The sequence below is a fragment of the Capsicum annuum genome, chromosome 7 (assembly GCF_002878395.1).
Source record: "Capsicum annuum cultivar UCD-10X-F1 chromosome 7, UCD10Xv1.1, whole genome shotgun sequence".
Classification (NCBI taxonomy): Eukaryota; Viridiplantae; Streptophyta; class Magnoliopsida; order Solanales; family Solanaceae; genus Capsicum; species Capsicum annuum.
Window position 1 is genome coordinate 58,229,025 of NC_061117.1, and position 66,388 is coordinate 58,295,412.

Here is a 66,388-nt window from a genome sequence, read left to right on the forward strand (position 1 = left end):
TTTTTTTAGTAGTGCATGACTTGTTTGAATTCATAAAAATAATTTCAAACGAGACCTAACAGATATCATAGCTAGGAAGAATCCAACATCATCCATGATTGTGACGAGGTAGTAACTCTCGATCCAAATAAACCTTGCGCAGTGGAGTAAGATGAATGCTTCCTCATTTATTCTACGCTTAATTTTTATTTCGTCGTGCTCATCTCCATCAGAAGCTTAAACAATTTCATCACTACAATTCCTGTCCTTCGACTCATCGACTATCAATTTTTTCTTTTCTTAGATCTTTCAACTTGTACAGCTTTGTGTTTACTATCTCTACCCATTTTTTATGATCTAAGTACAAAAACAAGATTAATTATCATACTAAAAGGAATATCTAGTCGACCTAACAGTATATTAATAAGACAATAGCACAAGCATATGAATGTGGAATCAGAAAAGAAGAAAACTCTATCTAAAGCATCATTACTGTCAAGAACAATTAAAAATCAAATTCAGAAATTAAATAAAACCTAATCAACTGAAAGGTTTTTTAATAGAACAACAATAATTTATGATCAAACCACAAGAACATGTATCTAAAACATCATTAAATTGAAGAAAGATTTAAAAAAATCAGATTTTTGGACACACTAATCGATAAAAATTGCAAAAAAAAATTCGCCATGCAATCGACAACAATAATCAAAATCCATCAAGAATCAAATTAATATCAACTTTAAAATACATATTTTCAGTAAAATCAAGCCCCATTTTTCAGAAAAAAATTCATCTAAAATCAACTTAATCGACACAAATTGAAAATTAAAAAATGCAAAAAAATTCCATCAATATGGAGCACAAATTAATCGAAAGATAGAGAGAACTTATCTAAATTGAAAGGTGAAAGACCTTAGAGCTTTAGAGAAGACAAAAGTCGAAAATAGAGTATTGGGGAAGGGAAAGTAGGAAAGAAGAAGAGGGTTAAGGGAGAGTGAAGAGAAAGAAAATTAGTATAGGGTATTTTAAAGAAAATTGAGGGGTGAAAAGTATTTAAAAAGGACTTAAGAGGTGGCAATAGCTTTCTGGACTTTACAAATTGACACATACCCACACTTTTTTTATATTCTCTCCCAAATCCTAAAAAATAAATCAAAAAAACGTCTTTTTTCAACTAAATTATAAAAGTGTCTAAAATACCAAATCTTCTCAACTAAGAGGGGTTGTTTTAATCTTTTTGCTTTGAGGTTTTATTATAGAGACGAAAGTGGTTTCAATTTTGAAAGCTCAAAGTGCATAATTTATTTTCAAGTTTATTTTTATTCAAGTCGTACATGTTGGAAATATGCAACTTCAAACATTTAAAAAATGTTTGGTTATAATATCCCCCTCTTTATAACTTTTGACAAATATATGAAATACCATCGTATAATGGAATAAGTTCTATTCATCTGAAAAAGAAACATAACCTTCTCCCTCTTATTTTCTATACGTAAATGGCAATATTTCCTACTCTCAATTACAATATTTCTTGGACTTTTCAAAAATGTCATTCGGTGCATATCTGATCCTTTAAAAGTAGTGCATTTTTTAAATATCCAACATGGGTGCGACAATATTTTGAAGAGTCTGAGCAAATTAGCCCAATTGTAAAACGACACCATCTTTTAAATAATATTTTGAAATATAACTCTTGTGAATGGTTCTCTTAAGAGGTTGTAGCTCATTATGTGCTTTGTTGTAACTGTTGGGTTCAAGATGTATGTATGAATGGAAAATGAAGGGAAAAATAGTGGAGGGAGATAGAGTCACTAAAATAGAAAGTGTACTCTTTTAATGGAAAGTTTACTAATTCTCCCACATTGGTGGGAGAAGAGAACTTTTAAGTGTTTATAATAAGGAACACTTACTCCACTTAGATAGTGAGGCAAGAATAAGATGGTGCCTCGCACCATTGTCGTCGTCGCTCACTTGACTTTGACTTCGGCTTTGGATTTGGAAAATGATCGATTAAGAAGCTGTAGCTTGTTATTTGTCTTATTGTAACTATTGGGTTCAAGGTGTATGTATGAATGGAAAATGAAGGGAAATAGAGTCACTAAACTGGAAAGTGAACTCTTTTAATGAAAAGCTCACTTAGTCTCCCACCAAGGTGGGAGAAGGGAAATTTTAAGTGTTTATAATAAGGAACACTTAATCCACTTGGATAGTAAGGTAAGAACAAGGTGGTGCCTCACGTCGTCGTCGTCGTCGCTCGCTTGGCTTCGGCTTTGGATTTGAATTCAAAAAAATAATCGATGAGATCTATCTTTTAGATAATTTATTTAGAACTTGTTCATCCAAAGAATCTGATAGAAATATTTTTCTCTATGTGTGGGCGCATTTCGGACGCCATCCAAATGCATACGCAACGTATCTCGAAGAGATGCGAACCTTCGAGATAAAAGGTACACTATTTCACGCTGTTGGACAATTTGCACATGTACTTTGATAACCTGCGGGCGCAGGTGCAGTGCAATTACTTACTGGAATTCGAACAGTGTCAACTGTGATCGTAGATCAAGCACAGACCCAACACACTCGGCACAGGTGACGCTACTTTACTGAATAAGTATCTTTTGCTTAACTAATGCATCTTTTCTGAAAGGACACATAAAGGCTACCTGACATATTCCTCAGGTATTAATATGATTTTTTGATAGCATAAACACTCTTCTTTTTAACAAAAACTCTGTGTGATCATTAGCCGTTGAGTGAGTTCAACGATTCCAATAATTTGAGGTGCCGTTATTATCGAATTGAAGGCCATTTTATTCGGGGAGAAGATTCCATAACCTCAGGTACAGTGAGGGGAATTATTCCTTAAGGACACTCGTGAAGTTGGGGGACTTGGCCTTAAAATTCTGTTTCATCTTATTTTTGAAATAACAACATACTTTTTGGATAAATTATCTTTAATCTTATGTTGAACGTGTTGGGTTACTTCATAGGTGTTCTTGTCTGAGACTTGAACTTGTGTTGAAGTTGTTGTTTGCATTAATGCAGATTTGTGTACTCGAAAACATTAAAAATGACAATCTTAAGGAATATTTTTTCAAAATCTGTATTGCTTGATTTCTGGAGATTAAAGCTTTAAGCTTTCTACTCCATTTGAACTTAACTAGTGATTTGAAGACATAAAATCTTCATCACAAGTTAAAGATTACTCAGATGACGATTGGAAGTGATAAAAACCTCATCGCTAACCTAGAAACAAGAGGTGTTTAAAGTTTTTGTAACTATGTTAATAGTATTTTGATATACTAAAGTTATTGTCTTGTTGTGATGGAAAAATGACTACAAATAGTCAAGTGCATGATGGTGCAACAACGGTGGCATCAATTAGTATTACCACAACAAGTCGTACGAATGCTCTGCCAGCAATGGAACCAGCGGAGAAACCCATAAGTTCGTGGGTATTGACTGCAAAAGGTGGCAGCATAAAATGATTTTCTACCTTACAACTCTTTTTCTTCAAAGGTTCATATTTTAGGAACCTCCGGAGGTGCCCGAGGGAACCTCTGAACAAGAGAGATTTGTGATTATGGAGGCTTGGAAACACTCGAATTTTCTTTGCAGAAATTATATCTTGAGTGGTCTCCAAGATGATCTCTACAATGTGTATGGTGGAACAAATACAGTAAAAGAGTTATGGGGAGCGTTGGAATGAAAGTATAAGACAGAGGATGCAGGAACTAAAAAGTTCTTTGTTGCAAGATTCCTGGAATATAAAATGATAGACAACAAGTCTATTGTCTCCCAAGTGTAGAAACTGCAAGTGATCATCCATGATCTCCTTACGGAAGGTATGAATTTGACAAATACCTTTGTTGAACAATTTAAAAACCTTCTTAGTATTCACATAAACTTCATTGTATATTTAATCGTGAATGAAGAACTTCAAGTAGCATCAATAATAGAGAAGCTACCACCCATGTGGAAGGACTTCAAGAACTATTTGGAACACAAACATAAGGAGATGTTTGTCAAAGATCTAATCATTAGACTGTGATTAAAGAAGAGAATAAGGCTGCGGAAAGAAGGTCGAGAGGAATTCTACAATGAATAGAGCAAATATTATTGAAGATGACCACAACTCCAGAAAGCTGGACATGAAAGCAATTAGCTCAAGAAGAAATTCAAGAGAAAGTGCTTTAACTGTGGCAAGATTGGCACAAGTCTACGGATTGTCATACCCTAAAGAAAGGCAAGAAAAAAAACAAGCAATTATGGCTGAGTCCAAGAAAAAAGTGGACGATTTGTGTGCTATGCTGTTCGAATGCAACTTGGTGGAAAATCCTCGCGAATGATGGATGGATTCCGGTGTCACCCTCCATGTTTATGATAATAAGGAGTTATTTGCTGATTTTGCTCTAGCTCAAGAGGAATAAAAGATCTTCATGGCTAACTCCGCTACTGCAAAGGTAGAAGAAACAGGAAAAGTATGCTTGAAAATGACTTCAGGCAAAGTGTTGACACTCAACAATGTCCTGTATGTACTGGAGTTAAGAAAAATTTTGATTTTTGTATCACTTTTAGACAAGAACAGATTCAAATGTTTATTTGTTTTCAAAAAAATTATACTTAGTAAAGAAGAAGTGTATGTAGAAAAAGGCTACCTCAATGAGGGCCTATTCAAAATGAATGTAATGAATGTTGAAATCAATAAAAGTTCAGTTTCTTCTTACTTTCTTAAGTCTTATGATTTATGGCATGAACGATTAGGACATGTTAATTACAAAACACTACAAAAACTGATTAACTTGGAAGTTTTGTCAAACTTTCAGTACAAAAAATTAAAATGTCAAACGTGTGTAGAATCAAAGTATGCTAAGCATCCGTATAAGTCCGTTGAAAGGAATTTCAATCCCTTAGACTTAATCCATACTGACTTTTGTGATATGAAGTCAACACCATCTCGTGATGGAAAAAAGTATTTTATAACTTTCATTGACGATTACACTAGATATTGTTATGTCTATTTGCTAAATTGTAAGGATGAAGCAATAGATTCATTTAGGCAATATAAAGCTGAAGTTGAAATTAGTTAAAGAAAAAGATCAAAACTATAAGAAGTGATAGGGGTGGAGAATATGAATCTTCCTTTGCCGAAATATGTGTAGAGAACAGAATTGTCCATCAAACCACGGCCCCGTATTCACCTCAATCTAATGGAATTATGGAAAGAAAAAACCAAACTTTGAAGGAAATGATGAATGTCTTACTTATAATTTTAGGTTTGCCAAAAAACTTGTGGGGGGAACCTATCCTTACGGCTAACCAAATACTCAATATAGTGTCCCATAGTAAGACACAATCAATTCCATAAAAAAATGGAAAGGAAGGAAACCCAACTTGAAATATTTCAAAGTAGGGGGGGTGTCTAGCGAAGGTTCAAGTTCAAATGCCTAAAAAGTAAGGATAGGACCTAAGACGGTGGACTGTGTGTTCATAGGATATGATAAAAGTAGAAAAGCATGTCGGTTTTTAGTTCATAAATCCGAACAATCGGATATCAATGAAAATACGATAATTGAATCAGATAATGTTGAATTCTTTAAACACATTTAATCATATAAAACTAGACATGAGCAATCTAGTGGGGGTTCTAAACGGCCTCAAAACCAAGTGAGGAGGCTGTACATAATGATGAGAATCAAAGACGTAGTACACATCAAAGAATGTCAATTTTGTTTGGATCAAATTTTGTAACGTTTCTGTAATAAAATAGGCTCAAATATTTAAAAAAGTGATGGCGTCTTCGGACTCATCCTTTTGGAAAGAGGCAGCCGATAGTGATATTGATTCAATCTTAAGAAACTATATGTGGGAGTTGGTTGATCTTCCTCCAGGAAATAAACCTTTAGGTTCTAAATGGATCTTCCAAAGGAAAATGAAAGCGGATGGTACTATTGACAAATACAAGGCAAGACTTGTAGTAAAAGGCTTCAAACATAAAGAAGGACTTGATTACTTTGATACATACTCGCCAGTAACAAGGATAACATCGATTCAAATGTTAATTGCCTTGGTGGCGGTATATGATCTTGAAATCCATCAAATAGATATGAAAACAGCATTCCTAAATGGAGAATTAGAGGAAGAAATTTACATAGAACAACCTAAGGATTTTGTGGTTCTAGGAAAAGAGAATAAGGTGTGTAAACTTGTTAAGTCGTTGTATGGACTAAAGCAAGAACCTAAATAATTACAACAAAGTTTGACTAAACTATGTTGACAAACGGATTCAGGATAAATGAATGTGATAAATGTGTTTACATTAAAGACACTCCAAATCACCAAGTCATTATTTTTTTATATGTGGATGATATGTTGATCATCAGTAGAGACATTTCTAACATAAATGCAATGAAACGTATGCTCGAGAGCAAGTTCGATATGAAAGACCTTGGAGTTGTGGATGTGATCTTAGGAATAAGAATACACAAACTCCACAAGGGTTGGCATTGTCACAGTCTCATTATATTGAAAAGGTACTTGACAAATTCAAGTATATGGAATTTGGTATTGCCAAAACTCCATTGGATGTGAGCTTTGCACTTCGAAAGAATGAACTCCATTGGAGTATGCAAGAGTATTGGGATGTTTAATGTATATAATGAACTGTACACGACTAGACATAGCATGCACTATTAGTAAGTTGAGTCGGTACACGAGTAATCCCTATAAAACTCATTAGATGGCAATGAAAAGAGTTTTGGGGTATCTTAAATGCGCTCAAGACTATGCTTTGTATTATAATAAATATCCCGTGGTACTTGAACGATATAGTGATGAAAATCGGATTACCGGATCGAATGAAGTAAAATCCACGAGTGGATATGTATTCATTATCGGTCGAGGAGCGGTCTCTTGAAAATCATCCAAACAAACATTTATTGCTCGCTCTATAACGGAATCTGAATTTATTGTATTGGATAAAGCCGATGAAGAAGCAGAATGGCTCTGAAATTTCTTGGAAGATATTCTTTATTGGCCCAAACCAGTAGCACTAGTATGTGTACACTGTGATAGCCAAGCGATAATAGGTAGGGCAGGGAGCATGATGTATAACGGTAAATCTTATTATATATGATGAAGATATAATACTGTTAGAGAATTTCTCTCTAGTGGAGCTATCACTGTTGACTATGTAAAGTCATATGATAATGTAGCGGATCCACTTACAAAAGACCTGTCTAGAAAAGGAGTTGAAAGGACATCCAAGGTAATGGGTTTAAGGCCTAGGACAAGTCAGCATGGCGTTAACTCTACCTAGCAGACTGGAGATCCCAAGATCTAGGTTCAAAGAGATCAAACAAAGTTGTGTCTGACAGGTTCAGCATTGTCATTATACCCAACCCATTCTCATGATGTAGACAATGAAAAGATAGTCATTCCCCATTCATGTGAGGGATTGTTGGGTTCAATGTGTATGTATGAATGGAAAATGAAGAAAAAAATAGTGGAGGGAAATAGAGTCACTAAAATGGAAAGTGTACTCTTTTAATGAAAAGTTCACTAATTCTCCCACATTGATGGGAGAAGGAACTTTTAAGTGTTTATAATAAGAAACGCTTACTCCACTTGGATAGTAAGGCAAGAACAAGGTGGTGTCTCGCGCCGTCATCGTCGCTGCTCGCTCGGCTTCGGCTTCGGCTTCGGCTTCGAATTTGAAAAATGATCGATGAGATCTATTTTTTAGATAATTTATTTGAAACTTGTTCATCCAAAGAATCTGATAGAAATATTTTTCTCCATGTGCGGGCGCATTTCAGACGCCATGCAAATGCATACGCAATGCATCTCGAAGGGATATGACCCGTCAAGGTAAAAGGCACATTATTTCACGTTGTTAGGCGATTTGTGCGTGCACTTTGATAACTTGTGGGCACAGGTGCAGCGCAGGTACTTACTGGATTCGTACAGTGTCACCTGCGGCCGCAGATCAGGCGCAGACCCAGCACAGACTCGGCACAAGTGACGCGACTGTACTGAATAGGTGTCTTTTGCCTAAACTAATGCATCCTTTATGAAAGGACACATAAAGGCTATAAATACCTGACGTATTCCTCAGGAACTAACATAATTTTTTGACAGCATTAACACTCTTCTTTTCAACAAAAACTCTGTGTGATCATTAGTCGTTGAGTGAGTTCGACAAATCCAATAATTTGACGTACCGCTATTGTCGGATTGAAGGTCATTTTATCCTGGGAGGAAGATTTCATAACCTCGGGTACAGTGACGGGAGCTATTCCTTAAGGACACTCTGTGAAGTCGGGGGACTTGGCCTTAAAATTCTGTTTCATCTTATTTCTTAAATTAGAACATACTTCTTGGATAGATTATCTTTAATCTTATGTTGAAGGTGTTGTGTAACTTCATAGGTGTTTTTGTCTGGGATTTGAACTTGTGTTGAAGTTGTTGTTTGCCTAAATACATATTTGTGTATCGGAAAACATTGAAAATAACAGTAACTCATGGAAAGGAGTCAATATGTAGAAATATTTTCAGTTTACCCCAATATGGATAAATTAATTTATACATTTATCTAAACAATATATCTATCATGTGTAAAAAGCTATAATAGTGTATTATAATGCATTTGTCTTCTATAAAAATGTATAAACCTCACTAGATATAAAGTCAAACTTGCCTTATGATTTTCAATTGCAGTTCTGGTTCTAAATCAGTTAAACCTCCTTAGACTATTTACAACAAGTCTTAGCTAAAACTCACTCCAAATGTTTCACAAAAATCAAATTCGAAATTCACAATAGATTATTTATTTAAATTTGTGTTCTATATAAAGTGGCAAGGGTGAGCGCAGTTCTTTCTGGGTTTTCTGTCAGCCTTTCTCCCTTTTTTTTACACACTGTACGACAAGAGTCAAAAAAACAAACAGAATCTAAACTATAATGATGAGGTCATTTTTTGGTCCATTCTCTTGCTTCTTCCCGCCATAGTGTTAGGCAAATGCACATGTCATCCCGACGACGATGAAGAAAAAGGCGAAACCAAGACACTCTACTATAAACTGGGAGCTATCTCTTCCATTCTAGTTGCCAGTGCTCTTGGGGTTTGAATTCCGGTATTGGGCAAGGCAATTTCTGCCTTAAGCCCCGAAAGGAATTTTTTCTCCATCATCAAAGCTTTCGCGGCTGGCGTGATCCTATCAAGGGGGTTTATACATGTACTCCCCGATGCATTTGATAAATTAACATCGCCATATTTGAAAGAGCTCCCGTGGAAAAAGTTTTCTTTCGGTGGATTTGTCGCAATGGTTTCTGCAATGGGCACTCTGATGGTGGATACTTATGCAACTTCTTATTATAACAAGAGATCTATGAAAAGTGGATTGGTGGCTCAGTCCGGAGATGAAGTAGGAGTTATTCATGCTCATTCTCATGGCCATGTTCATAGTGCAGCACCAATAATGGGTGAATCTGTATCCGAGCTCCTTCGTTATCGTGTTATCTCTCAAGCAGGGGTGGACCCACGGTGTAGCCGGGGTTCACCCGAACCCCCTTGGCAAAAAATTACCTTATATATATAAGGTAGAAAATCAGTATTTATGTACATATATTAAATTTGAACCACCTAAAACAAGATTGTTGGATAGCTCAGTGGTTTTAAGTCCACTTCTTGTGTTGCTCCTTCGGTCCCTATGTTGCAGGTTTGATTCTTAGTAGTGGTGCAGGCTGCATTTTTTTTAATATCTGTTTTGTACAGCTTTAGTAGTTTTCCTGTAGCTATAATTAATATTAAAAAAAAATGCATGTTCGGATGTTTTGTACAACTTTGTAAAGGGTGAACTTTTTGTTTTATTTATTAATTACTCTTATTTAAGTTTGAGTATTTTATATCTATAGACTATATACTATTACATCCCTTGAAATTATATTTTGTTGACGTATTCACACTTTTATATTTTTATTTTTTCGAACTCTCTGAAGAAAATTTTTAGATCCGCCACTGCTCCCAAGTAAGAAATTTACATACATCACTATGATCTCTTGTAATAAGTTGCTTGTCATTTAATTTATGTAACTAAGTAGCCATTTGGCCATGAAAATTACTTTTTTCCGGAGTTGGAGTTGGAGTTGAAGATGAAGTTGGAGTTGGACTTGTGTTTGACCATGAAAATTACTTTTGAAAAATCTTTTTTAAATATGATTTTATGTCCTTAACTTTTAAAAATTATCAAAATCACTCAACTATTAATTTACCTACTAACATACAACCAAATGTTGAGAAAATAATTTATATGTCTTCAATTGATAAAATAATTAACAACAAACTAATTATTATGATTGTTATTCTTCTAAAATTTAAATAAAAATATCACAAGCACGAGTTAAATAAGTTTATCTAACCATAATCGATTGAATAGAGTAAATATATTTTGATAAATATGATTGATGGATATAAATATATTTTATATATTCTTAAATTTGTTGATGAAAATTCTTAATTACTTTCACTTGAATTACTTATTTTATTGAATTTGGTCTTTTTAAAAAAATTTACGGATGAATTATTTCTGAATCGATTAGTGCTAATTTTTTGCTTTTTCTTTATTGATGGTATTGATTTTCCTTGAATATTATTGTATCGTAAATATGGATCATTACGTTATGTTTGATATGAACTTTATTGACCACTTTTTAATAATTTATTAAAATCATAATAGTCATTATTTGTCATATACAGAAAATTAGAATGGCAAGAAAAAATTATTAAATTTCTCACTTTTAAATAACATATGGTACTAGGCCTTATAAATCTATAATATAGTTCATTCAAAACAAAGTTGATATATTTTCGCCATAGATTTTTATTTATTATTTTTTACTTCACGTTAGTAAATTTTGGTTAAAAAAAGAAAAAGAGATTAAAATATCTGTAACAATTAAAAAAGATATTGTACTATAGAAAACAAATAATAATTTTTTTCTTGATGGTTGGTTGTATTTATAAAAAGTGTTTATGTAAAAATTTAAAAATTGAGATTATATGTAATAATAATGAAAGTTGAAAATAAGAGTGAAAAATTGTGAAAACAATAAAAAATTATTTTCACTTTTTGGAATCCAACTCCAAGATAATTTTTTGAATTTTCATGACCAAACACCACAATTTTTGAAAAAGTGAAAAAGGTAAAAAAAACATCGGAAAAAAAGAAAGAAAAAATTATGGCCAAACGGGCCCTAAGTATTACTATAGTTACATATAGTAAATGATTTGATGAGGTAAATACTCTTATTTTTATACTAAATCCGGTAATGATTATTTTAAGAAATCCAACGATTCATGTTATTTTTTAAAAGGAATTTCTGTTACATTGGAATGATCAATAAGAAGGATTCGGCTCCTCTCCATTTCCACTCTCTTCATTTTCCTCAAGTTTCTATCTTGATTGTTGACATATGGCATACCTCAAATTGAATGGTTAATATTTAATTATTCTAAAATACAGCTCTAACTATAGTTTAAATAATAAATACACTATATATTTAGTTTAGAAAAATATTGTGATCCCATATTCTTAGCAACATGTTCATAAATAAAGCGACCAAAAATTCTCTTCTTACCCTTTTTTCCTATGCAGGAATTTCATCTTTTAATTTCTTTGTCAATTGATTTTTTTTATTATCTTTTTTTTTTTTGAAACTTTTTGTTTAACAATTAGCTATTTTATTTTTCTTTAAAGTAAGTGAAATAAAGTAGGAGAAATAATCGATTTTTATATTTTAGATTAATTTTTATCACCTTTTTGGAACTTTTTCTTACAAATTAGATATTTTAGTTTCTTTAAAATAGGAAGCAAATGAGAGAAATCTCTCATATTCTAAATTAATTTTTGTATTGTTTTCTTTTGTTTTTCTTGAAACTTTTTCTTTAACAATTATCTATTTTATTTTCTTCAAAATAGGTGAAATAAAATAGGGGGAACATAGGTGAAATAAAATAGGAGAAGTATCGGCTCCCCTATTTTATTTCGCCTATTTTAAAGAAAATAAAATAGCTAGTAATTATTAAAAAGAAAGTTTCCAAAATGCAATAAAAAGGTTAATTTAAATAGAAATTAAAGGACCATGTGTATGCAAACAAAATTAGAAAGAAAGGAATTTTTGTTGCTACATTTATGGACAATATAATATGTTGCTAAGATTATGGGATTACAATAATTTTTAAAACTAAATATATATATATAATGTATTTATTATCTAAATCATGGTTAGAGATTTACTTTAGAACAATTAAATCTTATCCATTGAATTTAAACTATGTCATATGTCATCAATCAGGATAGGAACTTAGGAAAAATGGAGAGAAGTCGGATCCAATCAAGAAAGGGAAACGAATGCCTTTTTATTAAGAATAGAACCTACCCACTTAGGGTATGTTTGGTAAAGTGTATAAGAATAATGCAAAATATGATATATTGATAATGTTTATATTAGTAATGCTTGCATTTTTCTAATACAGTATTTGATTTGGTGTATTAAAAGTAATAGACATTACAAAAATTCTAATAAAAAATATTTTTTTAGAAAAATACCCTCCATAAATATTGGAAAGGATGTAGAAAAGATATTGAGTAATAATTGTGACTTTAACTATGCTAATGTGTGCATTAGAATCTATTGCATAACTAATATCATGGATTTTAATATATTAGTAATACATTCCTTAAAATCAAATACAATGTATAACTAACGCAACCATTAGTAATACATAGAGTGAAAAATTGTACAAACAATGTATTAATAATACACAAAGCTAATGTTTGGATTATTCTTTTAAATATACTCTCCCAAGTGATCCCTTATTTTCAGAGATTCATTATTCAGTAACGTAAAATAATATTCCATCGTTTCGATTTGTTTGACCTGTTTTAACTTGTCACATAGTTTAATAAAGTAAAAATACTTTTGAATCTTGTGTTTTAAATTTAAAATATGTCAAATGTATCAAAATGTCCTTTAATTTTATGCTCGTAAATATGCAATGTGGAAAGTTAAACTTAAAGTTGCTAAAATAAAAAATGATCATTCTTTTTTAAATGAATTAAAGGAAAAAGTAGATCAAACAGGTTGAAACCAATGGAGCATCTATCTTCTCTATAGGTGCACTTTGTATCTTCAAATTGAAAATTCTCAACTTTAAATCTTTAAAATGTCTTGGTTCTCATCTATTGGGATTAATAATAATTATTGAGAAACCTAAGGTTCAATGTTGACTTTCCCCCCTCAATTTTATATTTTATATACTAGATAATGAAGGGCTCGTTTTACGGGTCCAATATTACAATTTTAAATGTATTATCGGTATTTAGTTAGTTTATCAAAAAAAGGTAATAGAGATAATACTTTAAAAAAGCTAATTTTTTATTTTTATAAAATCAAATAATAGCTTACAACTTATTTAAATTTCCTCATTAAAATTAAATATAATATGCTTCAATGCTTATTTTAACATCAGGTCAAACAAATTTTCTTAAATTAAGCAATTAATTTTAATATTTTTAATTTTAGTTAAAATTATACAAGCGGATAATTTAAAATAGTCAGTATATTAAAATTTTTTTATAAAATCTTATGAGCAATATTTTTATAAAATATGGTTCTTTTACCTAATATACTATATAAATAAAAGTAGATAGTGTATTTATATTAAGGAGATAAGAGATTGTTCTTATCCATATAAATAAATAAATAAATATATATATATATATATATATATATATTATATATTCATTTTCATAATAAAATAACATAAAAATACTGAAGATATGTTATTGATAGTTGAAAATTATCTATAAAAAAAGAGCACAAATCAAATTAATATTGGTGGATTTAAAATTTTATTAAAGTGATTAAAAAATATATGTTGTTTAATATTAGTTTAAAGTTATTTTACATGCAGATTAATTTATCTATTATATCGTACCTTCTTCATTCCTTTTATTTGTTCTATTTGGGTCAGACACACACCTTAATCTCTTGCTCCTATAAAATTAAAAGTATTTTTACTAATATATCCCTAGTTAAATTTTATACCTCTTTTCAAATTAATAATGATTACATTTATTGAACAAAGGCATTATATAAAGATTTTGTTCAAATTATTCTTAAAAGATTAAAGGAGCAAATATTTAGAAATATAAGCACAACCCAAATAGAGCAAATAAAGAGGAATGAATGGAGCATTATATATCTTATTTTTATGATTACAAATCTCAATTTTTGTGAAAACTTACATATAAATATATTTATATAATATAGTAAAAGTTCTTTACACTGACTATTTAATATACTTCAATCTTTTTAAAATTTTATCCTTTAAAGATCTGTTTTGAAGTTATATCATATAAATAATATTCTAAATTTTTTATGAAATGATAATTTTGCTCTTGATTGTCCTTCAACACACTTTTCTATAGTATAATATAATATAATAATGATTGTGGCATTAAAAAAAAGTTGAAGATTTTTTTGTTTTGAGAAATGGTGGATGTTTCCAAAAATACTTTGAAGAAGAAAGGATATTTTTGGAGTGAGTTTAATGAATGCTGAAAAGATGATTTATCCTTGGTCGTCCTTGAACTCGTCTTTCTATATAAACTAGATAATGAAGGGCCCGTCGACGGGCCCAATATTATAATTTTAAATATATTTGTTTCTATTTAATTAGCTTTTAAAAAACCAATTATTATTATTTTTGAATAAACACAATAGAAAATGTAAAGGGAAATCACATAATATAATAAAATATAACTTTTTATTTTTATAAAATCAAATAATATCTTACAACTTATTTAAGTTTTCATAATTAACATTAAAATATCATATACTCTAATGCTTATTTTAACATTAGGTCAAATACATTATTTTAGATTAAACAACTAGTTTTAATATTTTTCTTTTTCTACTTTATTTAAAAATTATACAAGATAATGGATTAAAATTATAAAAATCTATTTATTAACATTTTCTATAAAATCGTACGAAGCAATAAAAAATCCTAATTCATACATAAATTGATTTTACCTACATTTAAATTCATTTTAGAGGTGTTTAACAAACGAAAATGAGAACTTACTGGATGAACGTTTTAATGAATCACAATGTTAAAGAATTTTCGTTTGTGTCTTGTTTTATATACATAAAAAAAAATAGAAACTAATTTAATATAGTAAGCAAGAAATTTCTTTTAAAGTGATTTGTCTGGCTGATGAGGAAATTTACTACCTCAAATAAAGAGAATAAAAAGAATTAACAAAAGTTAACACGATATATATTGTAATAATTTAACATAGGGTAGTTAATATTACACTTTAAATAAGTTTTTTAAAATAATTTTAACAGGTGATTAGTACATAATTATGTTTTCATAAATTATATGTACCGTAAATCTTTGTGATGATATGTATTATGTGAAGTTTTGAAATTATGGAGGAATTGCTTATTGTATTTGATAGATAAGTATTTAATATTTATGAGTATTTTTATTATTTTACTATAATATAGTAATAGTTACCTTATGCAATTAAATGTGTAGCCAAAATTAATTTCATATTTTTATCTTTTATGAAACACATGTGAGTATTTGCACGTCCTCCTATAAACTACGTCTCCCATTATTTCAGTTTATATCATTTTTTTAGACTCTAATTTAAAATATATGGAAAAAATTTACAATGTTTCAGATTATCTTTAAATAAATAAATTTTAAATAGAATAGCAGACCTTTGTGAACTTTTTGACAGATAAATGAAATTCAAATGACTATAATATTGATAATATTATAAAATACTAACCAAATAAAAATGTCAAATCTTTTTAAGAACCGATTAAAATGAAAAATATATTATTTTAATTGAGACATGGGATGTATTAAAATAGACATTCTGATATAATGCATTTAATTTTTTTAACCATATATTAAAATAAACTTATAGTTCGGGACTTGAGGTATGTGGGATCCATGTGAAAGATGAAATGACCATTATATCTATTTTTCATTTAAAATAGAGTTATAGTGGCTCCACATAAATATTATATTAATTAAACATAAATTAATTATCAATAATTTTAGGCAAAAATAATAATAAATGTTATACTCAAAAGTAACTTGTTTATTCCGTGGATTTAGTTACGATGAGATAAAACTCGACCGAACACCACGATTGAAGAAAATATTTAAATGGAACAAACTTCAAATATAATTTCTCATTAAATTTAAAATTATTTTTCCATTTTATTCAAGTATATTATTTAAATTTATATTTAATAAAAAGATTATGACATAAATTCCCATATATCATAAAATAAATTACTTTTTAAGGTTTAATAAATTATATTTTAAAATTGTTTTAGATGTGAGAAAGTTCAACTTGAAATTTTTTTTGAATGATGTGAACTGTGGATAGATGAATGTCTTGTAGATGTTTGTTACTCTCTCAATTTTTTTTTTTTAAAAAACAAACTATTTTCCATTTTAATTTAAAAAAAAAAGGATGAACTTTTTTTTTATGACAATACTTTAATTTCAACTTTTCACATGTCATGTTTAGAACCACAAGATAAAGAACATTTTGGTACATTTGACATAACTTTAATTCATGACCATAAGATACAATTTTATTTTTATTTTCTTATACGCCGTGTCAAGTTAAAATAGATCATTCATTTTGAAACGAAGAAAATAATATATATTTTTTATTTTTTTATTACTCTACTAAATAATTTACACCAATAATAAAAATTCATGTAAAAATAAATTTAAAAGAAAAAGAACTGAGTATCAAAAAAATAAGAAAATGACAAAAAAGGAAATGATTATAAAAGAAAAATAGGAAAGAAAAAAGAAAGAGCCACGTGAGCAACATGAAAGGATAAAAAGTTTGTAACTACCAAAACTTTTCATCATCCTTTATATATAAGTATATATAATAAAAAAAAAATAGTAGAATATATATATATATATATATAGAGAGAGAGAGAGAGAGGGAGAGAGATCATAGTTGTCTAGATGTTTCTATAGAATTATAGGTGCACAAAATATCAAAAATGTCATTATGCTAGCTTTGAAATTACAATAATGCCATTGGTCGTCCTCCAACTCACTCTTCTATATAACTAGATAATTTTAAGGCCCGTAAATGGGCCCAATATAACTAATTACAAATGTTAGATTTATTTTGTATATACAAAAAAGTTTAACTCTTCGCTATTATTTTGCTTATTAAACAAAAATTTAAACATTATTGACAAAAATATGATATTGCATTTTGACCAATATTCTATTGGTACTAATCAATGTTTTAAAAATAAGCAAACAATGCGCTTTTTTGAATGACAAGAATGCTCTTGGTCATCCCACTTACTCACACTTCAATATGAAACAATCTAAGATTTTAAGATAGATAAATTCTAAGATAATCTCTTAATAGCTGAAAAATTACTCATGAAAATGGAATACCAAAAATAGGTATTAAATAAGTTTATGTCGTATAAATTGATAATATAAAGAAATGTTATAGTTTTAAGATTTATTTATCATTGTAGTGTATAATTTATGCTATGCTTTTAAAATTATCATTCAATAGCTGAAAGTTTTTAAATTTGAAATTGAGTATTTCTCTGTTTCAATTTTTTTGTTTGATTTTGATTTGATACTAAGTTTAAGAAAGTAAAAAATAATTTTCAATCTTATGTCTTAAATTAATAACATGTAGAATGTGTCAAAATCTATTTTAATCTTGTGGTGTTAAATATGACATGTGAAAAGTTATAATTCAATAGTTTAAAGAAAAAAAAGAGACAATTTTTGGAAATAAATTTAAACAAAAAGTAAGACAAATAAATTGAACATATAGACTATTATTTAAATATTTATAATTTTTTTTATTATTTTATTTCACTTGTAGAGTAATTAAATGTATAAATAACAACTAATTCTATATTTTATGTGATCCATATGAGATATTATATCAATTGAGATGTGATTGACATCACAAAATATAGCTTGACTTTTTTGTCATTAAAAATCTATGGCTAAGCTTTGATGCCTAAAATATAAGTAAGTAAGATAGAACTTTTTTTAAAATTACAAATATACCCTTGGTCGTCCCACTCTTCACTCTTCTATATAATACTAGATAATGAAGGCCATTTTACGGGCCCAATATTATAGTTTAAATATATTTATTGATATTTAATGAATTTATTAAAAAAATAAATTAATAGTTTTAAATAAAATGATAGAAAATGATAATAAAGATCACACTTTAAAAAAACTATAGTTTTTTTATTTTTATAAAATCAAATAATAGCTTACAACTTATTTAAATTAATTTAAATTATTCTAATTAAAATAAAAAATATACTTCAATGGTTATTTTAACATCAGGTCAAACATATTTTCTCAAATTAAATAACTAATTTTAATGTTTTTAATTTTAATTTTATTTTAAAATTATATAAGAGGATAAATTAAAATTATAAGTGTTAATATATTAACATTTTTTATAAAATCTTAGGAGCAATATTTTATTAAAATATGATGTTTTCACCTAATATACTATTTAAATAAAATTAAATAGCATATTTATATTAAGGACATAAGAGATTGTTCTTATCTATATAAATATATCATACATTCATTTTCATAGTGAAATAATATAAAATAACTAAAGATACATTATTGATAGTTGAAAATTATCTATAAAAAAAATAGAGCACAAATCAAATGAATATTGATGGAGTTAATTTTTTTTAATAAAGATATTATAAAAATATATTATTTATTGTTAGTTTAAAGTTATTTTACCTGCAGGTTAATTTATCTATTACTCCCTCCGTTTCATAATAAATGAATTATTGGATTTTGGCACACAGATTAAGAAAAAATCATTAAGGACATAAATTTAACACAACTTTTCATTTTTACCCCCCCCCCCTCCCCTCAAAAAAAGCTGACCTTGTAATACATTTTCAAAAGTTAATTGGTTGTTAAATCATAAGGGTATATTTGGAAAAAAATTCAATAATTCACTTATTTTGAAACACCAATAAATACCCCAACAATTCACTTATTCCAAAACGGAGGGAGTATATTGTACTCTCTTCATTCCTTTTTATTTGCTCTATTTGGGTTGGACACACACCTTAATTTCTTACTCCTATAAAGTTAAAAGTAATTTCACTAATATACTCCTATTTAAATTTTATACCTCTTTCCAAATCAATAATGACTATATTTGTTGAACAAGAGCATAATAGAAACATTTTGTTCAAACTATTCTTGAAGGATTAAAATAGCAAATATTTAGGAATATAAGCCCAACCCAAATGAACCAAATAAAAAGAAATGAATCGAGTATTATATATTTTATTTTAAAATTACAAATCTCAATTTTTATGAAAGCTTGCATATAATTATATATATATAATATAGTAAAAGCTCTTTACTTTGATTATTTACTGTACTTCAATTTTTTTAAGAAAATTTTTCTTTTAAATATCTAATTTGCAAGTTGACATGCACATCAATTGTGATTACACCTACAATTCAAAAGTAAATATAAAAATTGTGTGTTCGAAGCCTAATATGAATACTATATATATAATTATTTTTCATTTCTAGTAAAATATTAATAGACTTATTTAATGATATTTTTATAAACTTATTTGATAATGAATAGAAAATATCTTTAAATAGGTTAACAATTTTAAATTCTAACCTCACCAAATTCATGCGTGATAGTATTTTTTTGAGCAAAAAAATTAAAATATTAAAAGTTTGGAGTATTAAAATTTTTGACGGAGTCTGAATTTTCACTTAGAAAATTTAAAATATAAAAAAATAAATATATGAAGAAAAAAATTCAACATTTATCACATAAAAATATAAAATAATTTTAGCTCTATATAAAAAATCTAGTATTTCGTAAAAGGAGATTCTTGAGCAAAAATTAAAATATTAAAAGCTTGGAGTATTAAAAATTTTGGCGAAGTCATAATTTTTACTTAAAAAAGTTTAAAATATATGAAAATAAATATATGAAGAAAAAAATTCAACATTTACCATATAAAAATATAAAATAATCTTAGATATAAATAGTCTAGTATTTCGTGGAAGGAGATTTTTAAGCAAAAAATTAAAATATTAAAAGTTTGGAGTATTAAAAATTTTGACGGAGTCAGAATTTTCACTTAGAAAGTTTAAAATATAAGAAAATAAATATATGAAGAAAAAATTCAGCATTTCCCACATAAAAATATAAAATAATTTTAGTTATCTATAAATAATCTAATATTTTGTGAAAGAAGATTCATATTATAAATTTAAATTTATTTAAAATAGTACATGTGACATCACTTTCAAAAAGTTAGTTTAAGAGATCATGTATTTACCAAAAAAGTTTTGAAAATTCTTTAACTTTTATGCAGTGTAGAAAATAATAAAAGACAAATAAAAGGATAATATTTTAAGAGAAAATTTTTTAGTTGGTAAGGCAATTGGAATGTAATTTAGACTACCAAAAAGTTATCTTCTCTCTAAAAAGAAAAGTTTTTTAGTTGGTAAGACATAGTTAGAATGTAACTAAGGACTATCAAAAAGTTACTTTCCCTCTTATATATAGTAAAATATAAATAAATATACTAATAACTAGATGATGTATCTCGTGCAATGCACAGGCCTAATTTTTTGGTTTAATAATATTTTATGATTTTCTGCCGATTAAACATTTTATAAACCTTTTAAAATGAAAAAAAAAATATAATATGCCTTTAGTGTTATGAGAAAAAAGATATAACGACCTAAAAATTTGATGAAATATGTAAAATTTGAGATTTTGTGTGATTTGACTGTCTTACCCCTCCCCGAAGTTGCATTAGGATATTTCTAGGATGTGGGAGTGATTGACATGATTTTCGACGCATTTTAGTATCATTTATGCAATATTGTGAGTTTTGATGGCTTAAAGAGCTTTATTTGGGACTTATAAGGATATCTTTTGATCCGTGCGACGGATGACCAAACGAACTGCGCCAGCAGCTCCGTAATATCGATTTTAGGCAAGGGAGACCTTTGGTTCGGGTCCCGATGCACCCGAGCTCATTTCGACCTATTGATCGAAAAATTGGAAAATTAGAAATATGGGTATGGGACCTATATTTGATCGAAATCACCTTGGATGGAAAATTGGACTATGCCAGTAGATCCAGAATGTCGATTTTAGGGTGTTAGCATGTTTGGTACGATTTTATGGGTTTTAAATCTCATTTCAACTCTCGATTTGAAAAATTATAATTTCGAGGTTTGGGGGTCAACTTTATGAAAACGATATTTTTTTGAAAAATTTGATATCGCCAAAACGTCTGGAGCATCGAATTTAGTATGGTTGCATAGTTCGTTTGCATGTATCGAACCCCGAACGAATCTCGGGCACCCCATTGAAGTCCGAATTGAGTTTTTTTTTTAAAACAGTTTTTTTTACAGCAGTGCAGAAAAATCTGCACTATAAATAGTTTGGGAGTTAACCTTAAATAGTTAAACCTTAAATAGTTTGGGAGTTAAACCTTAAATAGTTTGGGAGTTTAAAAGTGAAGTGTGTGGGAGATTGGGAAGCTAAATCAACACTCATTTCTTGGTTTTATTACGGATTTAAAGTAAAAATTCATCCCTTTTCTTAGTAATCTCTTGATAAATTCCTCAAAACCTTCAAAAAATCTTAAGGCATGATTTTAAACCCAAATTTCACTTCTTTTCACTTGAATAATATTTTTATCTTATAATTATTAGTTTTTCATCAATTTAACCTTTAAAACAACTCCGATTCTTGATTTTAACCCGGATTTCAAAGATTTTTACCCGGTAAAGCTCAAAAATAATTTTTTTCGATTTGAATTCCACTTTTGACTCGATTTAACTTGGGTTTCCAGTTGTAGGTTCCTAAAAATATGGGGAACATGTTTTTAAAATAAAGTTTTGATTTTGCCCTTCTTTTTTAGAAATCCGTTTGGGGGGTCCGTTTTGATCTCTAATCAAAAGTAGTCAATATGGGTGTCATTGATTTTGTCTTAATGCATAGATTTCATATTTGATATTTTTAGTGGAGTTCAAGGTTGTTCGTGAAAAGTAAGATCGCGGGTTCAAGTGTAGCAGACTGGTTTCTACTTTTGAGGTACATTATGACATAACTCTTCAGACTGGGATGGATAGTAAATGATGGTACAAAATGCATGTTAAGAGTGGGAACTAATCATGAAAAATGGCTATCTATGTGTTGTGCCCATGTGTGGCTTTATATGTGATGTAATTATCGAAATTGAGATATTATATGATATGTTTGACCATGTGGGGTCCTAGGTGATATTGATATCCTTGAATACATGTGAATAATTATATTGGTTTGTTTAATGTGGTACCATTGGTGTATTGTGATTATATTCATACTTTATTGGCATATGAGACATGTGCAAATTCATGGATGAAATAAAAATTATAAGTGGATATTGGCTCATGTGGTTGTAGGAACGTATCATTATGGTTGGTTGTAAAAATATATCATGTGATTGGTTGTGGAAATACTCATTGTGATTGGTTGTGAGCATTACATCTTCATATCATACTCATTCATGAATCATTGGTACCACCGTAGCAACATATGAGAAACACTGACAACACTTTAAAAAAAATACTGTAACACCTTATGAAACCCTTTATGAGGAATGTGCTGGAAATGACATATGAGATATGTGGATTGTATATGGGTTTACGAACCCCCCATAGGTCCTACGTCAGAAAACTTTAGCTTCATAGGTGTATACGAGGATTATACGATGATCCCAGAGGTTTTGCGACGACCTCGTACATCATCATCATCATCATCATCATCCTCATCATCATATACATCGTACTTATTTTATTGTTTTTATGTTGTGTTGTATTGCCTTATTGACTTGTCATCTATGTATTTGTCTTACCTTTCTTTACTTGTATTTGATGATCTTATATCTATCTTTGAGAGGTTTTTTTTGTCTTTTTTTCTTTTTGTATCAATTTGGCTGATAGGCTTACTTGTCAAGGTACGCCACGATAAGTGCCATCATGACCCTTATTTTTGGGTCGTGATAAATTGGTATCAGATCAGTCAGGTTTCATTGGTCTTAATGGTATAAGAACGAGATGTCTTTATGAGTCTCGCGGATCGGTACATAGACGTCCGTATCTATCTTCGAGAGGCTATAAGATGTCTTTAGAAAACTTTCCTCATTTTATTCCTTATCGTTCGAATTCTTTTATATCTTGTGTTCTGAGTTGTGTTTCACTCTTTCTGCATGGATGGTGTGGCTTATACTATATATCAGTTGAGAGATGCTATGAAAAATTAGCGAATATCATTTGTCGATTGTAGGCTTGTTGATGCTCCTTAGTTGTTATGGGATCAGTTTGTTGATGCCTTTCTAGAAAGATTTGTGCCTTTAAGTTTGAGAGATCTTATGTGGGGTTAGTTTGATCAGTTGGAATAGGGATCCATGACAGTTGCTGAGTATGAGGAACGCTTCTATACCCTTTCCAGATAGTTCTAAGATAGCATTTCCACCTAATTTGAGAAGATTCGAAAGTTTGTAAAGGGTTTGGTTGTCTCCCTTTAGTTGGCTGCATCTCGGATGGTTGTGTTTAAGGGTATTTTTCAGAGTATTGTGGATCATGTTAAGGTGACAGAGGATATTACTCGGGTATCTCAGGGAGGCGCCAAAAGGGTGCATCATTTTAGTACGTTCAGGAGTCGAACCTCTCGAGGCAGAGATATTAGAGGTTATCATGGACGTTATGGTAGGCCAGTGCAGGTGACTTTATAGAGTTTAGCTGGTGGATCTTCTAGTTCAGCAGTTCAGGGTGGCCGTTCGGGCTCAGTTGTACTTTTTTTTGTTAAGACTGGTCGTAGAGGTTGCTATGTGTGTGATGAGATTGGCCATATGGCCAAGGACTATTCTACCGTGTTTTTAGAGCTATTCCTATTTTAGCTGTGAGAGGTAGGTGTTCTACCAAAGGTGCAAGAGGTAAGGATAGTAAAACCCGTATTAGTGGTTGTGGGGCTACTCAGCTAGTTGGTAGTCACGGATAGTATTATGCTATACCATCCAAACCTGAGGCAGAGACTTCTGATGCTGTAATTACAGGTACCTTCCTCATTTGTTTCAGACTTGCATCTGTATTATTTGATCCCGAATCAACTTTTTCCTATGCATTTGTGTATTTTGCTTTGGGTTTTGATTTTGTTACTGAGCCTCTTTCCATGCTTATTCATGTATCTACCCCAGTAGGTGATTCTTTAGCGGTAGAGAGGGTGCATCGATCTTGTGTTGTGAATTTTGCCGAGCATAATACTTTGATAGACTTGTTTGTTTAGACATGGTTGATTTTGATGCTATTTTGGGTATGAATTGGTTGGCTCCTTCTCATGCCGTCCTAAATTGTTATGCTAGGACTGTGACTTTAGCTTCGCCGAATGTGCCAAGGATAGCTTGGAAGGGTACACTTTATTTGGGTCCTAAGAGGGTCATATCTTATGTTCAGGCTTGTAAATTGGTTGAGAGGGGATGTTTATCTTACTCGGCCCATATTCGTTACACTAGTGTTGTTTCACCTCCTTTCTTGAATTCTGTCTGTGTTGTCCATGAGTTTATAGATGTGTTTTCTACGGACTTGCCTAGTATGCCTTCGAATCGAGATATTGATTTTATTATTGATGTTGAGTCGGGCACCAAGACTATTTTTATTCCTCCTTATAGGATGGCCCTAGTAGAGCTAAAGAAACTAAAGGATCAGTTACAGGGTTCATTGGATAAGTGATTTATTTGACCTAGTATTTCACCTTGGGGTGTGCCTGTCTTATTTGTGAAGAGAAAGGATGGGTCTATGCGGATGTGTATTGATTATTGACAGTTGAATAGGGTGATGGTTAAGAATAAGTATCCTCTTTCTCGCATTGGTGATTTGTTTGATCAGCTTCAGGGTTTTACGGTGTTTTTAAAGATTGATTTGAGGTCTGGTTATCACCAGTGGAGGATTAGAGCTTCGGATATTCTGAAAACTATTTTTCGGGCTCGATATTCATTATGAGTTCTTAGTCATGTGTTTTGGGTTGACCCATGCCCCTGTCGTATTCATGGAGTTGATGAACTGGGTGTTTTGACCGTATTTTGACTCCTTTGTTATGGTATTTATAGATGATATCTTGGGTTATTCCAAGAATAATGTTGAGCATGAGGATCATTTGTGGATTATGCTTTAGAGATTAAGGGATAAAAAGTTGTATGCTAAGTTCTCTAAGTGCGAGTTTTGGTTGGAGTCAGTTTCTTTCTTGGATCATGCGATGACTAAGGAAGGTATTATAGCTGATCCAGCTAAGGTTGTAGCGGTTTGTGATTGGGCTATACCTACTTCGCCCATCGAGATTCAGAGTTTTATTGGCTTGTCCGAGTATTATTAGTATTTTGTTGAGGGTTTCTCTTCCATTGCAGCTCCGTCGACCAAGTTGACTCAGAAGAAGAATTCCTTCCAGTGGTATGATGTTGTGAGGCAAGCTTTTAAGAGCTCAAGGATTTGTTGACTTCAGCTCCTATATTGTCTTTGCCCAAGGAGGGTGTGGGCTTTATTGTCTTTTGTGATACTTCAGGTGTTGGGTTAGGCATTGTATTGATGTAAGAGAGCAAGGTAATTGTGTATGCGTCTCGTCAAGATTGGAGCCTCATGAGAGGAATTATCCTACCTATGATTAAGAGTTGTGCGCAGTTGTGTTTGCCTTGAAGTTGTGGTGGCACTACTTATATGGAGTCCGTTGTGAGATCTTCTCAGATCATCGTAACCTTCAGTACATCTTTACTAGCGAGATCTTCATATGAGGCAGCGTCGTTGGCTTGAGTTACTTAAGGATTATGACTTGACTTTTCTCTACCATCAAGGCAAGGCTAATGTGGTTGCGGATGGCTTGAGCCAAAAGTCGACTAGCATGGGTATCTTGGTGCATCATTTGACTTAGGAGAGGCTGTTGAACTTTGAGGCTTATTCTTTGGCTAACCTAATAGTTAGGCTTGATATTTCGACACCGGGGTATGTTTTGGCATTTATGGAGGCTAAATCATCTTTGATAGAGTAAATTCGAGCTCATTAGTTTGATGATGTTAGATTGAGGTTGATTCGAGATAAGGTGTTGAGTGGGGAAGGTTAGGGAAGCCTCACTTAATTCAGATAGAGTTTTGAGGATTGGGGGCTAATTTTGTGTGTCGAGAGTGGTGATTGAATTAGGTTGATCTTGGAGGAGGCCCATTGTTCCATATATTCTATTCATCCAGGTGTGACTAAGATGTATTGATATTTGAGACAACACTACTGGTGGGGTGCTATGAGGCAAGATATAGCAGATTTTATAGCTCGTTACCTATGTTGACAACAGGTGAAGGCTGAGCATATGAGCCTGGTGGATTGCTTCAGAGGTTACCCATTTTTAAGTGAAAGTGGAACGGATCACAATGGACTTTGTGATTGATTTTCCTCGTACATCTTATAGTTCTGACAATGTTTAGGTCATCGTGGATTGATTGACTAAGTCAGCTCATTTTATTTTGGTTTAGGTTTCATTCAGTGTGGAGAGGTTAGCTCTTATCGTTATTTGTGAAATTGCTTGTCTTCATGGTGTACCGGTGTTCATTATTTCAGATTGAGGTTTTATATTCACATCTCATTTTTGAAAGACGTTTCAGGCTAAGTTGGGTACTCGGGTTGATCTAAGCACAACATTTCACTTCCAGATTGATGCCAGTCAAAGCGGACTATACAGGTTTTGGAGGATATGCTTCACGCATGAGTGATGGATTTTGGTAGCCCGTGAGAGCAACTTTTGGCTTTAGCAGAGTTTGCATATAATAATAACTACCATTCCAGTATTGATATGGCTCCTTTTGAGGTATTGTATGGTAGGCGTTGCCACTCTCCAATGGAGTTAGTGTGATGTTTCAGAAGTGAGACCTCGAGATATGGACTTGTTTTGTGAGTCTTTGGATAGAGTTCGGGTCATTTAGGATAGACTTAGAGAGACTCAGAGTATGGAAAAGTGCTATGCTAATCGTAGACTTCATGCCTTGAAATTTGGTGTTGGCGATTGTGTTTTTCTTTGAGTTTCACCCATGAAGGGTGTGATGAGGTTTGGTAAGAGGGGAAAGCTTAGCCCAAGGTATATTGGTCCATTTGAGATTCTTCGGACTGTTGGTGATGTGACTTATGAGTTGGCTTTGTCCCCTGATCTATCAGTTGTTCGTCCAGTTTTTTATGTTTCTATACTTCTTTGCTATATTTCTGATGAGTCTCATGTCATTCGTTGGGAGTCGGTTCAGTAAGATAAGCGGTTGTCCTTTGTGGAGAAGCCGGTTTCCATTTTGGCTAGGGATATTAGGCGGTTGCGCTCTAGAGTGATCCCTGTGGTTAAGGTCCAGGGGTGACATCAACCTGTAGATGAGGCTACTTCAGAGGTTGAGTCTTATATGCATAGTTCCTATCCCCAGCTTTTCATTGATTCAGGTATTTCCTTGCCTTAGTTTGAGGACGAACTAGATTTTTATTAGTGGATGATGTAACGACCTAAAAATTTGATGAAATATATGAAATTTGTGATTTTGTGTGATTTGACTATCTTACCCCTCCCCTTAGTTATATTATGATATCTCTGGGATGTGGGAGTGATTGACATGATTTTTGATGCATTTTGGTATCATTTATGCAATATTGTGAGTTTTGATAGCTTAAAGAGCCTTATTTTGAACTTATATGGATATCTTTTGATCCGTGCGATGGATGGCCGAACAGACTGTTCCAACAGCTCCAGAATATCGAATTTTGGGCTAGGTAGACCTTTGGTTTGGGTCCCGGTGCACCCGAGCTCATTTCGACCTATTGATCGAAAAGTTAGAAAATTAGAAATATGGGTGTGGGACCCACATTTGATCGAAATGACCTCGGATGGAAAATTCGAATTCGTCAGCAGATCCAAAATATTGATTTTAGGGTGTTAGCATGTTTGGTATAATTTTACGAATTTTAAATCTCATTTCGACCCTCGATTTGAAAAATTATAATTTCGGATTTTGGGGGTCAACTTTATCAAAATGATGTTTTTTGAAAAATCTGATATTGCCAACGCTTCCGGAGAGTCGAATTTAGTATGGTTGCATAGTTCGTTTGCATATATTCGACTCCAAACGAATCCCGGGTACCCCGTTGAAGTTCGAATTGAGTTTTAAAAAAAAAAACAGCTTTTTTTGACAGCAGTGCCGAAAAATCTGCACTATAAATAACTTTTTTTAGACCTATTTTGTTCATTTTCATGATGCCTCTTGGGAGTTAAACCCTAAATAGTTTGGGAGCTTAAAGGTGAAGTGTGCGGGAGCTTGGGAAGCTAAATTAACACTCATTTCTTGGTTTCATTACGGATTTAAGGTGGGAATTCATTCCTTTTCTTAATAATCTCTTGATAAATTCCTCAAAACCCCCCCAAAAAATCTTAAGGCATGATTTTAAACACAAATTTTTCTTTTTGCTTGAATAATATTTTTATCTTATAATTACTAGTCTTTCATCAATTTAACCTTCAAAACAACTCCGATTCTTGATTTTAACCCGGATTTCAAAGAATTTTACCCGGTAAAGCTCAAAAATATTTTTTCTTCGATTTGAACTCCGTTTTTGACTCGATTTAACTTGGATTTTCAGCTGTAGGTTTCTAAAAATATGAAAAAAATATTTTTGAAATAAAGTTTTAATTTTGCGCTTCTTTTTTAGAAATCCATTTTGGGGGTCCGTTTTGACCCCGAACCAAAAGTAGTCAATATGGGTGTCGTTGATTTTGTCTTGATGCGTAGATTTCATATTTTATATTTTTAGTGGAGTTCGGAATTTTTCGTAAAAAGTGAGGTCGCGGGTTCAAGTGTAGCAAACCGGTTTCGACTTTCGAGGTAGGTTATGACTTAACTCTTTAGACTGGGTTGGGTCGTAAATGATGGTACAAAATGCATATTAAGGGTGAGAACTAATCATGAAAAATGGTTATCTATGTGTTGTGCCCGTGTGGGGCCCTATATGTGGTGTATTTGTCGAAATTAAGATATTATATGATATGTTTGACCGTGTGGGGTCCTAGGTGATATTAATAGCCTTGAATACATGTGAATAATTATATTGGGTTGTTTAATGTGGTACCATTGGTTTATTGTGATTATATTCATACTTTATTGGCATATGAGACATGTGCAAATTCATGGATGAAACAAAAATAATAAGTGGATATTGGCTCATGTGGTTGTGGGAACGTATCATTGTGGTTGGTTGTGAAAATATATCATGTGATTGGTTTTGGAAATACTCATTGTGATTGGTAATACTCATTGTGATTGGTTGTGAGCATTACATCTTCATATCATACTCATTCATGAAACATTGGTACCACCGTGACAACATCTGAGAAACACTAGCAACACTTTTTTTAAAAAAAATACTGTAACACCTTATGAAACCCTTTATGAGGAATGTGCCGGAAATGACATATGAGATATGTGGATTGTATATAAGTTGACGAACCCTCCATGAGTCCTACGCCGGGAAGCTTTAGCTCTGTAGGTGTATACAGGGATTATACGATAATCCCAGAGGTTGTGCGATGACCTCGTGCATCATCATCATCATCATCATCATCATCATATACATTGCACTTACTTTATTGTGTTTATGTTGTGTTGTATTGCCTTATTGACTTGTCATCTATGTATTTGTCTTACCTTCTTTTACTTGTATTTGATGATCTTGTAACTACATGTTCTCTCTTGTTCTATTTATATGCGACATAATGTATACTTCTATTCTATACTTTGGTGTGTTGTTGTAATATATGTGAGATATATTAGAACTGTTAGTGCAAGTGGTGTGGGCTACCGTTGTGGAACATTTTTTGATTGCAGGTGACATGTCTTTAGTGTACATTTTGTATGCTTTATTTGCTACTTTACTTGGTCGGCCTATGATACCTACTGATCAAGTGGACCATACTCATGCCTACTGCTCCCTTTGGGCGCAGGTCTTAGCTGAGTGCACCTCATCTTGATTGACTCGGGCGATTGTTGGAGTTTCCAAGGTAGAGGTTAGACATTCATGCGTCTGAAGTTCACCTCTATCTTTCTATAGTTGTTATGTCTTTATCAGTATTCGGAGATAGTTATTATTCCTTTGTGGTTATTTTTCTGATGCATTTGACTCTTGGATTGTATTAGTAGTTCTTACACTATTCGCACCTGGTTTTGGACATGATTGGTATTTTGAATAAGTTCTTTCCGCATTGTTATGATTACTTATATAGTTCAGCTTCGTTCTAGAAGTCTTACCGTGAGATATTTCTGTATATGGTTCGGCGTCGTTCTAGAAGTCTTACCATGGGATATTTCTGTCTTTTTCTTTTGTATCATTTTGGATGATAGGCTTACTGGTCAAGGAACGCCACGACAAGTGTCATCATGACCCTTATTTTTGGGTCGTGACAAAAGAGACAGATTTTCATATATTATTATTTTTTTCATTATGTTTTTTTCTGAGATCTTAGTAACATCTCAAAATTCTCAATTACTTTGTAATAACACTTATCAAATTTGACACTTTACATGATAATTTACAATATATTAATTTTTTAACCCAAATTATAGTATTATTATATCGGTTTTAAACTTTTTATTTTATTTTAAAAAAGATTGTACACCACTAAATTTAAAAAATGATCAAATTGTCCTAACATTATTATTTGTAACATAATTTCTTATTAAATTTATAATATAAAGTTATACTTCTTTAGTATTTTCAATTATTTTAAATTTTTGGTTCCTTTGTAATAGAAATTATTATATAGTTATACTTCTTTAGTATTTTCAATTGTTCTAAAATTTTTAGTTCCTTTGTAATAGAAATTATTTATCTTTCATATTTTTCTCTCGTTTTGTTTCTTTGATCATTGAAAGAATTTTTAATTATATATTCATATATTTTGAATTTATGATATTGATTTTTTAGCGAATTAGAAAAAACATCAAATTAAGTTTGATCATAGATGAAGTAGTATTCTCCTACTAAATGATATTTCTCATGCTACATATATGAAATGACTATATCTTTTTTAAATTTTCTTTCAAATTATTTTCAAGTATTGTATTAAAGAGGGAGGTCTTTTCATATAAAATTTGAGAGTATTTTAACATATTATTACAAAAAACAACTTGGAACAAAATTGTATAATCTTTTTGATTGAATAATTGCCAACTAAATGCAATAATTGAAATTCAAAACCTGTTAAAATGATATTAATTTGAAATAGTATAATAAACATTAAATTGTAGATTATTTTGAGAATTTTTTTGGGGGTTATATAGCTAAGATGAGAAGTAGTGCATTTAAAAGAAGAGAGAAAAGATTGAATATAAATTGGAGCCCACAAAAAGAGATAGATTTTGGATGATGAATTTGTATTATGAAATGACTATAATGCCCTTGGTCGTCCCATAACTCACTCCACTCTTCTATAATATAACTAGTGATGTATGTCGTGCCATGCACGGGCACAATATTTTTTTATTTAATAACATTTAATGATTTATTGTCAATTAAACATCTTAAAATAAAAAAAAAATATAAATATGCTTTTTGTGTTATGACAAAAAAAAAGACAGATTTCATATATTATTTTTATTTTTTATTATACATTTTTTTGAGATCTTAGTAATATCTCAGAATTCTCAATCACTTTATAATAATACTTGTAAAATTTGACACTTTACATGATAATTTATGGTGTATTAATTTTTTTTAACTCAATTTATAGTATTATTATATATGTGTTTAAACTATTTATTTTATTTTTAAAAATGTGGTACACCACTAAATTTAAAAATTGATCAAATTGTCCTAAAATATTATTTGTAACATAATTTCTTATTAAATTTAAAATATATAGCTATACTTCTCTAGTATTTTTAATTGTTTTAAAATTTTTAGTTCCTATGTAATATAAATTATTTATCTTTCATACTTTTCTCTCATTTTGTTTCTTTGTTTATTGAAAGAAATTCTTAAATAATATTTATGTATTTTGAATTTGTATAACATTGAATTTTTAGTGAATTAGAAAAAGCATCAAACTAAGTTTGGTCATAGATGTAGTGTAGTCCTACATAATGATACTTCTCATGCTACATATTTGAAATGACTATATGTTTTTCAAAACTTTCTTTCAAAAATTTTCAAATATGTGTATCAATGAGGGAGGTTTTTTCATATACAATTTGAGAGTATTTTAACATTTTATTACCTAAAAAACAACTTGAAACAAAATTTTATTATCTTTTTCATTGAATAATTGTTAATTGAATGCAACAACTGATTTTAAAAACTTGTTAAAACGATATTAATTTGAAATAGTATAATAAATATTAAATTGTAGATTATTTTGAGAATTTTCTATAAGGTTATATAGCTAAGGAGGGAAGTGAGAAATAGTGCATTTTAAAGAAGAAAGAAAAGATTGAATGAAAAATAAGGCCAACAAAAAGAGGTGGATTTTGGATAATGAATTTATATTGTGAAATGACTATATTGCCCTTGGTCGTCCCATAACTCATTCTTCTATAACATACTAGTTTCATTTGGCCCGTGCTAAGCCCGATCCAAACTATATTAATATTTTTTTTATAAAGATTTTTCTATTTTTTTTATTCTGCCTTTTTATTTTTGTATAATATTATATTAGTTAAAAATAGTTCAATAATTTCTCAATATTTATAGAATATTAAATGGAATATTTATTGTAATTATTTGTTCTATTTTCTTTAGTTCATTTCATTTCATAAAGAATGTTTATTTTCTTATTTTAGAAACTGCTCAAAAAATATTTATTTTCTTTCTTAGAAATTGCTCAAGACTACAAGTTAAAAGATATTTTGGTCCTTTGTACATATCTTTAGTTTAAAACTTCAAAATTAAAGATATTTGTTACTTTTTAAAATTTCATGTTAAGTCAAAATCAGATAAATAAATTAAAATAAAGAAATTATTAAAGAATTATATCTTTTTAAAGATATTTTGTAAGAATAAATTTAATAAAAAGTAATTTTTATTTTTAAAGAATGATTAATTCTTTAACAGGTGTGCCTAAGTTAAAAAAATTACTTATTTTAAAATTGGAAGTATTATTTTGTGTGAATAATGTAAAATTTTGGACCCGTGATGGGATTTTTTTAAATTATGAGTGAGACATACTTATTACATGAAAGATATAAGTTGTATGATATTCCACTAATTTTTTGACACATAGATTGTGGAATTTATTTTGTCAATTTTAAACTATCAAAAAGAGAGAAAATCTATAATTTTGTGCATACCACATTAGCTGTTAACCCACTTCCTTCTTAATATAAACCTTTTGGAAATCTTAGTAACTTAATTGATTAGTTACCTGAACTTTTACTTTATTGGTGAGGGTTCGATTCCCCGTTGTGTAATCTCCTCCCTCATTCCCCTACCCCAATTTTTTTTTTTTTTAAATCTTAATAAACCCTTCTTTGTCTCTCCTGGCTACCCTCTTCCATTGTTTTTTTTTCTCATTTCTTTTTATCAAATTTAGATCAATTCATATGCAGGCCATAAATTTTTAATCCTTCGTCAGTTGAACAAAAATTAAATTAATTAAATATATTGATATATATATTTTTTTAGTTTTATGTGATTTAATTTTAATTTTAACTATAATAATAATTGAATTTACTGATTTTATAATTATTTATATGAAATAAAAATGTATCAATTTTTATAAATAATTTAAATATCTTATAAAACTTTTCATCAAAATTTTATTATTGTTAATTTTATTTTAACAGATTAATAGGTTTATGCTTAAACACATTTTTAAAAGAAATATATGAATCACAATCAATTTATGTAAAAATAAATGATGAGATTCTTATCAAAATATTTTTATATTTCTTATAAATTATATTCACCTAAATAAATAAGAAATCCTAAAACACCGTCCATAATTAAAAGAAAATTATAGTCATTATAATAAAAAAGAATAATTCATGATTACAAGTTAGAAGCTAATGAAATTTCTTTCTAATAAAAGGAAAAAAAAAGAGATAAATACCATTATTTAAAAAAAAAAGAAAATCAAAACAACAATCAAATTGATAAATGTGTACTATATATATTTCTATTGTATTTGAATAATTAAAAATTAGGTAAATTAATTTAATTTTAATTTACACAAACAAACAGAAAAAAGGAATCCAAACATGATATGAATAATTCTTCTTAAAACTCATGTATCGATCACGTCGATCAAAATTTAATACACGAAAAAAATCCTCCCACTAATCAGGTCAACTAATTAAAAAGTTTAAAAATCATTCTTCAAAATTAAATTTTTGAGTTCGAAGTATTCTAAATTATGTCACAAAAATGATGTACGAACAGGAATACCTTATTTTGCTTGTCAGTGGGACCATTAGAGTCCATTTGTTAATAAGATAATGACTCATACAAGTATGAGTTGACATATTTCAATCATAATACTCTCCCCGTTTAAAAACAATGATCTATTTTAACTTAGCATAAAATTTAAGAAAATAAAAAAGACTTTTCAATTTTGTTGTATTAAATTAAAGTTATGTTAAATGTATCAAAATACTTTTTAATCTTGTGGTTCTAAACATACCATGTGAAAAGTTAAAATTAAAGTATTGTCAAAAGGAAGAATCATTCTTTTTGAAATGCATTAAAAAAAAAATGAGTCATTCTTTTTGAAATGGTGAGTAAAATTTTTCGCGGTGGGTCATGCAGGTTTTGGAACTGGGGATAATAGTGCATCCTGTGGTAATTGGAATAGCTTTGGGTGTGTCTGAAAATCTCAAAACCATAAGGACTTATTTAGGTGCCTTGACTTTTCATCAATTTTTCGAAGGCATGGGACTTGGTGGATCCATTGCTCAGGTAAATTAATTATATTACACTATTCTTGTTGTCTTTCTCTTTTTGTTTCGTTTCTGATTGTCATTATTATTGGAATAACGACATGTCTAAGCAAGAATCCTATTCCATTTACTGGATGAGAATTGAAAGATCCACTACTCACCGTAAGTACTCTTATCTAGCTTTTGACAAACTACCGAATATGTCCATATGCTAAGTCACAAAAAGTTTGCTCAAGTCAATGAGGAAGAATTGAGGGGTAGCTAGCTGATAGGAATTGCATTGCGCAAGAATTAATAATGCATGCATTAGTTATAAGTATTAGTTATTTCATCTTTTATTCCATATAAAATAATATATTGATTTTCTCATATTATTTTATACATAAATAACTTATTTTCTAACTAGCTAGCTACCAAACGGTGTATAACTTATATATTCAGAAATTAATACATAGATAAGTTATTGTTGAAGATATCAATCATGAAGTTGTAGAGAGAAGATTATTGCAAGTAGAAAGAATCTCAATTTCATATATAAACCAAGATGTAAAATGTGCTCCATTTATAGTCAGCTGAGTGTTGATAGCTCAACATAACAATCACTAACTAACTAAGCTACCACTAACTCTTTACAACTAGCTATTAAGTAATTACACATAATTAGTTACTGTGGTCCCCACAACCCTTTTCTTCTACACTCCCCCAAGCCGATGGATGAAAACAAGTTCTTCAATCCCAGCTTTATCACTAGATAGTCATGTTGCGGTGAGCACAAACTTTTAGTTAACAGATCAACCCTTGGTTCTAATGTGTTGTGTCTATATCAGCCCTTCCTGAATTTTTCCTCTTACAAAATGATAATCTATGTTAATATGCTTGGTTCTCTCGTGGAATATGGGATGGGCAGCTATTTGGATGGAAGCTTTGCTGTTACAAAACATCTGAACAAATAATATAATAGTAACTCCTAGCTCCTTGTATAGTCCAGTAAGCTAAGTGACTTCAGCAACTGTTGTTGTCATGCTTCTAAATTCTGCTTCAGCAGAGCTCCTGAATACTGTATTTTGTTTCTTTGACTTCCAAGAAATCAAGGCTTCTCCAAACTTCACTAGATAACCAGTAACAAACTCTCTTGATTCCGTAAAAGAACCCCCAATCAGAGTCACAGTATGCAGTCAGCTTCTTGTTCCCATTAACATGCATAAAAAGTCCTAGTCCAAGATTTCCTTTGATTTTACCACTCTCATCGCAACTTCTAGATGGCTCTTTTTGGGTGAATGCATGTATTGACTGAGTGCTTGGACTGTGAAAGCCAAATTAGGTCTTGTCATAGTCAAATAGAGCAATCTGCCTATGATTCTTTGATAACCACCTTTATGTACCACTTGTGAATCATTCTCATCTGAGACCTTAAATGTTTTGTTAAACTCCACTGAGGTTAATTTGTGATTGAACTTCATTGGTGTAGAAGTAAGTTTACTACTCGATATACCTGGTTCAGACACCAGCTCCAGTGCATACTTCCTTTGACACATGTGTATACCTCTCCCATACCTGGAAAACTCAATTTCAAGGAAGAACTTAAGGTATCCAAGATCTTTCATTTTGAACTTTTCTTGAAGGTTCATTTTAGTTTGCTGAATCAGCTTTAGAGAGCTTTCTGTCAAAAGTAAGTCATCTACATATACAAGTATGATCACAAGTTCATGACCTACTTGTTGTGTGAATAAAAAATAGTCATAATGAGACTGAACAAAACCCATGCTAATTAAGGCTTCTGTTAGCTTCAAGGTTCATTGCCTGGGAGCTTGTTTCAGGCCATATATGGACTTATGGAGTCTGCAAGCCTTTTTCTAAGTTTCCCCTGGATTGCAAAGCCCTGAGGATAACCATATATACCTCTTTATCCAAATCACCCTAGAGAAAGGCATTGTGAACATCCATTTGGAAGATATGTTAGTAAGACGAAGCAACAAGAGCAACAACAGCTTTGACAGTGACCATTTTAGTCACCGGTGAGAAAGTTTCAGTATAATCTAGCCCCTCCTATTGAAAATAACCCTTGGCTATAATCCTAGCCTTATACCTTTCAACCTCACCATTAGACTTGTACTTTACCTTGAACAACCATTTACATCCAATGGGAATATGACCAGGTGGAACATCTACTATAGACTAAGTTTTGTTCTCCTCAAGAGCAACAATTTATAAATGCATAGAAGCAACCCAATGAGGTTCCTTACTAGCCTCAGCAAATGATGTGGGCTCAACTATAGCAAAAAAGAAAGCAGGTGAAGCTCGGTAAGCAGGAGCAAAATGTCATAAAACACATAATTTATCACAGGATAAAGACAAAGCTTTTTAGATGAGATATAGTCATTTAACCATACAAGTGGTCTGGTAGCTCTGTAAGACCTTCTCAACTCAACAGGTGGAGACTGAAGTGATGATGTTAAAGTGGAGAAATAGATGATAGAACATGATCTATAAAAGAAGATAATTGAGAAGATAAATGAGTATTGACTGAAGTAGAACAAGCAGGATCACTGGGTAAAAAAAGCACAGGAAAGAAAGGCAAGAGAGATTTCTTGTGGTACTGAAAGGGAACTGTATGTTCCCTAAATTGAATATCTCTGCTAACCAGAAAGATCTTAGAGCTAAGAGCATATAGTATGCATCCCTTCTGAGATGAGGAATAACTAAGAAGAGCAGTAGGTATGGCTCTTGGACTAAAATTATAAATTTCTTTGACTACAGTTGCAAAGCCAAGGCACCCAAAAAATCTAACATGATGCAGAGAGGGAGCTCTGTAATGTAACTTCTCAAAGGGAGATTTACCATGCAGAAGAATATGTAGAAGAATAGATGGTAATCAGTCGAGAATATAACTGCAGTAGTAACACATTCACCCCAAAATTTTAAAGAAATAAAGCCTTGGAATCTCAGAGCTCTTGCCATATCTAGAGTATATCTATGTCTCATCTCAACTACTCTATTTTGTTGAGGAGTATACACAGAAGAACTTAGGTGAACAATACCTAAATCTCTCAGTACGATAGAGACATGAGTATTAAAAAATTCAGTACCATTGTAAGTTCTGAGATATTTAACTGAATAGGCAAACTGATTTTTGACCATTAGTAGAAAATCTTTAAGGTATAGTATAACACCACTCAAACTTGGAATGGATCAAGAATATCCAAGTAAACCTAGTATGGTCATCTACTATAGTCATGAATTACCTCTTACCATCATGAATAGGAACTATATAAAGGCCTCACATATCAACATAAACAAGTGCAAAAGTAGTAGGAACATAGGAGTGACTTACAAGAAAATGAAGTCTTGTTTGTTTTGCAATAAGACACACAGTACAGACATGTTACTTAAGATGAGAAGAGTTCAATCCATTAATACTCTTAAGAACTTTCAAAGGTACATTCCCTAGTCTTCTATGTCATTTTAAGGTAAAATCAGTACTAACAACATTATTACTGAGTTTAGTGACATTTTGTGTACTACGATCAAATAATGCCACAGACTGCTACCTTGAGTCTTCACAAGTGTCTGTTTTCTTTTAGTACTATGTTATGCTGTGTCCGTGTAGTATATATAATCCATCCTCCTCTTATCAATTCCTATCACCTTTTTAGTGAAGAGCTCCTAAAATTTACAAAAATTAAGATAAAAGCCAACCATACATTTGAGCTCTTTAGTGATCTTTGAGACTAAGAGAAGATTATATCTGAACTCAGGTATATAAAGAAATCTTTCACTATCAAGCTATTGAACAAAAAAGCATTTCCTGAAGTTTTAATGCAAACTTGCTCTCCAGTATGAAGATGTACTTATTATTAAGCAGACCTGATATGACTTTTGACTTTTTTAGCAAATACTTATTCTAAACCATATGGTTTGTAGCACCTGTGTCCGATATCCAATTATAATCACTTAATAAAGTAATAAGGGTAGTGACAATACCCGCATCAGCAGAAGTGCCATCACTTGAACTAGCTTGAGTAACATTAGCCACCTGTTGCTTTAACTTTATCCAATATCTGTGTAACTTGAGAGTATTATTCAGCTATAAATATTGGTAATGCTACTTGATACTGGGCAGTAGGAATCTGATAATGGCACCCTTGAGTGAAGTATGGCCCATGAGGAAAGTTTCTATAGAACATACCAGGTTTTGAATGTTGAGTATAAGAAAATGAAAGAGAACCCTAGGAAGTGTTACAGCAGTGATATGATTGAGATGAGAGTGTTGAGATCTGAGGTGATGAGGTCTGATCCTCTCCAGTATGAAAAAGTCTACTTTCAGTCACATTGTTAGCTTGCATTCCTTCTTTCTTCTTAAACTTATAATCTGGTGGATAACTATGAAGCTTATAACACACATCCTATTTGTGACCTTTAAGATGACAATAGTCAAATTTTAGCATTGATCTATCAGAAAAATTCTTTGACCTGCCACTCCTAGGCATCATTCTGTTGCTTAGTAATGCAGTAGATCCACCATAACTACCTAAACTACGACTAGTTTCCATATTATAATTTATTCTCTGACTTTCCATATTTAAAATCATAGAATATGCTTGATTAACAATAGATAAAGGCATAAGCATTAAGATCTGACTTTTAACCTGAGCATAAGTTTCATTTAAGCCCATAAAAAATTGCCGCAGTTTCTATTGTTGAAAGTGTTCTGCATACTTCTTGGATTCATCACAAGCAGATATAGTAGGAGGCATTAGAGCCTCAAATTCATCTCTTAACTCCTTCAGGCTCGAGAAATATACAACAACTGAACTTGCACCTTGGGTTAAGGTAGTTATCTCTTTATGCAGATAAAATACCCTAGATGCATTCACTTTATCAAATCTCTCTTTCAGATCACACCGCACAGTATGGGCATTGAATCTATAGAGACAGTACTAACTAGATCCTTAGAAACTATGTTCATAATCCATGCAAGGACTATAACATCACATTTGTCCCAAATCTCATGCAAACTGGAGTCAAAACTCTTCTTTTTACAAGTTCCAAGTTCAAAACCTAACTTGTTCTTGCCTCTTAGCACTAATTTCATAGACTTACTCTATAAAGCATAATTCTTAGATCCTATAAGCTGTACAAAGGTAAAGATCAAACCTTGAGTATCAAAAGGATAAATGTATAGCAGATGGTTGTAATTGATCTGATCCTCTACCTAAGTTATTACATATGAAGTTGATCTCTCTGACTGAGCTATTAACCACCTCACTAGTGATGATTTTGAGCAATTACAGTGAATTATGAGTAATTTGCTTGAAATTAAACCTTGCACAACCTGAAGATTTAATTGGAAATTCTTTAATGTGCTCCGAGTCAAAGAATCTGTATTGAAAAATAACTCGAAGAGTCAGTAGAACACTAGTTCTTCTACTGCTTTTTCTTCGAAGCTTCACTAATTGATACGAAGGTCTTCTGGAACCTCCACTCTGATACCATGTTGAAGATATTAATTATGAAGTTGTAGAGAGAAGATTATTGCAAGTAGAAAGAATCTCAATTTCATATATGAACCAAGTTTTACAATGTGCTCCATTTATGAATAGCTGAATGTCGACAGCTCATCATAACAATCACTAACTAACTAAGATACCACTAACTCTTTACAACTAACTATTAACTAATTACACATAATTAGTTACTGTGGTCCCCACAACCCTTTTCTTCTATAGTTAACTCTTTACTTGCTACCAAACATTGCAAAATTTTGGATTCGATTCTTTTTCAATATTACATCATTTGTTCATGTACTTGATCTAGTAGATATTTAGTGCGCGACCCTTATTTTATTTAAAATTTAAAAGATCTAAGATAAAATACTACTAAAAGTACAGAAATTAGTGATATACAAATTTCGTAGCTAACAACGAAATGATTAGCTATATATTATGAAAAAGATTCTATTAGCAATGGACGATTTAGCGATGGATTTCAATGAATTCCATAGCTAGTTCCACACTTTTAGAGAAACATAAATAATTAGTGATAGATTATTAAAAAAATTATGTTAGCTACGAACAATTAAACGATGGATTAGTAACAAATTTCATATCTAATTTTTTTCTTGGATATATATACACAAGCACATTCAATTTTACTATTTTTTTCTGATTTTATAACTATATGTTTTGTGAGTTCGATAATTACGTAATTAAGCTCTTGTTACAGACCTGTACCTTGGGTCACAACTTGTGTTATATACCCTACGCTATTTGGTAATTGATGGTGAAAGTGTTGGTAGTTTGCTAGTGATTGATGATGCAAAGTCAGACTTTTTATGGGTTTTTTTCTTCTTTTATTTTTTTGTCTTAGGTAAAATATAAAAGTTCCTTATTGACTAGGAAGAACTCTCATTTCTTTCTTATATTGAATTGTCTTTACCCTAATATGTTTTTGTTGTATTTTTATTTGGTTCTGTCCTTTCTCGTTCTATCGCTACGCTCAACTTAGTGTGGTTTAAGGGTATAAGGTGTCACAAAACTGATATATGGAAAGTCATAACCAAACATGCTTTATGGATGATTTAGAAGATTCTAAAAAGTATTTAATTTGCTAATTCTGACTCTGGAAAAAATGAATTACTAAACATAGAAAGGTTCTCATTAAATTAAGATCTGTCCATAAATAAGAGGAAATTTCTTAAAGATGTCTTGGAGGAACTTATATGTAATAATCAAGTCTCCTAAGTGGATTTTTATTATGTATATGACAAGAACACATGACAAGTTACTCATAAAAGATAAATTAGTCCAATGAGATATAATGGGTCAGGAAATGAAAATATAAAATAATTATTCGTCAGTTTTCCAATCATTTATACTTACGAATTTATGTTATTTACACTGATAATTTAATTTATTTTTTTCTTTTGGCTATTTTACAGGCAAAATTCAGGTCCCGTGCAGTGGCTTTAATGGCTTTATTCTTCTCTCTCACAACTCCAATCGAAATAGCAATTGAAATAGGAATAGCAAATGATTACCATGAAAATGACCAAAACTCTCTTATTGTGGAAGGAATATTTAATTCAGCTTCAGCTGGTATCTTAATTTATATGGCAATAGTTGATTTATTAGCTGCCGATTTTATGCATCCAAGAATGCAAGGCAATGGAAAGCTTCAATTAGGAGCTAATATCTCACTTTTTCTTGGTGCTGGACTCATGTCTGTCCTAGCCATATGGGCTTAATTGATCAGCACAAATTATTATCAATTTCACACTTTTTATGTTACTTTTATTGTATCTTGTATAAGCGGTTAGCCATACAAAAGAAGACTCTAAATATTTTTTAAATTCTATTGTCTCATATTATATGACATCTTATTAATATATGTTGTTTACGTAGAATATTTTTCTTTCGTATTCTTATGTGCCTAATGTGCTTTGAAATGTGTTGATTGAGACCAAAATTTTGAACGACACTAATGAAATCAGGTTCTAGAAGAATTCTCCTCATGCTCTATAATATTATATTCATTAATTTATTCCTAACTAGTATTTTGAAGACTGAAACAAGTTCAGAAGAATCTCCCTTCGTCACATTTTATGTGTTGCCATTTTGTTTGGTTCGTTTCAGAAAGAATGTCACATTTTCTTATTTAGTAACTATGTAGAGAAAAAATTTCACTTTTATCCTTAGTGGTCCGACTTAATTAAAGATAGTAGTAATGCATTTTTTAATAAATGACAGTTTGATAAACATCACCAAAAATTTTCTTATTTTTTAAATTTTGTGCTCGATCAAAATATGCCACGTAAAATGAAAATGAGGAAGTAGTACTTTGTAGCTAGTGTATGATCCCAAAGATGTCAATTCATATTTAAATGCTTGAGAGCTAAGCCTTGGTAAAAAAAAAAACTTGAGATACAATAATATCGATATATTGCTTCTGAATTGCTTAGAATCCAACCTCTTTACGAGTGTATTAAGACTACTATGTATAGACAATAAAAATAATACACCAACTAATAGAAGAGTTCCAAAAAAGTCCTAAAGTACTCTGCCAATAACACTACTCTACGTGGGTGTAACAATCATGGTAGTATTTTTGTCTCTTTTTATGTGTTTTGATCATTTTTTCTTTATCCATAGTTTTTACCTGTTACCTGTGAGTTACGAGGATGGTTGACACAACCCCCAATGCATTCAGGAGTGATATGAGAGAGGTTGAGACTATTAGAGGTTTTAAATCCATTGATTTGACTTCAGTAAATATTTTGCAGTTTGAGCGTCTAATGGTAATTTGGTTAGTTCCATTGAATTCAAAATATCAACTTTGGTTTAGGAGAATAGTTAGTCCGAGTGCTGAGATTTTACTATGCATTATGACCATTCATTCGAAAACTAGTGAAATAAGCCTTAAAGAATTTTCAGGAGATAATTTATTATAAATGACCTCTTTTAAATATTTGATGTTGTTATTGAGTTTGAAAAATAAAAAAATAGCCTAGTAGCATATATGATTTACTTCTATGGAATTTTGAACGAATCCCAAGATCCGTTCGGAGAATTAGAAACATGTAAAAAATCAGCCAAGGTTCTAATATCTGGTGCATCTGGCTTCCTTCTCAAAAAATTCGGGTACCTAGCCACAAGTGTGGATAAGGATGATATCCTCTATCACAATTGAGAGGTGGTGTCTGCGATCACTAAGGGTAACCAGAGATTGAGTTAGATTTTTCTTTATTGCAAATGCGATCGGACCTTCGCTAATGTGATGGATCTGAGTCATTAAACTCTCTGTTCGTGAGATGCTCAACGCGAACACAAAGGCCTTCTTAATATCATGGTCGTCATTGACCCACACAAAGGTGAAAGGTTGACTGCATTTGCGAGCTACTATTTATCGAATAGTATAAATACCCCATTTTTGAGATTTTCTCCATTTTTAGAATTGAGAGATTCGAAAAAGGGTGATTTCTAGGATTTTCTTCACCATTTGAGCTTGGGTAAGCTCAAAACTCTTATTCCAATTAATTTTTATTTATTATATCTTTAAAAAAACCTTCTAATCTTATTTTCAAATTAGAATTTGGGAATTTTTCTAGTAAACTCTCAAAATAATTTCTCATCGATTTGAACACCGATTTTAACTTGTTTTCCATTGGGTTTGCAAATATAGAATCTTTTGACTTTTAGAACATGTTTCTAAAAGAGAAAATGGTGTGAAATATACCTAAACTTTGATTAAATTTACTGCAACACACATGAACTTTGGGGGTCCTATGACCCCCCTTGACTACTTAACATATTTTACTGACATTTATTTGTACTAAACTCTTTTATTTGTTTATTAATAAATTTTATATATTTATTAGCTTATAAACGTCGCTTAAATACATTAATAAATAATTCAGGGAGTCATAGGACCCCTGCCAAGTTCAGGCATATTATAGAAAATTTCATCAAGTTTGAGTATATTTTTTGAGTATATTTTGGACACCTTGCCCTTTCTAAAATAAACTTATTATTTTATACTTTTTATTTTTTAACCCATTTTTTGAATTAATTTTTAAATTCGATTTAAATATAGCTAAAATGAGTATCATTAACTTTTTTTGACGTGTAGATTATGTTTTAGATAATTTAAGCTCGTGATGAGACCATTCATGAAGGAACAACTCTGTGTTGAAGGCTTAGGCTTTGAATTTTGATTTTTTGAGGCAAGTTATGGCATAACTTTCTTCATACTGGGTTTGGTAGTTAATTTTCTTGTAACATATGCTATGTAATAGGAAATTTAGTCGAGTGAGTACTATATTGAAATTATTATTATCGCGTGCCCATGTGGGGGAGTATTTTCATATTGTAGTTGACTTAAGACGATATAAATTTAGTGATGCTTGAGTAGGGGATTTATTTGACATTTGTAGGCTTATTTGTGCATTAAATTTCCAAATTACCGTTATGTTGCTTGTGCGGGGGTTTGAACAGATATTATAGGCTTTTCTAAACATTATTTGCCTTCATCATGATATAAATACCCGAAAAGTAGTTTTTGAGATGATTTTATTAATGTTTACATGCTTATTCACTTTAGTGGTGTCGAGGAGAGCTGACATCATTACTATTATCATATTGATGAGATTTGAGTTTATTTATACTATTATTGACTTGATTCATTATAATCTTATTGTCTTGGTTATGATCATGCTTCCTTATCTTATTCATTTATATACATGAAACTTGATACCACTAAGAAATACTTTAGAAAATCCTTGATCCGTAAACATTTGCCGGAGTGGTGCAATGAGACACTTTATAAAATTCTTAATCCATGAACATTATCCAGAATAGTGAATTAAGATATGAGAAGGAGTAAAGGTTGTAAGGCCCCTATGGGTCCTTTCTTGAAGCATCGAGGCTCGAAAGGTGGATACGAAAAGACATAAGATGGTTTACATTTATCATTAAAATATCATCATTCCACTGCATTGCATTATATTACATTATTGTATTTTTTCTTATTTGTTATTGTTGTGTAGTTGATTTTCATAGTTATAGTATATGTGTATCTTCCCTTATGTCCTATATCTTAGAACTATTAGTAGAGACGGTGTGAGTTACCATTTGAGAAATTTTTTATTTGTAGGTGACATGCTAATAGTATATTTTACTTTTATTTTTTTCTAAGTTTCTTAGTCGACCTATGATACCTACTAAGTACAAGCAGACTATACTCACACCTTCTGTGCCTTTTTAGTGAATATTCTAAAATGAGTACTAGCCGTGGTAGCTGATTTGTATGATGACAATTGACTTTTAGAGTACCTGGTAAGCTTCTTGTTCGGAGCCATGTTCCAACCTCCATCTATCTTTATCTTGTCTTTATTGTTATTTAGAGATAAATATTTTGTTTATTTTTTTGACTATGTATTAGATGCTCTTTTTATTTATGATACCAAATCTTGGGGGATATATGTATTCTTCCAATTATTCATAATATTTACGTGTATGACTTAACTTATTGTAGAAAACTTATATTTACTTTTTTTTCTTCATTACCAAGTTTCTTAATATTTTAGGTTCTTCGGGTTACCTACCAAGACTGGGTCGAGTTAAGTGCTATCATGACCTCAACTTTAGGATCACAAAAAATTGATATCAGAGTGCTAGGTTCACTGGTTCCATAAGTGAAAGAGCAGAATATCTAGTAGAGTCTCGTTGATTGGTATGTAGAAGCAAGTATCTATCTTCGAGAGGCTATAAGATATCTTTAGGAAAAACTTCTCTTATTTGTTTCCTTATCGTGCTGCTTATTCATACCCAATATTCTAAATTTATATTTTTTTCTTTTCTACGCGTATAGTGAGGGCTAGATCTAGAGGTATTAAGGATGCTGAGCTAGTACTCGCTATTGGAGTCTAGTCAGAGGGCGAGGCAGTGGTCACGACCAAGCTAAAGGTAGAGGATGGGCATGGGGAACTTCTCCCACAAAAAAATATGCTAGAGCAACCTATTCAGAGCTTGAGAGTTATTATGATGACAAAAACCATCTGACCGAGGATGTGGGACTAGCTTATATTCCCCAGAGTTCAATTGATACCCCAATTTTATAGGATTTATTGATTTTTCTATTGGGTCATTTGGATGGCTTCCCCAAAGCAGGTTCTCCACTAAGTATGCCAGATACTTTCTATGTGTTTTTGCTTGACTTGCATAACCTCATATCTTATGAGTCTTATGGAGTACATATACTACTTATCAGTTTTTGATGCGGCCAGACGTGGTAGAGGTCTCGTGCTAGTCATAGGTCATGGGGTTCGCTTGTTATGTCATGAACTTAATTTTATAAGGCTTTTCCAGAGAGGTTCGTACCTTATAGTTTAAGGGATCAGATAAGAAATACGTTTAATCACCTAGAGTAGGGATCTATGACTATTGAGGTGTATGAGACATATTTTCATGAACTATCTAGATATGTCACTACTAGTATCTCCACCGAGTAAAAAAGATTAAGAATTTTATCAAGGGGTTAGCAAGTTATTATTAGTTGGCTACAATCCAGATGGTTGTTTCAAGAACATCTTTTCAAAGTATTTTAGATCATTCTAAGTTGATTGAGTCAATTTATTAGCGTACTCAAGGTGGTGGCGATGTTAAAAAGATCCATTGACAGGGTGAGTTCAATGAATATACGTCTCGAGGTAGAGGGTTCTTCAGAAGGAGTTCTTATGGTAGACCAGTTTAGGCAGCTTTCTATGATTCAGACAGTAGGCTATAGTCCCCGTGGTTTCAGTCAACCAAAGGTCAAGACATGTAGGCAAATACTTTTATTTTGGATTATCAAGATAGAGAGGTCATTATGGTTCTTCTAGGCCCCCTCAACTTGAGATAGAGTGTGTTACGTATGTAAGGATATTGGTCATATGGTGAAAGACTATGCTAGGAGTGTGTTTGGTCCTACCTAGTAGAGTTCTTAGCTTCAGCATTCTCGTACTTTTATTTTTTAGTTAGAGGTGGTTCACAGAGTCGCAAAGGTAGTAATAGAGGTGCTCGAGATGGATATCGGGAAACTCATAGTAATAGACATAGACTTAGTCTAAAAGAGGTAAGGTCATTGTTAGATATACTTGGGAGATCCAAAGGCATAGGCCTCTGATACAGTTATCTCATGTATCATCCCAGTTTATTATCATTTAGCTTATGAGTTATTTGACTCTAAATCTACATTCTTCTATGTGTATATTATTTTGTTACTAGTTTTGGTGCTGCATATGAGTCTCTTGATATGTCTATCCTAGTATGAGATTTTTTATTGGTGGATCAGATTTACCAATCTTGTTTAGTGACCTTTGTAGTGCATGAGACCTGGGTAGACTTGATTATTCAAGATATTGTTGACTTTGATGTTATCTTAGGTATGATTAGCTCCCTATCATGTAATTTTAGATTATTTTTCCAAGAGGCATGCCAAGGTTGTCATGGAAGGTACACCTAGTTTTGGTCTAAAGATGGTTATATCTTTTCTATGTGTTCTTCATAGAGATTATGTATATTTATTATTTGACATATATTCTTGATACTATCATTGCTCCACTGCCTCCTTTGGATTCTATTTGAGTTGTTTTGGAGTTTTAGGATATGTCTTCTACATATTTTCTTGGTATACCTCCAAATCATGATTTGATTTTGCTATTGATTTTGAGCCAGACACTAAGCCCATTTATATCCCTCCTTATAGAGTGACCCCAACTAAATTGAAGGAACTGATGAAGTAGTTATAAAATTTGTTGAGTAGGGTTTTTATTAGACTTAGCGTGTCTTATTAGGATGCCCAAGATTTGTTTGACAAAAAGAAGGATGCATCTATGCATATGTGCATTGTCTATCGATAATTAAATAAGAAGACCATCAAGAATAAATATCCTCTTCCTCATATTGATGATATATTCAACCAAAGGTGATTTAGTGTTTTCTAAGATTGCCTTAAGATTCAGATACCACTAGTTAAGGATTAGAGCTTTGAATGTTGAGAAGATGGCTTTTTGAACTCGGTATAAACATTATGAGTTCTTGGTCATGTATTTTCGGTTGACCAATGCCTCAGAAGCATTCATGGAGTTGATAAATTGAGTATTTTGATCGTATATTGATTTCTTTGTGATTATATTTATAGATGACATCTTGGTTGATTTCAAGAATGAGGCTGACCATGTGAGACACTTGAGGATTGTGCTTCAGAGGTTGTGATATGAGAAGTTATATGCTAAGTTTTCTAAGAATGAGTTTTGGTTGGATTCTATTTCTTTCTTGGGTGATGTGGTGACAAAGGATGACATTATAGTTGATCTGGCCAATATAGAGGTGATCCGTGATTGTGCTTGACCTACTTCTCCTATCGAGATTTAAAGTTTTATTGGTTTAGCGAGTTATTATCAGTGTTTTGTGGAGGGTTTCTCTTCTAATGTATCTCTTTTAACTAAGTTGACTTAGAAGATGATTGTATTCTAGTGGTTGGATGCTTGTGAAAAGAGCTTTCAAAATCTCAAAGAGTTGTTGACTTCAATGCCTATCTTGACTTTGTCCAAGGAGGGCATAGGTTTTATCGTGTTTTGTGATGCTTCTGTTATTGGTTTGGGAACTGTGTTGATGTAGGAGGGTAAGGAAATTATGTATGCTTCTCATCGGTTGAAGTCTCATTAGAAGAATTACCCTACCCATGATTTGGAGTTGGTCGTGGTGGCTTTTGTGTTGAAGTTGTGGCAACATTACTTGTATGGGTCCATTATGAGATTTTCTATGACCGCAATAGCCTCCAGTATTTCTTCACCCAGTGAGATTTAATACGAGACAATGTTTATGGCTTATGTTGTTTAAGAATTACAATCTTACTATTTCTTATCATCTGGGTAAGGCCAATATGGTTGCATATGCCTTGAGTCGGAAGTCGGAGAGTATGGGGAGTTTAGCTCATCTTTTGACCAATGAGGGACCATTGTCCTTGGAGATACAATTTTTGCTAACCGATTGTTTAGGCTTGATATTTCGAAACCCGTATATATGTTATCCTTTGTTGAGGCCAGATCTTTTTTAATAGAGTCGATTAAAGCTTATAAGTTTGATGATGATAGATAGAGAATGATTCGTGATAGAGTAGTAAGTGGTGAGGCCAAGGCATCATTTCTTGATTTTGATATTGTTTTGAGGTTTAGCGATCAAGTTTGTGTGACGAAGGTTGGTGGATGGGTTAGACTTATTTTGAAAGTGGCTCATTGTTCTAGATATTCCATTCACGCAAGAGCAGCTAAGATCTGTTATGACCCAAAGTAGCATTATTGGTGGGTTGGTATGAAAAAGGATATTGTGGAGTTCGTGGCTAGGTTCTTAGATTGCCAGTAGGTGAATTATGAGCATCAACAACTAAGTGGTATGATGTAGAGAATGCTCATTCCCTAGTGGAAGACGATTACCATGGATTTCATAGTTGGCCTACCTCTATCCTTGGGGAATTTTGACTCTGGTTAGGTGATAGTGGATATGTTGATAAAATAAATGCATTTTGTACCTATATGAGTGAATTATAATGTAAAGAAGTTGACTAAGATCCACTTTAGGGAGATTGTTCGACTACGTTGTGTCCTAATATCCATTGTTTCTAATAGATATACTCAGTTTATCTCAAGTTTTTTTGAGTACCATACAACATGAGTTGGGTACTCAGCTTGATTTGAGCATAGTTTTTCAGCCTTAGATGGATGGTCAGTCTAAGAGGACTATTCAGGTGCTAGAGGACATGCTTCAAGCATGTGTGATGGATTTTGGTAGTCATTGGGACCAATTCTTGCCCCTAGCATAGTTTACCTACAACAACAATTACCACTCCAACATTTAGATGGCGCCTTTTGAGGCTTTATATGGATATCCCCCATAAGAGGTTTCAACTCTTTTGAGGGGAGATGGAAGGGCATATATTTATGAGGCATTTGATAGATAGTATAAGACTGATTCAGCAAAAGTTAGTGGCTACCCAGAGTAGGAAGAAGAATTATGTCGATAGTCGATCTTGAGATGTCTTTTTCATGGTTCGAGATCGAGTTTTGTTAAAAGTTTCAGCCATGAAGGGTGTGATAAGATTTGTGAAAAAAGACAATCTTAGTCTAAGGTTCATTGGCCCTTTTGAGATCCTTGTGAAATATGGTGATGTGGTTGATGGGCTAGCTTTGCCTCTATATCTGTCAGCTATTCATCCTGTATTACATTTACATATTGAAAAAATACCATACAAATAATGCACATGTGATTTGGTGGGATTCTGTTGTATTAGACCATGATTTATCCCTTAAGGAGGAGCCTATTACTATCCTAGACAGGCAGACTAGGAATCTGAGATCTAAACATATTGATACAGTGAATATCCAATAGAGACATCAATCCAATGAGAAGGTTACTTCGGAGGTTGAGTTCAATATGAGGCGTAGATACCTCTAACTCTTTTCGCTTTAGGTATTTTATTTTCTTTAAGTTCGAAGACGAACTAGTGTTTTGGTGGTGGATAATATAACAACCATGGTAGTGTTTTTCCCCTTTTTATATGTTTTAACATTTTTGCCTTCCCCATAGATTTTACATATTATTTGTGAGTTGAGGGAATGTTTGGACCAGTCCTCGATGCATTCAGAGTGATTTGGGTGAGTCTGAGGCTATTAAAGGCTTTAAAAGCCATTGATTTGACTTCGGTCAACATTTTGAGTTTAGAGCACCAAATGGTGATTAAGTAAGTTCTATTAGACTCAAAATGTCAATTTTGGATTAAGAGTATAGATCTTTTAGGTCTCGAGACTTTATTTTATATTTTGATCTGTCGTTCAAAAACTAATGAATAAGCTTAAAGAGTCTTGGAGGCTAATTTGTTGAAAAACGACCTATTTTAAAAAATCAATATTTCCATTAAATCTAGAACGTCGAAAATATCCTTATAGTATATACGATTTGTTTCTATGGGATTTCAAACGAATCTCGAGGGTCCATTCAAATAATTTGAAACATCCAAAAAATCAGCCAAGTTACAAATATCTGGCACATCAGGCTTCCTTATTTGCAACCTTGGTCCCTTGGGAACGAATATGGAGAAGGATGATGTTGATCGCGAGGTGATAGGAAAATTTCAAAGGGTAATTAGGGACTGAGTCGGGTTCTTCTTAATCACGAACTTGATTTGATACGCCCAAATTATAACTCTCATTAGAAAGCGTAAGTGATCATCATCAAATATATAACCCAACTAGGTTGGGGTCGAATCCACAAGGAATACTGTGTAAATTAAGCGTTACGATTATTAATGGATGGTTGACCGAAGGTTCCAGAATAAAAGGGGGTTTGTTTGTTAATAACGAAGTATGCTTGTAGTAAATCGTGTCCCAACTAATGAGTGTCCTTGTATGTTTTAATTCAATGAGAATAAATAAACTAGGATTATGTTCACCAAGATGTTATAGCAGTCAAGGTTGTGAGTTATCCCAAATTCATACGTAACAAATTCCAATTGCAAGAATTATTGAACTCTAAAGTTCATCTATTCGTTTCTCAACCTTAATAGATAATTACCCCTTAATTATCTCAAACTTAAAGAATATATTGATATGTCAATTGATTTCTCAAGTGGGTTAATCCTGTTAAGGCATGAACCCTTAACCCAAAGGTTAAAGCCTTTGGAATCCCTGTAAATCTCCTTTTTTCCCAACACACACATTTCTACTCAAACAAGTGGTGTTCTTAGGCTCACTCTTCCAGTTTGCAACCAAGAAAGGTCATAATAATGAAGAGGAGTTTATGCAATTGTAATTAGTTATAGAACTCAGGCAATCTCACAACTCTAAACAACCAATCACATCAAGGCTCCCATAACCGTAGTATGGGAGCTTTAGCCACACATCATAGAAAGAGAAGAATATTCTATTGTATTTCTCATAAATAATTTAGAAAATTACTTACAAAAATATCCAAAGAATTGTTCTTGATCTCCAAAGAAGAATTGTGAATAAAATGTTCAAATCCATAATTTCAGCTATTTCTCAGAGAATAGTAGGTTACAAATTGCTCGAAAGTTGAAAAACAAATAAAAGATGAATGAAAGATACCTAATCTAAACCTAGACTAGGTATTTATATGTTTTCAGGTACTGGGTAATCAAAATTTGAACATCAGTATTACTGCGTCATAGTTGAAGGCCAAGTTGACAGCCCATCAGTGGACAGACGGTCCGTCACTTGGACCGTCGTTGAGGGTCCCAAAATGCTTCATTTTGTTTAAGGAGTGACAGTCATGTTGACGGGCTGTCACTGGTCTGACGGTCCGTCACTTGGACCGTCACTTGATCATTTGAGGGAACACTTTCTGTTTTATGCTGATAGCCAGGTTGATGGCCCATCAGAGGTCTGACGGACCATCACTTGGGTAATCCATTTTGCCCATTCTACTTAGTGTTGACGGACACTCTAACGGCCGTCATAATGTTGATGGCCCATCAATTTGGCTGTCATTTCCCTTTTTGTTCCTGTTTTTTCCATTTTTCCAAGTTATTTCTTTAGCTAAGTTCTTAACCTAAAAACATTAAAATCCAGCATTAAATATACCATCGGTTGCTTAAAAATGAACAATTGCCCCTCAGAAAAGATGTAAAATGTGTCGTTCAAAGCCGGAACATCAACACCCTCAACTTAAGATAATTGCTTGTCCTCAAGAAACCCAACAACATATTATATGCATGAATAAGACAATGATGGGCATTTAATCGTTCAGCTATGCATGATTCAACCTCACAACGATCACCTAACTCATGTAGCTTAATATATCAAGATCCACAATTGGCTCTATTTTCAATCCAGCACATACATGATCACAGATGCAATATCCCACAGAGATCCATACAAACAAGTACAACTCATATTGTCCTCATAGTCAAAGAAGTCCACAACACGTTATCAATTTAACTTGTGGACAAACAATTAAGACTCTCACTCTCACAAATTAAGTTGCAAACACAGCATGTAAACCCATAAGCTTGTCCTTCTCATCTAATGCTCCTCTACAGTTGATTTGCAAGGATCAAATAGGAATTTCTATGGCTTGTAATGAGATTTCAATGCTAGGTGAGAACTAGTTTTGGGAAATTGACTTCAAGTTTAGATTTCACTTTCTTCACTTATGCTATCAACTCACCATGACTACCACTTTTCTGCTTTACTTACAATTCATACTATTTATCCATAATTTCACAATAACCCTAGTTTTTTTCGTCTACATCAGTCACCCTCAACTTATGTTGATGATTTCAGTTGAGGTGCACATTATCTAACTAGATTAGGGCTGGATGAGACATTTTATTTCATCTTCAAGCCACCTACATCAGTGACTAGCTTCCTAGTAATCTCCACCCTCAACTTAGGCATTTTGCCTTGGTTAAGGTGCATAATATCCAACACTGGACTAGAGCCAAAACTAGGTGCTAACATCCTACTGAGAGTGAATTATAATTATTGTTGTGGATGAATAAACAATAACAAGGTCTGCATAAACGACAACAAAAGCTCAAAGAGAGTGCAAAGGAAAAAAATTATATATTTTTGGTAGGGTTTTAATGGCTAAGTGGACTAAAACTGAAGGAGGCTTGCAATCCTATCCTATTAAATAAACCACAAGATAACACAAATAAATCGGGCAAGTTCTAGTTGTCCATACTATGTAAGAACTATATGAAAATACTAACACGCACAGGCAATGAGCTCATACATATCCTACAAACTCTTGGGTTCATATCATATGATCATGCTTACTTTATCTTTGCATCTTAATGCCAATCACAAATTCAAAATGGTTTCTCAACATATATCAAGTGACAAGAAAGCATACTCATATACAAGCTATTCACAGTATTTTGGCACATCATTAGTCATCCAAACGTACAAAATGTGCTAAAAGAGAAGAATATGAAACATTTATAATTACTGAATGATATTTATATCAAAATGCACAAGAGAAATAAATAACAACTTAAACATGCCAGTTCTACTAGATAACACATGAGGGAAAGACACAAGCAAAAATAAACCCCATGGTGACCAACAGCACAACAAACACCCACCCCTACTAAACAAAAATTCTTTGTCCTCAAATGCATAGCAATAAGGTACAAGGGAGTGAAATACTTACAAAGGCTCTTAGTCTTGTGAGTCATTTGAATTTGTTGAGGCTTCTTTAGCCTCAGGTGCAATATCAGTGACCTCAATGGTGGTAGAGGTGCTCAAAACAGCTCCCTCCTGAATTAGAGGTATCTCAAATGGGACCGGATCAGGTATGGGGCCCCTCAGTGGGGCTGAATTAGTTAAGACTCCCGCTGATTTATCTGCTAGTTTTTTCTTCCTCCTTTCTTCATCTCTTTTCAATCTCTTCACAGATTTAGTCATGTCTCTCGCTTTTCTTTCTTTAGGTGTCATATCTTCACTCCTCCTTTTAGAAGTATTCTTGTTGGCACTTTCATCAACCTACTTACCTTTATATTTCAGTGGCCTACCCATAAGATCAACAAGAACCTCATTTTTATCACTAATTATCAATGTAGGTTCAAAAACTAGTTTGGCTGGTTGCCTTTTCAGCTTAGCAACGCTAGCTTGTGCTTGCCGAAACTCTACCACAAACCTTGCAAAATTTGGAATTATTAACTCATCCAATCGCTTGTTCACATGATCCTCTATTTCATCCATTTTAGCATGTATATTCTTATAAGGTTAGAGGGCTTTCTCAACAATGCGGTCAACAAATGGCTTGAATTGCTTTGCCCATGCATTCAGTTGCTTCTCAAACTTTTTCTATGCTCTCACAGATTTGGAAGCGTTCTTTTGTGTAAGTTGGTATTCAGAATACTGAGGTGGGACAGTCGTAGTGTCTGTAGTTTCTCCCACCAGAGGCATAGAAGTTGACCCTGTAAGTATCGGGAGGCACATTATCTGGTGGCACATAAGTTCTAATCGGTAATGGTATACCTGTGGGGATTTCAGATGTCCTTGGGGATGGAGTTGACTATGACTAATAAGAAGGTGGCCTATTAGCTTGTATCTCATATTTTGAATCATTCGTTCTCTCAATATCTTGCATGTGACTTGATCGAACCTCATTGTTAACCCCTCTGATTAAAGGCATATTTACTTGTCTGTATAATTCCATGATCAAACATGAGAATGGTAAAGTGCTCACCACTTTGTGTGCACAGACAAACAACTCATCAATAATAATACGACCAAAATCAATCTTCAGCCCGTCAACCAGACTAGCAACCAACACTGCCTTATGACTGTCCAAGTTTGCATCTCCCCCTATCGACATCAATCACAGTCTGAAAATAGCCCACCAAAACTTTGCCTAAAAGTTGAGGGATGATTTAGTAATCTGCTCTTTGGTATTGTGTGCCCATGATGAGTTACCATCGTCAGTGAGAAGCCTAGATAACTAAGGCCTTTGGTTGGAGGCCGATGTCAAACGATTCTCAAGTTTTGGTAGGGCCGTCAGTGCCTTATAATTAAGCTCAAATATCATTCTATTCAGCGTGAGGGTAGAGATATCAATGGTGACCCCTCTCACCAGAACTGATTCCCTATTTGGCAAGTCTAAAATTTTTATACCCTTGGGACATTCCTTTTCTACCAGTGCCAAATATTTGGAGAAAAAATCCCGTACAATATTGGGATAGTATGTCCCTGGAGGTTTCCTCATCCACCCCAACTTGTACTCATTAAATCTTTGCTCAAGCTCTGGGTACTTATTCAGATCAAAAGTGGCAATTTGGTGCTCCTCTAATATGGGCCTCTTTATTTGCCTATTTTTTATTGGTTCAAGCCCATCAAGGTAGTGATATCGTGCTCTTTCAATCTTCCATCGAATTTCTTCCCACATTTAAGGGTCTTTTCTTTTAATTAGATTAGCGTCTTCAGCTTCCGACTCCTCAACTTGGTTGGGGTTTGATGTGTTAACCCCTTTCTCATTGGGGATGGAAGTAGTACTGTTGCTGCTATCACTCTCACTCTCCTTCTCAGACTGGAAGACTACTTGAGTCGATCGCTGATTAGTGTTGATGGTAAGTTCTTCTTTCATGTATGCCGGTTTACCTATACCCCTTGCTTGTTGAGATCTGCCATCACCTCTGTATGGTGGTAGTTTCGTTCCCATTTTGCCTGAACAAAGAATAAACCATCAATGTTGTATTAGAATCAGAAAGAAATCAGGTTTATAGTTGTATTGATGGATAGTTTGATGGTCCGTCAAGAAGTTTGTCCTGGCTTAACCAGTGAGACAGTTGATCAGAAGCCCGTTGACGGATAGTCTAACAGTTCGTTAGGAGACTGATGGTCCGTTAGTGTGGCCGTCAATTGGGATTTTTTATTTCCTCTTTCTCTTTGGAAATTTTGCGAACATCTGGTATGCATTTTATCATTACACACAACAATCACCATATTAATTCAACCTTTAAATACTACTTTTACCATTTTTGGGCATGGGTTACTCAGACTTCACCTAACACAGTATTTACCAGAGTTCAATTAAATCAGAGGCACAACATCAACAACAAGAAAACAAGAAGTTCCTTTAAACATTATTACACTTACATTATTCATGTTCTTCATTCCGAAAAGAAAAGCAGAGCTTTGATCATACCTTGTCCTTGAAATACTTTTCAATGCTCTGGCTTGCAAAACTTAGAACAGACTAGACTATTCAGTTTCTCAATGAGTGGCTTAACTTTGATTCTGATGAGAATAACAGAAGAGGGTACTGGTTTAAATAGGAGAGGGGAGGAGATGAAGAGTCTTAAGATGAAATTATTTGACTTCCACAATAAATGTACATGAATTTAAATAGTTTTGGGAGATAAAGAGGTGGGAAAGTGTGTGTAAATGACTCCCATTATCAATTAAATATTATTTGGATCATATTAAAATAACTAAATATCCCTTTGGTGACCCAACCCGCTCATTTAAAAACTAGGGTTTGTATGACGGAAAACCTGACGGTCCATCGATCCACCATCAAGCCTTATCAGAACTTCATTTATTTTCTTACTGCGAGGTGAATGTGACGGTCCGTCAGATGGTTGATGATTTGTGATGGTGTCCATCATATGTTATCCAGAACCTTGATTTTTTAGCTCCATGTTGACGGTGACTTTGACGGTCTATCAAGCATGTGATGATCCGTCAAGCCTTATCGAGAATGTCTCCTTTTTTACCATGGCTTCAATAGTTTCAACGATGGTTTGTCATGATATTGATGGTCCATCAACATTCCCGTCAACCTCTCTCAACTTGATCAGATTCTGTTTTCCTGTATTTTTATTTCTTCACACTTTAACGAACACATTAAATTTTACCAAAAGAAACAAATAACTCTAACCACACTAGTGCATGATTTACTATCGCGACACAACTCAGTTATCTCGATTACTCAGATTTCATCGAGATAAACTGTACTTAAGTATTTAACTGAGTCCATTAGATCGATATATAGCCTGACTCATTGCCCGTTGAATTTGAAGACACTTCCATATTTATTTTCAAGTTCAACTACTCCAGATGATTATACCTGTGTAACTTTAAACGGGCCAGACCACTTAGACCTAAGTTTACCTGGGAAGAGCTTCAGTCAAGAGTTGAAGAGTAATACCCAATCACCTTTCTGAAAAACTCATTTTTCAATCCTCCAATCGTGGTAATTATTCATTCTTTTATTGTATAGGTCTGCTCTTTCATAAGCCCCAAGACAGAATTCATCCATCTTATTCAGCTGTACCAGTCTTAGTTTTGCTGCCTTCTTCTAATTCATATTTAACCTTTTAAGTGCCCATAAAACCTTGTGGTCCAGCTCAATCTGCAAATTACATGCTTTTCCACATACCAGCTGATACGACGACATCTCAATGGGTGTCTTGAAAGTTGTTTGATACAACCACAAGGCATCATCGAGCTTTCGACACCAATCTTGTCTACTTGCGTTCATTGTTTTAGCTAGATAGCCTTTATCTCCCAGTTTGAAATCTCTACTTGCCCACTGGTCTGTGGCTGGTAAGGGGTTACTAATTTATGCTATCTCACCCCATATTTTGCCAATGCAGCCCCAAATACTTTGTTGTAGAAATGGAATCCTCTATCGATTATAATAGTACATGGTACTCCTAAGCGAGAGAAGATGTTCTTCTTGGGAAAGGTAACCACTCTCTTGCCTTCATTTTCATCCAAGACGACGACTTCCTCCCATTTGGACACATAGTCCATAACAAATAGGATATACTTTAGCCCATAGAAGCTTACAAAGGGTCTCATGAAATCAATACCCCAGACGTCAAAAAATTCAACCTCTATTATTTTCGTCATAGGCGTCTCATGATGTTTTGAGATTGACCCTTGTCTCTGGCACTGGTCGCAGCTTCTTACAAAATCATATGCGTCCTTGAACAAGTTTGGCCAATAATAGCCACTCTATAACACTTTTCTTGCAGTACGATCACCTGCATGGTGTCCCCTAACTAGGGAAGCATGGCAGGCTTCTAGAATATTCAACATGTCAACTTCTGGGATGCATCTTCTGATGATATTATCAGCACAATGCATGAATAGATATGGCTCATCCCAGAAGTTCCTTTTGGCATCATGGAGGAATTTTCTTTTATGATTAAGGTAAAGGTTTTCAGGAATAAGATCGCTTACCACATAGTTGGCAAAGTCCGCGTACCAAGGCACCCTTTCAAGCACAACAACAAGGATTTGTTCATCAGGGAGTACATCATCAATTTCACATTTATCTGTGACTACCTAATTTCCCTCCAGCTACATCATCAATTTCACATTTATCTGTGACTACCTAATTTCCCTCCAGCCTGGGTAGGTGGTCTGCGACCTGATTTTCACATCCTTTTATATCTTTGACCTTAAAGTCAAACTCTTGCAGAAGCAGTACCCATCTGATTAGCCTTGGATTAGCATTTTTTTTCTCCATCAAATATCTCAAAGCAGCGTGGTCTGTATGAACCACCACCTTGGTTCCCAGCATGTAGGCACGGAACTTATCAAATGTATAGACAACCGTGAGAAGTTCCTACTCAGTAACAGTGTAATTCTTCTGTGCCTCATTGAATTCCTTGATTGCATAGTAAATGGGGTGAAATAATTTTCTTTCTTCTGGCCAAGCACATCCCCAAGTGCCACTCCACTTGTATCACACATGATTTCTAATGACCTAGACCAGTTTGGAGCAACAATAACTAGGGCAACTACCAGATTCTCTTTAAGGAATTCAAATGCCTTCCTACACTCATCATCAAATACAAACTTATCCTCCTTCTCCAATAGCTATCACAGTGGATTTGCAATTTTAGAAAAGTCTTTAATAAACTGACTGTTGAATCCAGCATTTCCCAAGAAACTACAAACTCCCTTCACTGAGATAAGAGGGGGTAATATCTCTATCATCTCTACCTTTGCCCTGTCAACCTCAATCCCTTTGGATGAAATTCGATGTTCAAGCATAATATCCTTCTTCACCATGAAGTGGCATTTCTCCCAATTCAGCACAAGATTGAATTCCTCATATCTCTGTAGCACTTTACTCAAATTCACCAGACACAACTCAAGATAATCACCCAATATAGAAACATCATCCATGAACACCTCTAAGGTGTCCTCCACTATGTCGGAGAAGATAAACATCATGCACAATTGGAATATAGCGGGTGCATTACATAAACCAAACAACATTGCTTAAATGCAAACGTTCCATACAGGTATGTAAAATTTTTTTCTCCTTATCTTTTGAGGCAATCAAAATCTTATTGTATCTTGAATACCCATCAAAGAAGAAATACCAACTTCTTCCTGCCAAATGATCAAGCATCTGATCCATGAAGGGCATTGGGAAGTGATCCTTCAGTGTCCATAAGTTCAACTTCCGATAGTCCATACACACTCGCCACCTAGTTACTGGTCTAACCGAAATCAACTCGTTCTTTTTATTGGAAACTATAGTTATGCCCCCTTTCTTGGGCACACATTGCAAGGGACTTACCCATTTGCTATCGGAGATGGGGTACGCTACCCCTGCGTTAAACCATTTAATAATCTATTTTTAACCACTTCTTGCATCGGTGGGTTTAATCTGCATTGATGCTTAATAGTTGGTGTAGACTCTTCCTCTAGCTGACTTTTGTGGGTGCAGATACCCGGCAAAATACTAATAATATCACTAATAGTCCACTCTATAGCCCTTTTATATCTCCTAAGCATAGAGATAAAGGCGTCCACCTACTGCTCGCCCAGGTTTGCTTCAATGATCACAGGTAAGGTGTTTCCACTGCCTATAAACATATACTGTAGATATCCCAGCAGCTCCCTCAACTCCAACACCAGTGGCTCTTTAATAGTGGCTTAGACGGTGGTGTTGGAAAATTTTTGAGGTCCAAATCCAGTTTCTTTGGAGCATATGAATATGATCCCATTCCCGTCAAGGCACATACCATCTCCTCATATTCATCAATACCCTCATATCCTATCTGAATAGAAAGAAAATATGGCGACTTGGTCAAATGATCCATAATAACCCAAATACCATCATGACCACTAGAAGTACGAGGCAAACCACTAATGAAGTCAATGGTAACCTTTTCCTATTTGTACTTGGGAATAGGTAATCTTTGAATCAAACCACCTTGATGATGATGTTTGGCCTTAACCTACTGACAACATAGGCAATGAGCTATGAAGTCTGCTACATCTCTCTTCATACCTTCCCACCAAACAAGTTGCCTTAAATCTCTATACATCTTGGCCGTACTGGGATAAATAGAATATCTAGAGCTGTGAGCCTCATGCAGAATCGACTGAATTAAGTAATCAAGTCGGGGAACCTAAATACGACCCTAAAATCTCAAGATGACCTCAAACTTTATAGTGTTTCTCCCTCACTCACCACTCACCACCCGATAACATAGAAGACAAAACTTACTATCCTCAAACTGACGATCACAAATCTACTCAAATAGGGAGGACCTCGCCTCCACACAAGCCAAAATCCTCGTAGGATCCAAAATATCAAGGAGAACCATCAAATTGTCAAAGAATTGGATATCCCATGCCAAGGGCCTCTGAGAAACTGCATGCCAAACTACCCATACTCACTGCCTTGCGACTCAAGGCATCAACCATCATATTCACCTTACCCAGATAATATAAGATGGAAATATCATAGTCCTTTAGCAAATCCATCCATTTGTGCTGGTGAGCATTAAGCTCTCGCTAGGTCATAAAATGCTGAAAACTATGATGATCGATACAAATCTCACAATGCACACCATACAAGTAATGCCTCTAAATCTTGAGCACGAAAACTACTGTCGCTAACTCCAAATCATGAGTATGGTAGTTACGCTCATGCTCCTTAAGATTTCTAGAAGCATAGGCAATGACATAACCCTACTGCATAAAAAAAAATCCAAGACCAACACCAAATGCATCACAAAATACTGTGAATCCCTCCCCCCAACTTGAAGAGCTAACATCGAGGCTGAAGTGAGACAATCCTTGAGCTTTCCAAAGCTCAACTCACACTCCTTGGACCATTGGGAAGGAACTTTCTTACGAGTCAACCTAGTCATAGAGGCTGATATGGTAGCACTGATCTCAACAAAGCGCTTATAATAACCAACCAAACAAATAAAACTATGAACCTCAGTCGGAGATGTAGGCCTAGCCCAATCACGAATTGCTGAAATCTTAGCCGAGTCTACCATAATACCCGCCTTGGACACCACGTGTCCAAGAAACGACACTGACTCATGCCAAAACGCACACTTGGAGAACTTGGAAAAAAGCACATGCTATCGCAAAACCTAGAGCACAATCCTCAAGTGTTGCAAATGCTCCTCACTATTCCTCGAATACACAAGAATATCATCAATGAACACAATAAAAAAGAAGTCTAGTAGGGTCTGAACACACGGTTCATCAAGTTCATAAATGCGGCTGGGGAATTAGTCAACCCAAAAGACATCACCAAGAACTTATAGTGACCATAGCGGTCCTAAAGGCTGTCTTCGTAATATCCTCAGCCCAAATCCTAACTGATGATAATCGAACCTAAAATCTATCTTAAAAAATATAGCTGCACCCTTAAGCTGGTAGAATAAATAATTAATACGAGGCATAGGATAATGGTTCTTCACCGTCACCTTGTTAAGCTACCTATAATTAATACACATTCGCATCGGCCCATCTTTCTTCTTTACAAACAAAATAGAGGCTCCCTAAGGGGACATACTTGGTCCAATGAAACCTTACCAAGAAGATCCTGGAGCTAGGAGTTTAGCTCTTTAATCTTAGCAGGAGCGATACGATTAGGCTCCAAAAAAATTGGTTGGGTACCAGGATCAAGGACAATAGCAAACTCAATCTCACGGTCAGGGGAAATACCATGTAGATCGGTCAGAAACACATCAGGAAACTCACACATAATAGGAACAGAGTCAATCGTCAGACTATATACACGGGTATCACATACATAGGCGAGATAAGACTCGCAACCCCTCGATATAAGTTATCTGGCACAAACATAAGAAATAATTCTCGTTGGCTCATGGCTAATCGCTTCCTGCCATACGACTGGGGTATGCGGGGCATGGCTAAGGTAACAGTACTGGAAATTCATGACCGCATGATAGTAGTATAACCAGTTCATGCCCAGAATAAGATTGAAATCCAACATATCCAGAATAATAAGATCAACATAAGTACTAACATTACTAACTATCATAACACATGATCTTAACACTTGATCCACTACTAATGAATCACCTATGAGAGTAGATACGTGCAAAGACAAAGTTGACAAATCACTAGTCAAGTCCAACTGTGGTTCATAATAAGAATATATATAAGAATAAGTGGATCCAAAATAAAATAAAGCAAGAACCCACTTGCGGCATACCAGAATCACACCTGTAACTACAATATCATAAGTCTTATCCTCAGGTTTAGTAGGTACAACATAAAATTGGCCACGCCTATCACCTGGCAGGCACCTAATCGACCTCCTATCCTGCTTGCCTGAGTACCACCTAAAGAACCCTAGTAACCACCCCTATGACCTCACAAACCACCTCTACCTAAAGGATTAATTACCCTAATGAGAGTAGCTCCCTGGGCTAAAACAACCATTACCCCATGACTAGAGCAATCTTTAGAGAGATGATTAAGAAGTCTACAAGTAAAACAAGAATCACAAGCAGAAATAGAACTCACAGATCCGACTGATCCGACATAGTTTCCACACCTAACATGGCCTACAGATAAAAATCTCAAGGACTGATCACCACCCCTACTAGGACGACCACTAGTAATGAACTGACCTCCGTCAGTGGTCTGAAGAGATGCCTGAACTGGTCGATATTTCTGGCTTTAAGGCTGAAAGGATGGATGTAGAGAATGTCCAGTATAAGGAATACTACCCCTAAATCAGAAACTACTATGACTCCCATCAAATCTGTCCTAAAAATTGGGCCTCTTATCATGGCCCTTATGTTGAATATCCTCCATCACTCTAGCATGATCAGAAACCTCAATAAAAGTCCTACCCACAGCAACCAAACTCTGAGTAGCCATTCGAATAGGAAGTCTCAATCCTCTCAGAAGGCAGCAAACTCTCTCATACTTAGTATCCAAGATAGAAGTCGAATGTCTAGCCAATACATGGAAATGAGACTCATACTAGGCAACTATTATAGAACCCTGCTCCAATCTAAAGAACTGATCTCTAAGGCTATGCATCATATACTTCTCTAAGAATATCTGAGCCTAAAAGAGAGAGAAAGATCTAACTAGCCTAAAACTCACAAAACCTTTCCACCAGTGTTGAGCAGACAAATTCAACTGAAATATGGTGTAATCCACACCACGGGTCTCAATAAGGCCTAACCCACAAAGCCTATCCTTACAAGTGGTCAGATACTCAAAGGCATTCTCTCCATGAGCACCAGAAAAACTAGGTGGAGCCAACCTTAAGAATCTACCCAGCATCTTTTGCTCCTTAGCTGACATGACAGGCTGGCTCACAATTGGCTGAGCGACTGTCGGCTGAACAACTACCAAAATAGGTGAAACCTCAAGTCTAGAAGCTGCAACTGTAGGCTTCACTCCTTTCCCAGTAGTCTACAAACCATCAATAATACCAAATAAATAAACTAAAACATCTTTAAGCAAAGAAGAGGGGATGAATACTGGTGGAGCCTGGACTGGTCCCTGGCCCACCGCTGGCTGAGGTGGAGGGGTGTCTGGCTCGAGTGAAGAAATAGGGTTTTGGAGAGGTCCACCCCGATCCCAAACTGGGGACATATATCGATCTAGGGACCCTCCTCACGTATAACTGTAGCATGAGTCTTGGGCATCTACAAAAGATTAAAGTTAAGAGAATATCCAACAAACCAACTCAAACTCTTAGCACTATATGAGTGAAAGAAGTGAAGGACTCCTAAGGATGTCCTATAACCTCACAAAGATAGGAAACAAACATCAATGTTTTGATCCATGGGACTCTATTAGATAATTGATCTTATACCAATAATATTGGTGAAACCTAGGCTTTGATACTAATTTATCATGACCCAATTTTTGAGTCATGATGGCACCTACCATAACCCACCAGTAGGTAAGCCAACATCGTAACTCAGAGCTAATGCAATGGGTTACCTTGGTAGGAACGTCCAACATGGACCCTACATAGGAAAATGATATAACAATGACATTCCACAAAGAAACAACTGACATTCGAATATCAATCCCATGACCTGATAGTATTAGTGTAAGAGCATCTCTACATTCGACAATTGAAATTACAACTCAATGTCTAATAGTCTTACACATTTTTCTCGAATACAAAAGGTAGAATAAGGATAGAAGGGAAAAAGGGAAACTCAAACTCCAAGAGCTCACCCTGTCTCTTTATGATCTACACTACACGATCTTGACTCAACTGTGGAAACTAGAACTCGTGTTTGCACCAAAAAGGTATAGAAGTATAGTACGAGTACCAAAGCATGGGTACTCAGTAGGCATCATTGATCAACTAAGCTAAATTATGACATAAGGCTGATATAGAGTAAGACAATAACTTAATGTCAAGGTACAGAATCGAACCTAAATCTTCTTTGGTATCACTGTTTAAATAACTAATCAACTAGAATAATAGTACGACATTCCATATCCACATATACCATAAATTTCATACAACATGAGTAATTATTTTGGAAGCGTAAAGCCATATATATACAATAACAAACATGTAATTACCATAATCAACACAACTACCATCATTAGAGTATAAAACAAAAGAACTTACCACGACGTCCCATATCGCCGTAAAGTACTCTCAAGGAAAACAAACAAAGAACTCGTCACGGCGTCCCATATCATCAAAGATTACACCAAAAGATCAATTCATCAACATATCAAGGCACAACTTCATAATCAACTCACCAAATACATGGGTTGTACATTCTCACCATGTCCCCTTACCGAGGTCTACAATCACCATCAATAATGTAATTTGACACAACGAAGCCGATATCACCATAACATAGTTATAGTTATTAATCTCTAACTCATTATTTAATCCATGCCTAGTCTATATTAGTTATCCTCCATTTCTATGAGTCACTAGTTTGCAAGTCTTATAGTTTACTAGTCATCAAATAAGGAAAAGCTACAAGTT

The 66,388-nt window shown here is 33.2% G+C and overlaps 1 pseudogene; it reads left to right on the forward strand.

Moving 5' to 3' along the window:
- The first annotated feature begins 4,082 nt into the window (after window positions 1–4,082).
- LOC107876620 lies at window positions 4,083–42,357 on the forward strand (annotated as a pseudogene).
- The last annotated feature ends 24,031 nt before the right edge of the window (window positions 42,358–66,388 follow it).